Source organism: Phalacrocorax aristotelis, chromosome 9 (genome assembly GCF_949628215.1).
Source record: "Phalacrocorax aristotelis chromosome 9, bGulAri2.1, whole genome shotgun sequence".
Classification (NCBI taxonomy): domain Eukaryota; kingdom Metazoa; phylum Chordata; class Aves; order Suliformes; family Phalacrocoracidae; genus Phalacrocorax; species Phalacrocorax aristotelis.
The window spans coordinates 26,764,470-26,822,520 of NC_134284.1; the positions used below are offsets into that span (position 1 = coordinate 26,764,470).

Genomic DNA, 58,051 nt, shown 5'->3' on the forward strand with positions numbered 1-58,051 from the left:
GTGGGCCATGCTGCCAGCAAGCATCCCCCTTCCCCTCTTCCCTGAAGCCTCCAGAGGGGCCACCGAGAGGAGAAAATAATATCTAATTAACCACCTCTTAATTCAGATCTTGTTCAGCAAATGCAAATACTGCAACAGGCAATTGGGGTTTCCTCACCAACTTATTTTTTTTATGTGGGCAACATGCAAACTAGGTCAGTATTATTCCTACCAAAACACTCACTATGGGTGTTATTTTTAGAAAATCATGTGGTTGTCTGACTTTTATTTATAAGAGCACAGAAACAGCCACTGTATATTTTCCTGTCTGTCTTGTTTAGGGTGGTTTGGTTTTTTCAGTTCTTAGGGTGGGTTACTGAGATCTCAGGCCTCTTTTTAAAAGGCAAAGTCAGACTCAATCAAGACACCTTGCAGGTCACATGCCTTGGTGGTCAGCGAAGCAAAGCACATGCAGTGGTAAGCAAACCAAACCAGACAAGAGCATGGAGAGGCTATGAAAAGGCAAGGCAGTGATGCAGGCAATAAAGGGCAAGGATATGAAGCAGAAAAGGTGCCAGGGGGTTATGGGAGGTGGTGAATCAGGCAGGGTTTGAAGGATGATAGAAAACACTGCACTTAGATCTTCATAACTCCTGCAAAGGTAGACCCAAGATCTCAGCAGCTAGACAGCAATAGAAAAAAAAAGTCAGCAGGAGAGCCAAGTTCAGCAACAGAAAACTTGACCAGTGGTTCAAGTTTATTTTCTGAGACCTCTTCTTACCTCCTTGGTACATACAAATCAACTCAAAGCAACAAAATCCTGTACCAGCTTTTCATTCAGCAAGTTAGTGGCCACAGCCCCAGTTGAGATCCATCAGACAACCAAGACAGGGTGGATCCCCTCAAGGGGGAGAGGACCCCTATGGTTGGGACCTAAGAGGGACCATCTGTGTCCACAGCTCTACCTGCCTGATTTTCATCTGGCCTCTTTGGGCAACTCAGAGTCTTTGCCCAGTGCATGAGTTAACAGGCAATTCAAGTTCTGGGGATGTGAATCCTTTTACTAACCCTGCATGGCCAGTGTGAAGAGGTCTACCTCTCTGCTGATAATCCAGACTGCTTTTATAACCAGAAAAAAAGGTACGGGCATAGGCAGTGCCCTTCTTCTCAAGCAAATGTAGACATCTAAAACAGGCCAGTCAAGCAGCATACCAGCACTGCCTAATTCTCTCCATCAACAATAAAAGAAATTCAGAATGAATAGCACAGACGTCAATGTAGGCATTTCAGAGCAGAACCATAGCCTAAACTTCCAGAAATTACCCATCACAAAAAGTGTCATAAACTAGTCACCAACCCCACAGGTCTTCTGAGTTCCCACTCACATGACAAAATTCAGATGTATACGGTCTGTGTGGGCACATCAGTTGCATGGCTGATGAATCGCATGGCTGATGAATCCCATGTCTTTATGGGCTGCATAACAGGCAATGGCCCAAGAAGAAGTTGCTTACTGGGGCAAGTCATCTTGGCAAGAGGGGAGCCCTGCTTGGGAATCCTGCTTGCCCACCTCCCCAGGACACCACCACTAGCCAGGGCTTCTGCATGGCTGGGAGACACTGCTGGCTCTTGGCTTCAAAACTGCGCAAGCAATATCAGCTTTTGCTGCTGACAGGATGAAAGCATGGGGCCAGGCTGCTCCTGTCCCAGGGGAAAGGAAAGGGGTTGAGCTGGCTGGGAGAGCACGGTGCTTGCTGACACCTTTTCTGTCTGTGCCTCTGCCCAGGAACTGCCACCCCAGGAACGAGGGCCCTTCTGGGGTCCCAGTTGCTTCTTCGGCAATCCATCAACATACTGCATACACTCAAATTCAGAAAAGCTGTTTTCATCTGTCCTTTCTAATTGATCTCAAGCCCTGAAAGTCCCACCCCAGGTGGCCCGCCTCCCTGAGCTAACTGTTGGTACCATCTAGTTGACTCCCCCCAAAAGGAAACAAGAACTTCAAAAGAAACAACATAGGCAGAGACAAAGACGACTGGATCAGATCCAACTCAACTTCCAACTACAAATAACATTTCTTGCTCCAGCAAAGACCACACTGTCACAGAGCATAAGGTATGCACTGTAGATAACGCTACACAAGCTACGTCCTCCATGCAGGGCAGGCAACTGTAGATTTTCCTGCAAACAGAAACGACAAAAATGAATGGGGGAAAAAGGCAGGCATCTGGCTAGGCCATCTTACAGCTTGGAAACTCAGCTCTGTGTTTCAGGAGTGGTGACTGAAAATCACACGCAGGGATGCTCAGGGTTGTTTTAAGAGCATGGGACATGTCCTGCAAACATGCTGGAATGGCCTAGGTGATACAGGCTGGCTGGAAGATTAGCCATGCATCACTGTGTCGTTATCTAATGCTGCTCTGCCACATGACTTTAACATTACTCCCAGGAAACCCAGTGGTTTTGGATAAAAGTCACGAAGATAGCTTCTTATACCCCCAAATTTCCATATTTTTTTTCCATCCCTCACGTAAGACTTGCACATGGGTCACTTCTGCTACCTATCACCTGCAACATATGGCATGTGATGTTGCACTGGATTTTCTGTAACTATACTTTTTTGGGATCAATTCATACAAAAATAAAATGTACTTTATCAGTCACTAACACATGCATTCTCTATCTTGTTAAAACCAGCAAACTAATACTGCCTTGAAAAAGAACCAAAGGCAGCAATTATTCACTGCACTCATTAGCAGCAAAAACTGCTTTCCAGCCATTTCACTTACCCTCCTGAAATTACGCAGTTAGTTGTTGGTGCCAGATTCCCATTTATCTCAGCAGCCTTTTGTAACAACAACAAACAATAGCTTCTTCTTTGTTTATCAGGCTTCCCATAAGCGGAAGAACTCATGTTACAAAGAAAGGACCACATAATCTTGCCTTACTACCTCAAGCTACATGGGACTTTCACAAGTGCCTTAGAATTTTCAGTATACACAACACCTAGGAGAGTTATGAGCAGCCCAAGGAAAACAGTCTGATCTCAGTAACAGAAGTACTAATGAGTGCAGGACAATAGGCACAGGTGGGCAGGCAAACAAAAAGCAGGAGAAGTGTAATAGGAGCCAGATTATCAGCTGTCCTGTAACAAGAGAGCTGGTCCAGGCCTGCTCTGTCACCCACCAGCACCGTGCACTGTGTCACTGAAGTTGGTGGAGCCACCCCAGAAGCTGAAGCTGTTGCAGAGGTAAGAAATGCAACTCCTCTGTTTCTGTTGACGAGAAAGCAGGAGTCCTCTCCTCTAAACTGAAGTGATGTTGCCTTCACTGATACATTTCCTCACAGGCAACGTGCACACGTCAGTCCAGTGCAAAGCTTTTGTGAGAGCAGATTCAGGGTCACATCAGCCTGGCATACGCAAAACAGTCCTGAATTCCCTCTTTCTTTAAACATCCTTTCTTTGTGGTTTCTTTACAAGCATGAAATTAAGACTTTGTATCTTTTTCAAGGCGGCTAATGTTTTATTTAAGATGGCCTGCTAGCACCATGAATTTTACATGACAGAAGCTCAATCCTACAACATCCTTAAACATCTTCTCATTACTCAGCAGGCCTCCGATCCTTCGGCCAGGAGATGTGGTACCTCCCACTAGGAGCTCTACCATGAGGGCTACGTCACGTTGTTTACAAGCATATCCCTTCTCCCTGCCCAACACCACTGAAACACAGCCTGCCCTGAAGCATCGCCTTAGCGACCTTCCTGGGAGACAGATCTGCTCCATCAGCTCCCCCTCCAAATGCTTCCCACAGAAATCCCCCACACGGGCTGTTTGCAGACACACATGAGCAGAGCAGGTCTAGCGGGCCATCCTATCTGCTGCAAGGCCTTTGGAGGTCACAGAAAAGCAAACACAGGCAAGGGCAATGCTAAGGGCATAGATACATAAGCAAAACAAGACAGGCTGCAGATCAGACATACCTTCCCACAATTTTGGGTCTAGTGCAGGTTTCTGTTGATGTCTGTGGAGCTACGCTTGGTAATAAGTGTTCAGAAAGGTCAGCTTTTACAGTAAACCAACCATATTCAACCCTCAATTAGCCATGGAAGATTAGCTGGGTTGGGGATGAACTGGACACTTCCTCCCCATAGCAACCATGGCTACACCACCATGCCACTGCACACGAAACACAGGGCACTCGAGCCTCTGGGCCATGCCCCACTTGGATCCCAGCAGGTTAAAGCTGTTCCCGCTTAGTACAGAAACCAGCAGGCTTGTTACAAGCCTTTCACAGGTAGAAGACCTGAACACGTTCTTATCCCCTAACTAATATATAGCCTGTACTAGCCAGGATCTGGTTTTATCTGGGTTACCCCATCCCACATTGTCTTCGATGGCTGAAAGCTGACCATATCTAAGTGAACCAGGCAATGCTAAAACAAGAACATGCTGCGTAGCCTGCAAAAGCTGTCCCAAGCGCTAGGCAGCTGGTGTGCTGACACTGTTGCCTATGTGCTGAGTAACGATGTCTCACTGTTTCTTTGTGCTCCCTTACCCATCTCTTTCCATCTGCTGTTCCTTGTCTTCCACTTGGATTGTACGCTGTTCAGTGCAGGGCGTTCTGTTAGCACCTAGGAGATAATCTGTGACAGGGCACCACAAAATCACTCTGATCAATTCACATGAGAAAATAGTGAATTGGAGTCGACGTTGTACAGGGATGTGTGTATGAATGGGTTAAGCATGGACGGAAAACGTGACTCAGAAGTGTTACTAACATTATGCTTTCTCATGTCCATAAAACTAAGTAAGAAATGGAAGAAATGGAGTGGGTAGAAAAAGACAGAAAGGCAAAGAGACAGCAGGCTGGCAGGCACGCAACTCTCAAATACAAATGCACTAAATTATGGGTACACAGATCACATGCTGAGAAGAGCTGAACATTTGCAACTCCTACACACAGAAATGATAATTTCTTCTTTTATAGCTATTAACTTTGCATGCATCTCCATTTTTGTTTTGCTTCATCTTTCACATACATAGACCAAGACTTGGATCTTATCTTCATGTATCCCAGTGACTTACTGGCATATCATGTGCACGCACAGCTACACCAACAGGTCAAGGAATCTCTTTTGCTGCCTTCTGTACGTGGTGATAGTGCAACTATGCTGGTCACCAGGACAACAGTCACAGCCTGTCAAACTGATAAGAAGTTGGTTGGCTGGGTTCATGCTCCGAGAGAGAGCAAGACTGAGGCAATAAATGTTATACACAGCAGTGAACTGCAAATGGCATTTGGTTTTTCCCCTTAGGGAGCTGGAATGAAAATGAACATGAGAGCAACGAAGAGGGTCTGAAGAGAATAGGCTTGCTGTTTAACTGCTCCACAGTTAATAGGAAATGGGAAAGATTCAAGTAAGACACAGGGTTGGAGCTCAGACTTGCAGCTTATCTCAGCCCTCCCAAGCAAAGGGAGCGGTTTTGAGCCCACAGAGTCCCAAATTTCCAAAAGCGATCAAAGCTACTGTCATGCCAACAGGTTCAGAGGTTGTCCCTTGCAGTCACCAAAGTAAGGGCTCCTGGCTGGACCTCTGGACCTGAACCCACCGCAGGAGGAGGAAGCTACTCCTTCCCACAAAACAGCCCCACCAAACAGCACCAAGCTAAATCCAGAGTCGGGGCATGCCATTCAGGAAAACTATTTTGCCAAACAGGCATTTGGTAGATACAGACATCAAGTTCTAAATCCAATCTTTAAATTGCAAATCCAATCATCTGGACATGAGTCAACAATGTGCGCTTGCAGCCCAGAAGGCCAACCATATCCTGGGGTGCATCAAAAGCAGTGTCGCCAGCAGGTTGATGAAGGTGATTCTGCCTTTCTAACCCACTCTGGTGAGATGCCACCTGGAGTGCTGCATTCAGCTCTGGAGCCCTCAGCGCATGAAAGACATGGACCTGTTGGAGTGGGCCCAGATGAGGGCCACAAAAATGATCCAAGGGCTGGGGCACCTCTCCTATGAGGAAAGGCTGAGAAAGTTGGGTTTTTTCAGCGTGGGGAAGAGAAGGCTCTGGAGAGACCTTAAGCAGCCTTTCAGTACTTAAAGTGCCTGGAAACTTTCAGGGTCAGGTTGGACGGGGCTCTGAGCAACCTGATCTAGTTGAGGATGTCCCTGCTCACTGCAGGGAGGTTGGACTTGATGACCTTTAAAGGTCCCTTCCAACCCAAACTATTCTATGATTTTATGATTCTATGATCCTTTGAATGCTGCCAAAGCTCAGGAAAACACAGAACTGGTAATCGCTCCTGTTCAGTCTTATGGCTTCAAGGCCCACAGTCCAACTATTTTGCCAGTGCAGAAATCGACGTGAAAGACAGTCTGAAAAGAAAGCCAGTTGTAACTGGAAGTCAAGTCCACTTTGTCATGTTATCTATAGCCTATGGCAGGGGGGATGTTACAGACAGAATTTATCAAAGTGTAAAGCCTTGTCAGAACAAGAAGGAATTGTGCATATCCAGGTAAAGTCCAAGAACTCTGATAAGACTATTCCTCATAAAACCAATAAGAAATGCTGTCCTGTCTCTTTGAGGGATACTTATGGACACAGCAGGGCTTCTGCCAGAGCAAGTCTTGCATTAACTATGTTCAAAATGAGGTGTGGAAATGCAGGTCAGACTGGTCAAGCTCTAATTTAATGGGAACAGGGGAGCAACACAAATACTGTCATGCTGTATGCCATGGGATCAGGCAGACACACTAGCCAGTGCTAAAGGGGTAGGTGATGACTGAAGGCCTCCTCCCTACCTCTGCTCCCTGCTCCTTCCTACACACAGAGGAAGAACATCAGTCTCTTCCTCCCATCTCCCAGCTGTGATTCAGCAGTGAATTATCTTGTTAGAAAGGTGTCCCACCATTCAGATACCCTTTCTATCCCCTAGCCTGCCCATTAGGGAGAGGGGAACTGCAAAGCCAGCTGCACAGATCTCCCTGCTTGGCTGGGGCTGAGATATACGCTATGGTCCAACACATTCAAGGCCTTTCTGAGCACCACAAAACAATGCCAAGAAACAGAAAAATGTCATCAAGGCACATAGGTGGGTTTCTTCCATTTGTTCTGCATCTCAATCAAAACAAGCAGGCATAATGCAGGGAGACAAAGAGGCCTTTCTCAGCAGGCAGGGTGGCACGCACTCCTGGGTCACCTCAGGCAGCTGTCTGCCTGCCCAGGCCCCTTTCCCCTGTTTTGATTGTAGCTGCATCCTTTCTGTATCAAGATGTGCTTACTGAATGCATGCTCACCTTTGCCCTCCGCTACAAGCTGTTTCTGCTTAGCTAATGCTTTTCTTGGCAGGCTCAGCCAGGCAAGCCAGAGTTCAGTTTGCACACCGATCAGCTGAGGCACAGATGACTGGCCCTGGGAAATGCTGCAGAGATATGGCCAAAATGAACTGAAATCACTTACATGGAGCTGCAAATTGCTCTGTGTTGGTACTTGGCCAGTTTGATTCTGGCCCACGACCGGGCATCCAGCCACAGCCAAAGGACAAATCAAAATAAACAAAGCAGGAGTTTCGTCTAGGGACATATCATGAAGAGATTTTCGAAGCAGGATTTAAGGGCAGAATCCTGTCTGTCCTTAATGCTTTAGCATGGACTGTGCACAATGACAGACCCTCTAAAAAGCTTTAAACACAGCCAGTGTAAGTGGGAAATGGGCAAGATATAAGGCACAGGACAAGAGTTAAGACATACAGGGCTTTTCACAGCTCTGGCACAGTTCTCCCGTGCAAGTGATGCATGCCAAGCTTTCAAAAGTGGCCAGAGTGAATGGCTGAGGCTTAGCTGGTCCTGAGTAAAGGCTTAAGAATTTGACTTCATTTTATCTGATATTTTTACTTATGTGTTGAGAAGCAGCCATTAGTCAGCGCTCCGTGAAAGAGACTGCTATGGGAAACCCATGACTAATAACTCTACTTTGATTCACTTGTTCTCATTAGCAGGTTTTTTTGAAGAATATATTGCACAGCCTCGTGTGCAATAGCCCTGTGCAGGGTCCACAGATGTAGGGAGAGGGACCTCCCCAGCACTGATCACATCTTCCAAAGATCTCTCAGCAGAAATACATAGGTTGGAATGACTATGGCAAACACAACACTGTTTGCAGATCTAGAACACAATAAGTAAACAGACAAAAATCAGGCAAACCTGACACAAGCCAAAATAAACTACAGAGCTGCCTCTTTAAGACCTTTGCTAGAAGGTATTAAGGTAGATTATAGAAGGTGTGCTAGAAGATGTTACTGAGCAGTTTACTCCATGGCAGGGGATAAGGAGATTTGTGCTGACTCTGAAGCAACCTAGCTAGCAGGCTGTGACTTGGCAGCCCACTGCTACTTTGCCCACTTCCCTGCTGCTCCAGGAATTGAGTAAGCTGTGAGCGATCCGCCTGCACACGTCACAGCGTTAGCTGTGCATCGGAATCAGCACGCTGCCAGGCAAGGTGCAGAGGCCAAGTCGCTCACCCTCCTGCCCACCTGAATGTTTTGCAGGGTGCAGAATGCAGCTCAGGACTCTCGGCAGAGGAAGCAGTGGGACTCCCTCACATCTGTGAGGGGAGACATTTCAGGCTTCATCTGTAAGACTCAGCTGTTTACTGCAAGTCTCTGTGGGAGCAGCAGTGGCACTGAGATTCATAACTCGTTATCTATAAAATGAATAGAAGTTTTATCAAATATGTACTAGTAAATGTCCTCCAGAGCACATAGACTCACACAGAGACTAACCCTCACAGCAGATGATAGACTAAACTATCAAAACCCCTTGTCACAGCACTCTCTGTCCCAGTGGACCAGGAAAAAAAACAAGCAGGGAAACTAAGGGCTTTCTTTAGCCACCGTAGGTGCTATTAATCAAAAGAACTGGATAGCTACAAACTTAAAATAACCGTTTATAAGCATACATCTTTGAAGACAGAAGTATTACACCTATATGGCATAATCAGGGATAAGTGCACAAAGCCACTGCCAGGAAAAATGTCCCAGAAGCAATGTCTGTGAGTTAAACCCACATGTTACCCACTGGTATAAAATGGTGCATCTCCCTGGACTTGAATGAGCTTGCAAGCATTTACATATGACCTTAGAGATCTCACCTGCACCCACAGACCCTCCCTAACTTCATCTAGAACAGAGAATTCATCCATCAACTAGTCATCCATTAATCTGTCAGTTGTGCAAACAATCAGAAATGAGAGGAGCTGTGCATTTATTACACACTTCTCAATAAGTCATGCCCAATATCTAGGTCAAACAATACATTAAACCCTAAAGAACCCTTTGAAAACTTTTTGCCTGCTGGAGACAATGAAAAAGTAACATGATAGAAAGGGAAAGTAAATCATTCATGAGAATGATTAAGAACAAACTGTGAGCGAGGTGCAGCAAAACAACACTGAAAACAGCCTGTGCATTCTTCTTAAGTATCTCTTCTTTTAGAGGGTGGAGTGGCTGTGAGCAACTTTAAGAAGCCCTACTTTGTGTTCTTTAGGGGAGTGCAGCGTACCAGATACAAAACCCATAGAGAACTGCACACCCGCAAGTCACAGCTTATTCAGATGCCCCATGACTACATCAGGCACTAAAGCAAAAATGCTAACGCACTTAAAACTACTTCTGCAAATAAGGCTTAACTTAACAAAAAGGCATGTTAAGGACAGTAGTGAAATAAGGATAAATCAGACTTGCAAGGGCTACATAATGCTTTATCCCAGTGATCTCACTTACATGCAGACAATCATTTTGGAATCCTAAAATCAAGTTCTGAAATCTTTAGTACCAAAATGCTCACAGCCATCGCCTAATCCAATCCATTTGTTGGTACCATAGTTTCTCAGATGAGTATCGTTGCATTTATCCCTTCAACTCTGTGAAAACGCCTGTTTTGGGAAAGCTTGTTTCCTAAAACTATCTTAAGTAAAAAGCTCAAAAACAATCAGTGCGGACAAGATTTGTTTCTTAAAGACTCTTAAAAGAACATCCTTGACCTTCAAGGCAAAATTCAGCCTCTGTTATGCATTTGAGCATTCATTGACCCAACTGTGTGTCTTAAGACCTTCCAAAAACTGATTTTGAAAATAGTTCAAGGCGGTAATATCCATGTAAGAAAGTTTGTCTCCTGGGTTGTTCTCAGAAAGAAGAATCTACATTAGGTCAGTGTCACAGAATAAGATTTTTACATGGATTTATTAATATTTTTAAGCCTATTTAACAGAGCAATTCAATGAAATTTGTCATAACCAAAATAGTGACTTAGTTAAAGATTTGAGAATGGCAAGGGTCCCCCAAAACTTACAGCAGGGTTTTACTCACAGATGGGCTTTAAATCAAATCACACACATACACAGACAGATGGACAAACAGCTCCAAATCAACTTGCACGACACAAGGAGAGAGAAACAGTTGCGTGCACACACACAGACATTAACCTGTGATTAAAATTTCCTTTTTCGTGAATTTCACGTATTACTATTATGTGCTGCCATTTATCAACGGACAGTAAGTGAACCTCACGAAGTCAGGCCTTCAAGTCTTCACAAAATTGTCGATGGACAATCCCTCAATCCTCCAGAAATCTACGCTGAGAGGTGTCCCAGCCCAGGGGAGATACTGGGTCACAGAGCCCACTGCAGTCCAGAGGGCTCAAAAGGTCTCACTTTTGGGTGGCTATTTATAGGATCTTGAGATGATTGGCTTTGGTCAGTATTCTGGCCACAATTCATGCTGAGCCTTCTGGTATACAATTCAGGCCACAGATGGCCCAGGCATGGCTAGAGGGTGCCTGGCGCCCAATTCCCTGCACTTGTGACCAGGATAACAGCACAGTGGGACCTTTCCCAAAGCATGCATGGCTTATCCTGATATCTCAGCGGGGGTCCTGATGCACCATCCAGGCAGCAGATGACCCAGGTGTAGCCAGAGAGTGCCTGGAGCCCACATCACGGTACTTGTGACTAAGATAACAGCACAACAGAGCTTATCCTGAGATCTCAAAGTGGCCCAGGGCGAGAGTGCAGAGGGCTGTACCACCACATCTGTCAATCTGTCCCCCCACAAAGTGGTGGTGTGGTCACCTCTTGCCTCTGTGCTTATAAATACACAAAGCCGCATTCCAACTATAATTTGAGGGAAATTTTCTCACATTTCGTCAACCTCAATAACTATTAAAGACTCATTAAATGTGGTTAGACAATATTATATATGCAGGGGGTCCTTGCCATAGTGTAATTTGTTTAGCCATACTCCAAACTCCGATGTATAAAACAATATTTAAGAATAAGCATAATATAGCAAGACTCAGTAAAATCATGATGGGGTGTACGCAGCATCAGGTTCAGCACTCCAGTTGCTGTTGGAGACCATCCAAACAGGACTTCCCACCATTGATGTTCTCCATCCCTTTTAACTCTTACCAATACTTGATTTATTTCTTCCCCATCATGAGGGACTGTAAGGAGAGTTTTTTGTCCTGTTTCCTGTGCTTGTTGCAGGAAGTTTATCAAATCAGGATGGTGGAGGAGTCGCTTGACTACAGGCAGGTTCATTCCAATAGGTGCTGGTTGCAGGTTGCAGTACAGCATGTAACCAAATGACAAATCTTTGTGAGTATTTATGGGTACAGAAAAATTGAAATCACAACCAATGATCACAGAAAAGTTACACATGCATAGATTAGAGTGGTGGGTTACATTGTGAACAAAACTATCTACTACCAAAGATTCACACAATGTTCTCATACAGTCAGTAAAACCATGCCAGACTTTACAGTCAACACCATTTTTGACCCAGGTTCACATTCAAGGGAATTTTTAGCCTTGTTTCTTAAACAAGCCAGATTTATGCAATCGTGGTGTGTGTATCTGTGTGTGTGTGTGCACCTGCCTTTCTCCTCAGCCCCATCTACTTTTTTTACCCTGAGTCCCCTGGGTAATTCCAAATACATCGTCAGGTGCATGAGGCATGGGTAGATGGGTAGACGTTATTAGTGCTTGAAGTCAGCTTTTACTAGCCATCACAGAATCCACATAGGCCAAAACCAGACTTAGTTCATTACACCACTCTTGGAAACCATGTGTGTTATCAGCTATTTTAATATTGTTACTAGCCTGTATAATAGCCTAAGCGTATGCTTCTACTTGGCACGTGCAAACCATAGAACAAAGTTTCTGCCTCTATTTTCTTGTTTTAAGTACCACTCCTTTTTTTTTTCCAGTTTGGCAAATAATTTACTTTAGTAATATAAATATTTGAGCGCCAAACCACCAGAGCATTCAAAGACTTTGGCACTGCATTGCAGTCATGTATTATTTGCTTCATTACAAAAGGTAATCCCTGTATTTTTATTAAGAAGCCTGCACCAGCTGTACTCAAACTCAAGGCAAAACATACTAAACAAGCAGCAAATTCTGAATTACAACCTACAAATTCAGCACTATCCGCTACAAAACCTGGAAAGCCCTGCAAAATACCTTCAATGTTGCAAGAGAGGCAATTCTGTAAGGGATATAAAATCAGACTTTGGAGACAAAACTTCTTCTGCTGTATGTCTAGCTGTCCATTTCCAAATGCACAGCTCAGCCCTCCCAGCCAAGCAGCACCTTTGAAGGTTTAGTTCTGGAGAATATGGAGATTTTCCTTTGCCTTCAGAGCAGATTTTTAACTTTGCTTTCAGCACAAGCTTCAGGGGCACCTTCTCCTCTACTAGATCTGTCAACAGAAGCACAAACGTAACCCCTAGCTGGGCGTCAGTGCTGCCTCCAAACCTCAGCTCTCCCAGCAATGCCCTCATATTATTAAAGAAAAGGAATTCCTCCATGCTCAAATGAGCAGAAGAGAACAAAACATGCTGTAATCTGCAGTGCAGACCCCTAAAAGCTAGTTCAGCAGCCACATGCTTCTGCCCATAGGAGAAAGATTTTGAGAGCACTTAAGATCTCCAGGGTCAACCCCAGACTGGGAGAAGGTTCTGGACAGAGGCCCTCAAAACCAGGGGCTACCACACCTTCCTCTTAGGAAAAATAAAAGACAATAGGTAACTCTAGGCACTCATTACTCTTTTTTACTACTTAGAGTTAACATCGGCTGGGAAATCAATATTGATAATCACAGCACTGGTTGCCAGACCACCAGAGGCCAAAGCAAAAGGATGAGAGAGGATGTATATGTGGAGGTGTTGGTAAAGCACATGACAGCTGCAGAGTACATGAGCAATTTCTTTAATGAAATGGAAATGAAAGTGTAAGTTGCTAAAACAATACTGGAAGAGAGATTTAACTTAATGCAGAAGCAGACAGATTTTGATGTCTGAAGCCTGGCTATGACAAGTAGCAGGGAAATGTAAATGCAGCAGTTGCTAAGGGGCATAATGAACAGGCAAGCAGCTTTGACAGCATGTTCTCAGCTGGAAGCTATATTCCCCATGGACTCCTTATCTTCCACATCCAATTCTTTCAGCAACCATATAAATATAGTGGGCAGATTTGCCAACCACAAGTGTGCAACTGCTGGATAATGCTAGTCGTTGCCAGTTAGGCCCATAGCCAAATCTGCTACTTGGACAAACCGAGGAAACCTGGCTTCTCGGATTCCTATCACCAAGACTTCCACCTACTGCTGAGACACAGGGAGAAAAGACAGCTCTTCCAGCCAAAGGCATCCCTTTTTCACAGACTCTGAACTGTGCTGTGCTGATTCTACCTCCTGATTGCACTTCCACCCCATTTGCACTCTTCATTCATTTCTGCCTTTGTTTATTTGCCTCTTTAGACACAGGCAGCCTGGGTTTATTTGCTCAAAAGGGTGCTTTACTTTGTCCTTTCATCCAAACAACTACTGTCTGTAAAACTCCTAAAACTCCTCCCACAGACAAAGAATCCGCCAAGCGCGACGCTAAAGGTAAAGGTACACTATTGAAAAAGCACCAACACTGAAAAAAACGTGCAAAGCAAATCAATGTGTTCATGTTAAAAAATAAAGAAATACCACAGTGAAGGTCTATGGTATCCTACCAAACACAGTAGGATCACTCAAATGGCCACTGAGTACATGCAGCCTGATAGCTCAAACATCCACTTTTCTAATGCATTGCTGAAGATACGCACTGCTTAAAATTGAGAGGTGCACAGGACAGCCTTTCGCCCTTCTTTCAGCCCACATGGATGGGTATTACTCAGCTGTTCAGGAAGCTTGCTAGTTCTTCCGGATGTACCAGCTGGTCTAAAAAAAAAGATACATTACTACTATCATTTTGGAAAGAGTATTCCAGTAAACATACATCCAGGCAAAGCCAGGATACTCTCAGCCCACATTAGCTTTATTCATGGAAGCCAAAGTGACAACAGGCCCATTAGATTTGATGATGCTCTGGGAAGCCATCCCCTATTCTGTTTAATGCAACATGGTGAATGTACTTGGTGTTAGATATAGTGCTGGTACAGATGGGCAGTGACCACCTCAGCAGTAACCCAGTGTGTGGGTCTCATATTGAGCAGTGCTAGCTGAAGAGTCAGGCCCAGCATCCCCTTAGCGCTGCTCCCCTACCCAGCCAACCTGTATTCACCCCCTGCATTGCATCCTGATAGGAAACCCTGGGATACAGAAAAACTATCCTTCTCCGTTAACATTTACAGCTATCAAACACTAGTTTATATTCTGCAGAGAAAGCTGGCTGCTTCTCCTTGCCAAGGTGCCTCACTTACATAGACACACACTGCAGGAGGGCAGGAGGGAGTCTCACAGTGTCCATTGAGATGGTAGCAACAGATCTGGTGCAGAGCCTGCTTCATGCTGTCAGCTGAACACTGAGCCCTTTCAGGGCACTTGGACCCAAACACTAGCTGGGAGATTTCAGCATTTCTGCACAGTAATAGAAGCAACAAAAATAACTACCATAAATAATGGCTATGTGTGAATCTAACATCATATACTTGCTCTGCTTTTTTTCTCTGTTTACTAATTCCTGAACTACTAATAATAGCTAACAAGAGTGATAATGTTACAGAGCACAGAAAGGAAGGCATTTCACAAAGTGAGTCTCCCCAGGACCAACGGTGAGCTGCCAGGCAGCAATGAATGTGGAGCTCATGAACAGTAAAACCAGAATTAACCTCTGCCCTTGCTACCGATCAGTGTCTAGTGTCAATCCCAAGGGACTAAAGTCTAAAGGGTCACTAAAGTCCTGAGGGACTCATGCTTCCTCAGAGGTTGCATATTCAAACCTGGCATGTAAATAATTAAACTTTCTCTACACATTTCCAAGATAGGAAGAAGAAAAGCTACTGCTATTCAGGGTTCAGTGTAACTGTATGCAGTCTTGGCCCTCTTTCCATCTTCTGAAATTACTGAAATTGCAGCCAAAGCCATGAAGACGACACAAGGAAGAATCACTTACTCAGCTGCTAAGGGTTCCTGCCTGCACTAGACAAAATAACAGCTCTGAACCAGCCACTGGGAGATAACACGTGTGGCTTACAGCAGAGAAAAAACATTCTTCAAGGCCAAGGTTACCAAGTGGGTATTGAAATAGGATTATGTTTATAGCCAACCATACCACTGATAGACAACAAACTTTCTGAAGAATAAACTGCAGACAGGACACAATGTCGTCTCTCAGAGAATATAAACACACATGATTACAACACCCATTTTTGAAGATTTGTATTTTAAATATAGACCTATATTAAGATTCTCAATAGATTTTTTTATTTTACTGCATTATCACAGACATTGACTCTTTGTTATTTTTACTAAAAACTGGCTAAGGCAACATAGAACAAACTTGAATTGTTCAAGGCTGAACTGAATGATAAGACAGCATTCCTGTGGTAAGGGAACGCACCCTAAGGTCCACTGCAGAAAACTTCCTATTCTTAGACCTGAAACTGCTTCCAAAATCTGACTTAGTAATGCCATTGAAAATGTCTGAACTACAGAAGTATACATAAAACCTGCTTAGTTTCTACCAGTGAAACGCAAAGCACACAAGTGGCCTGTATTTTGAAGGTCAGACAAGCAATGTGAACTATGAACTTCTGGATTCATGAAACCATGACATTTTAAAGTGGGAGGAGAGAAAATATTTTTCTGTCTTGCCCAAGCCATGAGATACTGAAATGAACAAACTATAACTATTAAGACTCAGTAAAAATATTTGGCATTCAACATTTAATATTAATGAATTGTTCTGGTGAGAAAAAATTAAAAAACAAGACACCAAGATGACAATAGACCACAATTTTAGTCTGTTTTGTATAATTGAGAATATCATACTACTTCATCCGTTCAGGACCTGCTTTTTGCAGAAGGAACACTATCTTAGAAGGTAACTCTTTAACTTAATGATGTCAACTCATATACTATAAAATTAAAAAAAAATCCCTTCTTTATGCTACTAATCATAACTGTCCAGAGTTGTTCATTATGTCAAAGAGCACCAAATGCAGGGTCTTGTTTCCCTTTTGCTGCTCAGTGAAGTGGTGTTGGCAGCAGTATGCTTTAACACTCATAATTTATTAACCTCATAGGTGTTGTAGCATGGAACTAAAGCCACAGACAGGAGGCATTTAGCAAGTTGTACATGCTTATATTTTCCCAGCAAAGAGTTCCTGCTGTGCTTTTCTCACCTCCTACATTTTTATGGGTTTTTTTTCTCCTCACGGTAACTGCCAAGCTTCATATATCTTGGAGATGCTTCCTTATTTTGCCCTAACCCACTTTCTCATGTTTTAAAAAGTGTTGTGTATTTACCAAGAAGACATTTAACGTATCCTGAAGAACTTTTAACTTTTTCAGATGCAGATAGTGAAGTCCAAGACAGACTCACATGTTGTTTTACAGGACAGTGCCCTGGCTACGAACACTTGCTATTCCATAGGCTGAAAAGAGACATATATCTAGGGTAGCAGCCATCATGTAGATGTTAGAAAGCACTGATGTGCACATTTATCTCTGGTTGCTCCAGCTGAGGGAACAAGATTTTTATTATTGTATATCACTGGAAGTCTTCATAATAATAGCCCAGTTTTTATGAGTTCTAATAAAACTTTTTTATCAGCCACCTTCATATTTTAATGCAGTTCGTTTGCTTATCACACCAAAAATGTTCAAGATGTACTTGAAGGTTCAATAGGAAGTATATTTCCTTTGACCTCATCAACACGTTATCGAAGTCAGCTGGGAAACATACGTTTCAAAAGTAACTTCAAGCAGGAAGAGATTTAGAGTATATTACATTATTTAATGTCACTACAAGTTTTATCTTCCCCTCTCTTTTCCTCTATACACCCACATAGCCATCGAGAAGCTTTGCAACATTATTCAGTAAGACACAGCAACAGGAACTGAGGATTATTGTTCTGCTGGGGAGTATTTATAGGGGTAAGAGAGTTGGTTCATCACTCAGTTGATAAAGTCAAAAAAAGTTCTTTGCTACTTCAACATTATTTGCATTTTAGAATGTCCAGGATATGTGGAAGAGGGAAAAAGGAAGACAACGGGAAAGAATAGAGCACAGGGAAGAACAGGCCAACATTTTCTGCTTTTTTAAGTGAATGCAAATCCAAACACGCATTTCATCCAGGGTCCCAATTCAGCTAAGGAGGGCTGGCGACACTTCACATTAAGAATGTATATGAACGTGGCAACTGTATCACTCTTTGTAAGGCAGCCCAAGCACCCAGCGCTACCCAAAGCTGAGAATGACACGGGTAATAGGCCCCTTCCTGCACCCCAAAAGCAGGCTGGACAGGAAAAACACAACTTATTCAGCAACTTAATTGGCTTTCAATTATTTGTAATACAGCTGCTGCGGTGCCAAGCATTCGGTCATTGCCGGCCTATTACGAGTGGAAACCCACCCCAATCGCCATTCCTACAGCGTGGGCTGGCGGCCCCGAGCCCGCTCCGCTCCGCACCGCCCGCCTCCGAGAAGGAGGGCAGCCCTGGGGGAGGCGCCGAGCAGGGAACGGAAGGGGGAGAGGCCCCTCAGCACGCCCAGCATGAGAGGACAGAGATGCAGAGAGGTTCCCCGACCTACACAGCAGGCGAGAAGGGGGTAGTTCAAAGCCCCCCACCCTGACTCAGCTCCCACATCGCGCCCCGCCCTCTCTCGCGAGACTCGGCCGGTACAGACGCGATGTCCTTTGGGGCACTGGCGGGGGGAGGGTAGAGGGGGAGGGAGTTGAAGCCAGGGGTGCCCTGATTGATAGCGGTCGCCGCCAGTGGGTGGGGGGGAGGGCGAGCCCTCAGCCAATAGCTTCGCCCGAAGGCGAGCGGCGAGCCAATGGAGGGGCTGGGGGGGCGGGGCAGGCCGCTGGCTGATTGATCCCAGCTTTGGCGTTGTTCAGTCAGAGTAAGAACATTCTAGAGGTGAGTACGGGGCAGCCATTGCCGGGGTCCCGTGAGCCGCCCCCTTCTGCCTGAGCTGCACGCCCGCCGCCGCCTCTCCCTCCCCCCTTCCCTCTTCTCCCCCCTCCTCCTCCTCCTCCCTCCCCTCACAGGTGTTGCCACTAACGATGCCCCTGATTGTGTTTTGCCCGCAGATCGTCCGGCGCTGCTGTCCCTGCTGATATCGCCCGCCCCAGGACGCCGGGACCCGGAGGCTGCGGCGTCCGCCTCCGCCTCCCTCTCCCTCTCCGTCTGGATATAAACGCCCCCACGGCCTTATTCTCCTCGCATACTCGGCTTCGTCGCAGCCCGGGGCGAGCAGCGTTGGGTTTATGTCTTTATTGGACGAAAACGGTGAGTATTAATACTGGGCTGGGGCGGGGGAGAGGGGCAGACGGGATTGAGTGGAGGCTTTTGGCCCTGAGGAGGTGGGGGGAGCGGGCGGGCGGGCGCCTTAGGCTGGGTTGGGGCTGCGAGTTGTTGGTAAACGGTGGCTAGTGGGAGATTTTGTGTAATGAAGCGTTCGGAATATCGATAAGAGGGGGAAGAGAAATGAGGGGGTGGGGGGAAAGCGCCCCAGCGCTTCAGTTGTACCCGTTTGCAAGGTTTTTGTTTGGTTTGTTTGGTTTTTTTTCTTTCTCCCCCCCCCCCCCTTTTTTTTTTTCTTCAATTTCCCTCCCCGCCATGCGACGAGACAAGATGGCGGCGGCGGGGCCGCGCCTCCCCGCGCTGGGGGTGGGCGGGGGGGTGGGGGGGCTGTGGCGCAGTTACAAACCTGGGGGGAGGGGGCCCTGCTTTTAAAGCGTTAATGGGGGGGGGGGGGCAGAAGGAGGGGGGGCCGCTGCGGAGCGTCCCCCTCCCTTGGCTGGGGAGCGCATGCGTGGCTGGAGGCGACTTCCCCCGTCTCTTCCAGGGCTGACTCAGTGCTTAATTGCTGCATTTATGACTCATCACAGGGCTGAGCGGGGCGGGGAGACGGTGCTTTGAAGCAGGGAGTCTATCTGCCTTCCCGCTTTTTCCTCTCTGCGTAGCATATTGGGGGGGTGGTGCTTCGAATGAGGTGTCCTAGGGACCAGGAGAGGGAGCTTTAGTCTACAGCAGACAAAAGCTGTAATCTGGAAGGAGGAGAAGCTGCACGTTCTGCTTGAGAGCTCATGCTCAGTCGCGGAGGTACCTGCTTCCTCAGTGCTTCTGCAAGCACGTGGCCGTGTCACATGGTGGCTCTTTTTAGACATCTTGAGGAAGAAAGCCTCGTGCTTGAAACATGGTCCACGGTGCACTTTTTCCTGAGGAAGGGCAAAACTGTGTCTGGGAGAATGTAGAACACGAGGCATATATGACTTGCTTCTTTTGTAAAGAATTTGTAAACCTGACGGGAGGGACTCGAAGCATGTGGATCCGATAGACGTGCATATATAATTACTCATAAATACTAAGAAGGCTACTTCAATGTGTCAGCGTTCCTGTCATTAATGAGAATAACATGATGACGTGTCAGGATTGCCATGGAGTGGTCAGGGTTTCCTATATAGTCAGTCGTGGCTTAAGTACTCTCTTAGATCTCATTATAGAGACACATGTTAATTTAAATATGTAAATACTGCTTAAGGCAACTTTAATAATAGGATTCATCCTCCCCCCTTCCCCTAACAAAAAAATCAGCGGGAAAAGCCGCTGCACTGCTCTGTTCTTCTGCATTGCAAGGCTTTCTACAGTGAAGCAACTTATGTCAGACTTTGTCAGGCTTATTGCTAAGTCAAAACTTAACAGAAGCTGCTATGAGAATCCATAAGTAAGAGGGAGAATTACCTAATTTTCAACTCTTTTTCTACTCCGATCCAAAAAACTAGTAAGCCATGTAAAAATAATGTTGGGCTACAGGTTGCTGCTGCTGCTTCATCTCACAGATACTTCTCAACATTCTGACAGACTTCAGTTTATGTGATAGGTTCATGCTATGATGTGGAATTTGAAACTTTTTGAGATCTTTCTCATGCAGCCTGAAACGTGTCACGTTGACCCTCTTGATGCAAGAGCCATTGGTCTCCATAATAAATCAAGCAGTGTTTCTTTCCTTTCTGTATTATTGATTGCAGCACTCCTCCAGGAGTTAGTTGTACAGAAAACAGTCTTAAGCTGTTCATTGCTTTTAGGGTAGTAAGAAAGAAGAGGGTGGAAAGCTCTGTGATGTAGTTGAGAAGTAACTTAGCAGTACAATTCAAGGCTATTGTTTTCAGTTCCCCAAGTTGAAGAAAGCCAAAGCATAAAGAATGTACTTTTTTTTTCTTGTTTTCATCCTAAATATAGTCCCTTTTATAGCTCTGTACAAAATCTGATTGGTGCACATTAAGATAAACTTAATTCCTTTTCTGTTTATTGACATTTGCAGAGCTGTTGCGCAGCCACTGGTACCTGTATTGGGGAAACATAGCATACAAGCAAGAACCTTACAGCCTCAGTGGCGAAAATTTTTTCATGTCAGAGACCGAGAACTCTTGCAGTCGTTTATGTCATCCCGTCTTCTCCAGACAGAAGATACCAAAAAACTGCAATCAAAGATCTCTTCATCTTATTGATAAAGCTACTAATAAGGCAAAATGTCTGTCAACGTCAACCGCAGTGTTTCAGATCAGTTCTATCGCTACAAAATGCCCCGTCTGATTGCCAAGGTAACTTTACTAACCATTAGTTGTAAGTAGGTAGTGTTTCCTATGGCTTCCTCTCTTGATAGAAGAGAAACGGTGGTATGAGGTAATGATACCGATGTTTACAGGCCAAGGAGGATGTCTGCTCCTTTCTGTCCAGACTAAGTGCACGTTAGCACTTCCAGGACAGCACATTTCAAAGCAGAACTTTGATGTAGTGAAATGGGGAATACACACTGGGTTTGGCTGTTGCAATTATTTACTCTTAAAACGCTTTTTTTTTTTCCTTAGGTGGAGGGCAAAGGAAATGGAATAAAGACAGTTATAGTCAACATGGTTGACGTTGCAAAGGCGCTTAATCGGCCTCCAACGTGTAAGTAGTCTGGGGTGACACACCTTTTTTTTTTTTTTTAAGCCTTTGTGTTTGAAGTGGTAGTGTTAAGTAGCTCATAAAGCATTAATTAATGGTGTTTTGAAGATTTGTAAGAAAGAAATACGATTATTTCGGGATGAAATAATGAACAGAAAGAAGCAGTGGCATATTTTCTTGCTGTTGAAAATCACAGTGAAGATGTGAGCGCAGTGGTGGTTATTATACTTCTTTTACAGATCCTACCAAATTTTTTGGTTGTGAGCTGGGAGCACAGACCCAGTTTGATGTTAAGAATGACCGTTACATTGTCAATGGATCTCATGAGGCGAATAAGCTGCAAGACATGTTGGATGGATTCATTAAAAAATTTGTTCTCTGTCCTGAGTGTGAGAATCCTGAAACTGATCTGGTGAGTGCTCTGTGTCTATATCATTAGTAACACTATGGGAACACTTCATTAGATGTTTTTGGAAGTGTGAAGATGATAGCTGACTTGAATATCTCTGAAGAGAAAACTCAGTATATCCCTGCCCCCTTGGGATGCTTTTAGATTTCTAACAGCTCAAAACTTCTGAGACAAGAAGCTACTTCTAAACTTGCTCTGTTGGGGGTGATAGAAAGTATTTAAACCTCTGGCTTAATCCTGTGGAGGTAATACTATAACATCAGGATTAGGCTTTGTAAGTGGTATGTTAACTGGAGGTTGGTTTTTTTTTTTTTTTACAGCATGTCAATCCTAAGAAACAAACTATAGGTAACTCTTGCAAAGCCTGTGGCTATCGAGGCATGCTTGACACAAACCATAAACTTTGCACGTTCATTCTCAAAAACCCACCTGGTAAGTGTGTTTCCTTATTTGGTGGGGGTAAAGGGGACCTCTTCATCTAACTAAAGTGTAAAAAGGCTCCAGCGTACTCCTAGAGTATGTTTGTGTGTCAGGGTGAAGTAGCTGTGCTCATAGCTTCAATATGAGCAGTCTCTTGCTTTGTGATCCTGTATCCTTCCCAAGTAGAAGTATCTGAAGAGTTGCATTTGCCTATGCTGGACAAACCTGAGTAGGAGGAGAGCTAGTCAGCAGGTGCTCATTGCAGCTTTGCTTTTAAGTCAGCATGAACTGAAAGCAGTATAGTAAATGCTAACTGTAATGTACTTGTCCTGTGCAAGCAACACTCTGTAGTAAGCATCTAGTTGCCTGCTGCAATTTAAGCTTGCTAGAGCAGAAAAGTCTAACCTATTCCAGGGGTCTCTGCTTTGTGAGGTTACCTGTTATATAGACTTGGACACCATTATGCCCTTTGAAATGGGGATTTGGTGGAGGTGCAGTAGTGCAGGGACTTCATTCCATGAACTACAGAAAGCTAAAGTGTTAAAATTCACTTGCAGAAAGTGGTGACACTGGTACAGGAAAGAAGGAAAAGGAGAAAAAGAACAGAAAAGGCAAGGACAAAGAGAATGGTTCTGTGTCCAGTAATGAGACACTTCCACCCCCACCACCAGAGGAGATTACTCCTCCACAGGTTGTGGTAAGTAGAAGGGAAAGTGGGGAGATGAGGGGGTGTGGTACCTTGCTCTGATTTAAAATGTCAAATGACTGGTATTCCTTGCAAGTAAGCATCACACCAGAAGTTCTTTCTGTATCCAGAACTTCACTGCTGGAATAGAAGAATCCCCGTCTCTCCTCTATAGCAGCTTCATCAACTCTTCAGTAACAGTATTTGTGCTCCTTGCTAAGTGCAAGCTGCATACCCGTTGCAATCCATGTCCCTGGAAAAAGGAGTATCTCATGAGTGTACTAGGTAGTGGTGAAACACCACACTTTAACCCTATGGGTGGCTACAAGCACAAGCCTAGCTTCCGTTACTACTTTCGTAAATCTGCCCTTTCTCCATCATCTTTGACTTATAGAGTCATAGTGTAACCCTTTAGGGGAAAAATAAAAAATAGTTGCTTATAAAAATGCTGTCAAGTCTGTATATAGAAACAACACTCAATGTTACTAAGCTTGTATTAACAGTGTATGAATCTCATTAATCTCTTGGTTTGGTGGTGTTTTTTAGGAAGAGGAGGACGATGATGACTGGGGTGAAGACACAACAGAAGAAGCCCAGAGGCGTAGAATGGATGAAATTAGTGACCATGCGAAGAACCTCACACTTAGTGAAGACCTGGAAAGAACAGTGGAGGAGAGAGTCAACCTACTGTTTGATTTTGTGAAGGTGAATATTTCCTGGTTGTTTGCTTGGTAGCTGCTCTGCTGTAGTTGTGTAAAACCTTGGTAAGGGGGCTAAGAGCGAGCTGCTTAAGCCTCTACCGAAGTGCTGGTTCCAGCAGTGGGGGGGAAGGAAGCGGTGCCATAGAGCATTGACGCAGACCTCGGTAGCTTTAAAGTCTTTGTACCTGTTCCTGTCTTGCAGAAAAAGAAGGAAGAAGGTGTCATTGATACTTCCGACAAAGACATTGTAGCAGAAGCAGAGAGACTGGATGTAAAGGCTATGGGCCCTCTGGTTCTCACTGAAGTCCTTTTCGACGAAAAGATTCGTGAACAGATAAGGAAATACAGGCGTCACTTCCTTCGTGTAAGCAGTCTCCTCTTCTGCACCCAGTGCAACAACTGTTGTGTTGTTTTTTTGTAGCAACTAGTTGACTCAGATTTGGATTGCTTGGTGCTGTGGGGAAGAAGGCTTTTTGTAGGGTTTGGGGTTGTTTGGGTTTTTTTAACTGCTATTTCTTAGCTAGGGAGAAGTGCTGGGAGGGAGAGTGTGAGCTGTTCTGAATTTTGCTGGCTCGTTGACTTGAGTAGAAGTAGTAGCTTTTTCTGGATGGGGGGAAAAAGCTAATTTTAATGGCTTTTGGTTTTATCACAATTCTAGTTCTGCCACAACAACAAGAAAGCTCAGAGGTATCTTCTCCATGGCTTCGAGTGTGTGGTAGCCATGCATCAGTCTCAGCTTATTTCTAAAATACCACATATTTTGAAGGAAATGTACGATGCAGATCTTCTAGAAGAAGAAGTCATCCTTGGCTGGGCAGAAAAGGTATGGGGTAGTATCTCACATACTATACCAGCCAGGTACCCGCATGTAGCATACTGCGTCTGGTTTCTCTATTCTGGTGTAGTTTCTTGTGCAGATGTCTAAACAACTCATCTGAGATAAGCTACTGTCTGGGAGAAACTTCCCTTTCAAAAATGGGTTGATCACAGCAGCGGGTGAGGCTAGAGCTCTGAGTTAGGCTCTTGCTGTATTTGGGTATGATCTGACACAGGCTCCTTCAGTGTAAAAAGTCTCTGTACTTCTGACTTTCAGGCCTCAAAGAAATATGTTTCAAAGGAGCTTGCCAAAGAAATCCGTGTCAAAGCTGAACCATTTATTAAGTGGCTAAAGGAAGCTGAAGAAGAATCTTCCGGTAATGAAGAAGAGGATGAAGATGAAAATATAGAGGTAGGAAAGAATCGCTCACTGTGAACAACTCTAAGCTGTGCGTGCTTAAGTCTTGAACTTCGTCCTGGTGTGCTTATTGGTGGCTTCTTTGTGTATCACTGTGTGTGTTGGGAGCTGGAGGAACACCTCGTTCCTGGTGCTTTGTCAGCATGTTCGCTACGGAGTCACTTGTCTAAGATGAAACAGTACAGGTGCCTCTTAATAGGCAAAGACTGTCACTGTGGAGTGGTACTAAGTCCCTTGCACAGTAGTGGTTCATATAGTGGAAGATTGACAAGCGGTATTGTGTGTAGAGCCATGTGTTTTAGAGGAGTTAGTGGGGTGTGTTGTTAGAAAAGCTGGTTAAAGAACAAACGGTGATTCTCACAGTTTAGGCTTAAAATCACTAGTGCTTGATGATGGCAGTAGGTGCGGTAGTAAAAGTCGGTGTCTTGTCCCCACAGGTGGTGTACTCTACAACTGCCAGTGTACCTAAAGTTGAAACTGTGAAGCCTGCAAACAATAAAGATGACGATATTGATATTGATGCCATTTAAAGTGATGCAACATAGCTTCCAGCATAATAATGCAAACTTCTCTGCATTTTCTGCCAGAAGTGTGACTTGTATGTGCACAAGCTGAAATGGCTTAACATCCTGCTACCCTTTTACTCTTAAAATGTATCTTTTTACTGTGACTGGTCTTGTGTAACTAAGCCTAATACCAAGGAGTCGGCACGTGGATGAACTGATTTAGTTTGCAACTGGCATGTTCTATTTTGTTTTCCTAACTTGTGTTGGACACATGCTTGGAGCACATTTATACAGTTGTGGAAATAAAGGATTTGGTTTTGGTCAGTCTTCATGTGTGACTCTGAACTCCCTTATTTCTGTTCCAAGTATTTATGTAACTTAATGAAATTGCAAAGTTTGGGACAAAATGATGTAAATGTCTTAAATGAGACAAAAAAAAATGGGCTTCATTAGAGGCTGTCGCAACAGTGGAGGCTTGAAACCTGGGCAAGAAGCTGTTGGGTAACTTAGAGTGTACAGATGCTAGCTTCCTAAAACAGGCACCTGTCTCCATTCTCATCCTTGCAGGCTTTTTTTTTCTCCTCAACAAAAGCTTCACAGGTGTTCACTATGTAAGTGTGTTTGGCTTTTTTTCTCACTGATGTTTTCAGCAGCTCCACTAAATACAGGTTTCAACGCTTTGACTAGAGCTGAGGAAATGGGTGCCTGTGTTGGTTAGAACACGGTGCTGCGCAACGGCTGGCTGTGGCCGCAAGCCCTGCTGTGTGGTGTCACCCTGCTCCAGCCTGATGCAGCGAGGGAGGAGGGCACCAGCTGCTGCCCCGGGCAGTGGAGCCCCTGCACCTGACCTGCAGAGCTCGGGATGTGAGTTCTGTAGGTCCTCAATGCTGAGGTACCCCATTCCTTCAGAAACGGCACAAGAGAAACCTTGTTCTTCTAAATCCAGAAGCTGATGTGGTGAGTGATGGGTTTTGGCCTGGGAGTATGGGTCAGCGCTGGACTTCGTGGAGGTTTGTTGCTGCGTAACTGGGTGTTTTTCCCATTGTGAGATTCAGCACAAAGTAGTTTGAGAGATGGAGGCTCTGGTGCAGTGAGCTGCTTCTAATCAAATTGTTTTAGCAGAACTTAAGATTAAGCCTTTGTTTGCTAGTTACGATAGTGGTGACTTCAGCTGCAGCTTTCCCTCTCCAGAACAGTGTGCTGTAGGTCTGTGAGCTTGCTCTTGCATTGCAGGTGGCCCTGGCATCAAATTGTCAGCACTAACAGGTGGCAAATGGTGCTTGAAAGATGGGCTGAAGCCATGAAGCATCTGCAACTTCTTGTTTTATTTTAGATGGGCGTTTTATTGCAGTAGTGTATAAAACCATGACTTTTAAGTACAAGTTTAGTCCTGGCTTTTAAGAGGGGAGAAAAACAAACTTGTTCTCGTTTCTGTTTAAACTGGGCTTGTAATTCAAAAAATGTCAGTTACTGATGGGAGGCTGGAAGCTGGATCACTCTGACCTCTCAGAAGATACTGCCTCGTCTTCCACCCCCTGCAGGTGCAGGCACATGCCTCCCTTGTGGATGCAACTGCTACACACCGTTGCAGGTATCTGTGTGCCAGGCTAGAAGCAGAGTCTGGAAGGTTGAGGTCCTCTGAAAAAATACAGACTAGCTGTTACAGAGGTGATAATTTTTGTCTGGTACTGCTGTAGAAAACTGTATGGGTGGGTTTTAGTTCCTGTGGGCAGCAATTAAGAGACTAGAAGGTGTGGGACTCTTAAAGCAAAAGGCTGGAACTTCAGGGGTGGTGAGAAAGACGGAAGGGCCTACCTGGAGGCAAGGTTTCAGCCCTGGGCTTCCTGCTTGCTTGTGGCAACAGGTTGGCATTAGCAATACTCTGAGATCACTAGGATTTCCCAGCTGTGTCAGTGATGTGGGTGTGAGACTTCCTCAGGTTCCACCTCCCTGGTTGTTGGTCACCTGTTGCAGTGGGGGGTGGGTGCTTGTGTATTGGGTGAGTCCCTTGGGTAGGGGTCTGAGCTGGGTTTACCTTCCTGAGCAGAATTGCTGCTCACAGATGGAATAAAGGAGAAGACTTGTGCTTTTCTAGGAGCATGTCACAGCCTGCAATGTTGAGAAATGCTGTGGCCCCTTAACTAACAGCCCAAGAGAGGTCTGCTTCTCTGGTGGGCAGTGCCCTCCTGATTCTCTCAGCCCCGTTCTTAGCTAGTAGAGGATGGCATGGTTCACTGAACCAATGTGTTGATCCGTGCTGATGACCTGTAGATGTGGCTTTGCAGATCCGGGTTGGTACTGCACCTCGGATGTGACCAGAAGGTTTCTGCCTGAAATACACGTTGCGTGGTGTTGGCAGCTGCCAGCTGTGACATGGTGGGGTTTGAAGTAGGGTGTAGTTTCATTTTAGAGCAGTTGCAGGCAGACACTAAAGGGGATAGTCTTTTTTTTTTCCCCACCCCAAGACCTAGCAACTAGCAAGACAGACCTCTTTGCCCCTGTAGGGAAACTAGGAAACAAACGCACCAAAAAAAGTGTTCTGTAGGATCAGTGAACTGATGATGTCATAGCAAAGCTATATGATGGTAATTTGGGGTAAACACGGTGGGAGTGTGCAGGGAGTGAAAGTGTTCTTGTCTGTAGTAGCCTACAGATGGGTCAGATTAGGTGTATTATAAAGTGGTACCCTAATATTCAGGCATGGGGGAGGCTTCTGGAAGCACTGAGGCCACTGCTAACTATGAAATGGCTGGCACTGAGGTACACTTCTCACCCCATTTTCACACACACATTGCTGTTTCCGTCTCAGATCGCTAACTGAGGGTTCCACCAGCTAACAAAATTGAGCATTCATTTTGTGAGCGTTTCTTTAGGGCAGGAAGAAGTCTGACTTCGAAGTTTCCTGAGCATTTGGATTTATTGCGGCCACTAGCTGAGTAAAAGCAACAAGTACACCTTTAAATGGCAACTGGGTGTTTTGGTACAATCTGCTGGAAGCTTCAGAGAGACTCCTGGCACCTGCAAACGGAACAGTAAGTGCTGGGTGATTTCCCTCACTTCATACTATACAGTCTCTCTGTTTAAAAACCTCAGCGTGATTGCTGCGATTTAGCAGGTGGAAGGTCTAGCGGCAGGTCTGCTAGCCTTGGCTTTACAAACCTTCATCTCCTTCCAGGCGCCTGTGATTGGGAGCTTTACTGTGGCTCAGCAGCCTTTGTCAGCAGCTTCTCTTCATCCAGCACAACAGGGAGCTTCTCAGCTGCCAGCTTTGCTTGGGGCAGCACCACAAGCAGATGAAAGGAGCTCAACGGCTTCAACCAGGGTTTAGAAATCCTGATTGTTGTTGTGGGTATAACAAGTACAATTGCCTGGTTTTACTTTTATCAATGTCATTAAAACTTAAAAATTGTCATTAGAGGCCAGGGCCTACTCTGCTGGATATGGTAGACATGCGTTCATGAAAGGACGCTCTTTGCTCCTGAGAGTGTGCAGCTCAGGCTTGTAGCAAGGCAATGACTAAAGATAAGGCAAAAGTGACTTGAAGGGACTGCAGTGGTCATAGTAATTGCTGAACGCTTTTTATTTCTCCTTGCTGTGATAGCGGCGGCTGCAGCCGGTGCAACCGCGATGCAACACACCCAAAGAGGTCAGCTTTCCAAACAGGATACAGTTTGCTCTGCCGGGTCGCTTCTGTGAGGCACTACCGTGAGGCTATCGTTCCTCCCCACTAACGTCTTCCTTGTTCTTTGGGGTGAGATGCTCGCTGGAAGATTGCAATGTCCACCCATGTCAAGCAGCTTGGTTTGATTTGTTGCTGGCCTGATGCACCACAGAGTTAAGGGTTGATTTATAGCTAATAAATAATGCTCAGTACATGGGTGTGTTCCAGTTGTGCAAGTTCTGAACCTTGATGTTTGAAAAAAAGAGGTAGCACTGAAAAGTAGTTAATGTAGCGATCTGTAACAAAGCTGTCCTTTCATTTGAGGGCTGCTACAGGGTATTAATAAACATGACAGCAATTCTGGGCTCCCAGTAAAACCAGTGAATGGAAGGCTCTCTGAAAGCGACTCGGAGGGTTGCTGCTGAGGATTGACTCCCTAGCATTCAGTAACACCCTGGAAGTGTGAAGGTGTGGAACAGAAAACCCAGAAGATGATAACAGGCAGCTTGAAAACAATGCTTTTCAAAGCTTTGTGTGTGAAGCACTTTTTGCCCACTTAACTTTCAGCTTAAGTTTTACAAAGTTTTTGGAGCCATTGGGATTGTTTACATGCTTGACAGGCTGCTGGCATCATCTGTGTTTTTCATTATGAAGATATCTTGCTGCTATGGGGGTGTCAGAGTCCGTCTCTGAACCTGGAATTGGTGAGGAGCTGTTCTGGGGCACTGACCAGCCTTCCCAGGCTGTCACTTCCTCACTTAATGTGGACCAGCACCCCTGTATCTCCACAGCTTCCTTAGAGCTGTTCCGATTGACATCCTCCAAGGACGTGCCCCTGGCACGCAGGTGATGCTGCTTTTAGTTCAGTAAAATTCTGCAACTCCTTAATCTTTTTCAGAGGGAAAAAAAAAAAAAATCTTTGGTATCTTGGGTGAGGAACCCAAGAAACAGGTTCACCCAGTCATTGTCAGTAAAACAGGGAATCATTTTTTTCTGTTGTGATGAATGTCAGGGAAATCGAGTAAATGTTAAACCATTTTTTATGAGCATCAGTTTGTCTACTTGCACGTGCTTCCCAGTTGGTGTTTATTAAATAGCTAAGGCTCTTCAGTAATTTAGCCTCAGCAAACACCTGTGTCCTGGCTTTCTGTGAATGGTATGCCACTAGCTTCCAGTGATAGCCACGCAAATCCATCATGATGGGGCAGGGCCAGGCTGAAGCCAGGTCAGAGAGTCACAGAATGGCAGGGGTTGGAAGGGACCTCTGGAGACCATCTCATCCAACCCCCCTGCTTGAGCAGGCACACCCAGAGCAGGGGGCACAAGAACGCATCCAGGTGGGGTTTGAATGTGTCTAGGGAAGGAGACTCCACAGCCTCCCTGGGCAGCCTGTGCCACTGCTCTGGCACCCTCAATGGAAAGAATTTTTCTCATATTCAAGTGGAACTTCCTGTGTTCCATTGCCCCTTGTTCTGTCGTTGGGCACCACTGAAAACAGTCCAGTGCCATCCTCCGGACACCCACCCTTCAGATATTTATTTATAAGCATTGATATGATATGCCCTCAGTCTTTTCTTTGACAGGGTGAACAAACCCAGGTGCCTCAGCATTTCCTCATATGAGAGATGCTCCAGTCCCCTGATCATTGTGGCTCAGTAAGGCAAAGCTGGGCTCAGCAAGGCCCGTGGCTGGGCCCAGGCGCGCCCCTGCCAGCAAGCTTCAGAGGGGCCCCAGTGTAAGAGCAGCTCTGGAGCCAAGGTGGGGAGGCCCCAGACACAGCTGCTCCTAGCTCCGTCTCGCTCTGCTCCTTCTGTGTCACTCAGCTCCAAGGTTACTCGGCTGCACGGTGTTGGAGCTGACCTTGAACGCAGGCAGCCACGCACCTGAGAGGTGGGGGAAGGGGTTGCAGAGCCTGTTCCTGCTCCCAGGACCCTGACATTCTCTGAGGCTGGAGCTGAGGAGTCCTGTTCTTCCCACTACTAATCTTATTACCCTGGGGTTAGATGTGTTTTCTGCACAGTATTTTCTTTCTTACGAGGGGAGGAGATGATCCAAAAAGGAGAGCGTAGGGCAATAGGCACTTCAGCCATACATTGCAGCCAGGGGTGGTATCAGCACCAGGAACTCCTCAACGGGAGGTTTGTGTGGGTGTTGTATTATTCTCTCTGAATTTTTGCTTAATACTGATTTTTATATCTAGCTGATATTAATAAAACCCAGCTAACAGCAATGACATCAATGGAGTCTGGCATTGTATCTGTGCAATTAAGGTAGACACCTGCCATCTTTGAAAGAAACATGAGGAAAATATATTTCCCCAGGAGAGTCCCATGCCTGTGTTGTAGTTATTAATTAATTAATATTCACTCTTATAGACAAAGTTACAGGGATACAAATTGTGAACAAAGCAGTTCATATAGGAAAAGACTAAATAAAGAAGGAAAAGACTAAATTAAATAAAGAGGCTAAGGGTTTTTCACATGGCCTCTGAGGCTGGGAAACTTGGATTTAAAGGCTTCCGTCTCCAGCCTCTCCTCTTTCTTCAGCCTGTGCTCGTACTTGGTGTCAGGAGCCAGAGGAGCCGGTGGTCCCAGCTGGACGTGCTGTGGGGCACGAGGTGGTTACGGTTGGTAGGCAAACACGCTCAGGGGGGAATGAGAAGCAGGAACACAGCTGCAATGACAGGAAAATACTGCTTTGTGTGGGGAAGTCACGGGATTTTGAATAATCGCTTTTAGATTCTTATTTTATCACCTGGCATTTAATCCAGGAGTTTGCATTCTCCGTGCCTTCTCTGTGAACAGGATGGCTAGTTTTTAGTTTCCATTTATTCTGCTGAAAGACTCCTATGTAAGAACCAGAATGCAGAAGAGGCAATTTTAAGGAAAAAGTAATTTACTGTCAGTGGATTTTTAAGAAAATCCAAAGAACCAGTCTAAATGAGATGAGGAATGTCAGCCAGGTCCCGCGAGACCAGATCAAGGTGGTCACTGCATCCAGTCAAGCAGACACGAGGACACACCGCCTGCAGAGATCAAAGTCCCCACTTAGGTGGAGTGGTACAGAAAAAGGGAAGGGAAACCTTTCTGTAAGAGAAGCAGGCTGGATCCTGCCCAGCGGAGGTCACCGAAGAACACCACCTTCACCTTGCAGCCAAATGGAGGAGCCGAAGTTTTTAGCTAGTAGTGCGCCTTGCTGAAGTCAAGAGTCCAGGGATGAAAAAGCACGAGGAAAAGTACCTACACGTAGGTGGAACTGATTAACTGTGTGCTCCTCATGCTGATTAAAAATAAAGAGGATGGGGGTGATAAGTCCCCTGGCCAGCTCTTGGTCAATCCTGGTGCCAGAAGACAGGAGCAATGCACTTGACTTTGGCAAAACAAATGCCGTAGGAAGAAAGAGGAGCTCATGACGCTCCCAGAGCTGCGCAGCCAACCTCTCCCCACTAACCAGCCCTGGTGAACCTCCTCACTTGCATGGACCTGGAGGTGCTTTCAGTTTTGCATGGCCAGGTTTGGGTGTCCGGGTGAACAGTCTGCTTAGGACCGGTCCTCTGGGGGGGGCAGGAGTGTGCGGGCAGCGAGGGAGGCCCGAGGGATGCCGGGCTCAGCACCGCAGGCACGGCTGGCTGCACCCCAGTCCAGGTCAGCAGTCAGGCAGCCAGGAGGTGAAGGTGGCCATGGTACGTGGGTGGTAGAGGAGTGAGAGGCAACTGGCAAGGCCTTCCTGTTTTGTAACGTCAACAAGGCTCATCCTGGGTGAAGGGTTAGTTTTATCTGAATCATCAAGGGGGAACTGAGTGTTCCTGGTGCGAGGAGACGTGGGAGAGCAGGTACCTGTCTGTCGTGAGAGCCTCTTCTGGGGGCGTTTGGTGATGTGCGCCGGGGAGCTGCGCTCCTTCACCAGCGCAAGGCACTAACTGCTGCAGTTTCTTGTTTTTTTACATAGTCTTTTATGATACTGTTGCCGCCTTTGTTCCTTTTCTTCTCAGCGCTGGGGGTGGGACTGGAAGACAGCAAGCAGCAGCCGGAGAAAACCTGTTTTGCAGGAAAACCTGCAGATGCGTGCGGGATGGGGAAGGAGCGATCGGGGAGGGCAGGCACCTTCCTCTGTCCTGCCCCGTTCCCATGAACCTGGTCTCAGCCCTGGATCAAAGAGGCCGGCTGCTGTTCAGGGCCTGACTTGGTAACCTGCGAGGAGCTACTGGAGAGGGCACGTCTCCTCCCGGATTACTCTGCCTTTCCCACTCCATGGGACTTGCTCTGCCCTGGTGGCGAACGGTCTCTGCCCTGGTCCAGAGCTGGTCAGTGGTGGGGGATTTTAGTGTCTGTAAGAGAGATGTCTGTCACTGTCACAGGGTTGACATCATGGTGGGGTCCACGCCCTGCGAAGGTACCTGGGTACCAGAGAATCCACGAGTGCTGGGAATTTTCCGTGACCCACTTTCCCTCCTTAACTTCTGTTTGTTGGCAGTAATAGGTACCCATTTCCCGTGGGTGTCCTTGGGTAGTAGCGCAGGAGAACCTGGCCGGGGATCTCAGCGGGGACTGAGCCTGTCCCCTCGAACACATGCACACCAGCAAGCCCACCGCGCTGTGGGACACGGGGCCGGTGGGCGACAGAAAGGGAACGGGGCCAGGATTTCACCCACTCCCAGCCTGGCCACCATCTGTGGCTCTGAGCCCCCTGAGCCCCCTGCCACCGCCCTGCCGTGGGTTTTGTCACCCTGGGTTTTTGTTTGTTAGCCCGGGCAGGAGAGCACGCGCCGCGACGGTCGCCGTGGGGTACGGGAACGGCCCACGGAGCCACGGCGAGGTGTTTTGCCCTGCGGGGAGTGCGGGAGCCGGCTAGGGGGGGGGAGGAGCTGGGGCCGGGCACAGGCTGTGGCGGGGACCCCCACCCCTCACCCGGCGCCTGCGAGAAGCGCTGGGGGAACGCGGGTGTCCCGGCGGGGACCCCACGCAGCGCCCCCCCGGCCCGGGGCACGCAGCGCCCCCGCGCGGCCGCCAGGGGGCGCCCGCGCGCCGGCGGCCCCGCCCGCCCGGCCCCGCCCCGCCCCGGCCCGCCCCGCCCCGGCCCCGCGAAGCAGAGAGGGAGGAAAGGGGGGAAAACCAGAAATAAGAGAGGGAGGGAAAAAAAAGAAAATTAACCCAAAAAAGAAAAGAAAACAAAGAGAATAAAAAAGAAAAACAGGGAAAAAAAAGAGAAACAAACCTCCCCCCAAACCCCCCTCCCTGCTTCCTTTTCACACTCCTGAATACTTTATGGCTACGGATCTGCCAGGATTGGCCTCCTCTCTCCTAGCATCCTCTTTCTGCAGGTTTTTGAGGAATAAGTGCAAAATTCTCTGTGTTGGATGGAAAGGGTGTTCCAGGCCCCAGCCTCACACGTGGCCCTGCCACAGCCCCTGTGGGGGTTGCAGGGTCACACCTGTCACGGGCCCCCCAAGAAGCGGGGAGCCTTGGGACAGGGAGGTGGCACAGCCACTGCCTTGTCACCCTCTGCCCTAGGACGGCCAGGGGCTCGCAGGGGAGGAGATGCCTTTCTGGAAGCAAACAGTGGGGAGCCATAAGATGGGGTGGGTGGAGGTGAGGGTGGTGGAGATCATCCTCTCCCAAAACCACTGTCAAGAAAGTGTTTAGGAGGAACAGGGAAAGCTACAGCTGCCTCTCCATCACACGCAGTCTATAAATCAGGAGATATTTTCTTCTAGAAGGTATATAGTACCTCAGCGTAACACCCAGGGAGGACTTGCTTGCTGATAGCCTCCAGCCTGTCTTATGCAGGTTGCACGTAAAGCTCTGGTCCATGTAATCTCAGTTCATGTGCTCTGAGGGCCAAATGATGCCCTTTATGTTGGAGGATATATTCAGACTGTACATAGCCTGTTTACCCCTGGCAGCGCTTTTGCCTGCAGGAACAACTACAACATCTCCCGGTGGAGCAAATGCTGCAGTGCAGAGGATCCAGCTCCTGAATCTGTTTCCAGGTAACGCGTCTTGTGAATGAGCCATTCCACCAGCTGTGCTTGCCCAAATGCTGTGTGCGAGAGGATCCTGCACACCCGGACAGGTGCTGCTTCGCCTGCTCGGGAGCCTGCCCTGTCCTGCTGCTGCTCTTGGGGGTTCGACCCTCCTCCTCCAACGGGATGTGGCGGTGGGGTGGTGGTGCTGGGAGGGAGGCGGTCCTTTCTCATGCACCAGTGACTCACCACACAGCACCCTGCTGTCCCACAGTCCCTCCTCCCGCTGCATTCATGGCACCTGGGATGCTGTAATTAAACACCTCCAAAGAGCTGTGTTAGAGGGATATCAACAGCTACAGGGAGCTGTAGAGAAAATACAACTAATGGCCTGGTAACTCCATCCAGCTCCTGTCCAGCAGTCCAAAGGGATAAATATGAGCATCTGGGCTTTTTTCCTACTGTCCTGTGCTGTTATATTTCTGTGATCATGTTGCACACAGCAAAACTTAAATGAAAAGCACAATGGCAAGAGCATCAGCCATGCAGAGGCAAAGCGCTCCCTACATGATACCACCTGAAGCTGCTCCTGGACAGCAGGGTTGAGCATCTTGGCTTTGCTTGGGCAGCGAGAGAGGAGGCACTGGGATGGGTTGATGGAAACTGAGTCATCTGCCTGTGCAGGGTGCTGGGGGCACTGGCTGCTCTGCCATCCCCTAGGCTCTGGCAGAGACCAGTCCAAAAATTTACCGCCAGCACCTGGCTGCATCCTTGTAGCTCTGCTGGGCACAGGCAGGAGTGGCATTCCACACATGGGTTCAGTTCTCCCCACAGGATGCTGTGCCTGACCATGCCTGGCAGAGGGGCTGACTAAGCTGCCACCCAAACAGCAGCTGCAAATCAGCAGCGGGTGTAAATCCACGTGGCGACAGCTCCATGCATTGCCTTAACACCTCTGGTTGATTCACCTGACCTTTTCCACCAGCATCCCAGAGCAGAGCGACTCCACTCACCCAGGGGCTCTGGATATCTCTGGGAGACATGGATGGGCATCTCATTCTTGCTTATGAACCAAAGGGATGTTCCTCAAGACAGTGGTTTCACAGTGCAAGTTGCTGCTGAACAGCCATCCAGCTCCAACTGGCATCTCTACATGCAGTGAGCAGGGAAAAAATCATCATGGAGGAAAGGGAAAATTTTTGGACACTGTCTTTTCTTGCAAATGGAGAAAAAAAAAACTTTTCATGATAAAGAAGACAGCAGGGTGGGGTTTTTTTGAAAGGGTTTATTTTTTTCCATGTCTTCCTCACTTCTTCAAACACAAGTGTCGCCTGCCTCTTCTGGGAGGGCTTTTAGGTGACTGCGGAGAAGTGAATTTATGGCATTGCAGGTGTCAAGGAAGCAAAAACCTGATTGTGTGACTCAGATTTGGGCAATTTTTATGCTTGGGGAAATGCTTCTTGGCGCTGAGTCTCTCCGGAAGGTGGGACCAGTTGGACCCCAAAGTCAAAAAGCCAGGCAACTCATCATCCTGGGCCTGGGTGGTGGGTGCTCTTTGCAGGAACAGCATGAAGGCAGTGTCACTCACACCCCCACAGTAGGACAGGGTGGCTCTGGGAGGGTCCCTGCAGCCCCCCTTCCTTCCCCTGCACCCCATGGCTCTCCATAGTGCTCTCATCCCAGGAGGGACCAGCCAGAGCCCACAAATCTCAAGGGGGTCCTGTGTTTCTAAGAAGTGAATTTTTCCCCCCAAAGGCTGTCGTGAGATCTGGGTCTCTGCGTCCCCATTTTCCTTTTAGGCTCTGAAACATTAAACCCAGGTTGGGGCATTAAACCATCCCTTGTTTAGGCTTTCCTAGGCGGGTATTTTCTCTGCGCTGTGCTGCTGCTGGAGACAGCAGGTCTCCCCCTCCCCACTCCCCCCCACCTCCCCAGGCTTTGATCCCAACAGCTCTGGAAGCTAAGCTTTGAAAATACAGTGATTTCACAGCTGTGTTGATTAGAAAATGAAATTCCAAGAAGCAAATGACAACCTGGCTGCACTGCCTGGCTCTGTGAGGCTGGAGCTCCCCACCAAGAAATATATTCTCATATTTTTTTGACACATCCAGGGTGTTGTATTATTAATAAAAAATGCAGACAGAACTTAAGAGAAAATTACTTCCAAAGAAACTGCTTTTTTTTAAGGTTTTTCCCATGAAGCTATCATCCTCCTTGAAGACAGCGCAGTCTTTTCTCTCTTTTGTAGAGCAAAAATGAAGCGTACGCTTACCCTGGGGCAGGGACCATCCCTGGGCACGTGGAAAGAGCCCAGGGATTTGTCTCCCCTGGAAGGCTGTTAATCAAGGTTTCCAGTGTAATAGGAAAATGGATTTAATGGAGGATGGAGAGAGGGCTGGGGACTGTTGTGGTTAACTCTACAAAAAAATAACCACAGCCTTGCAGCCCTGTGAGGACTGGATTGCATCTAGTCCATCCAGCTGGGATGGGGAGAGGACTAGCTGATGCGGCTGCCTCCACAGCAGCCATGATGCCATACAGTGACTCCAAGTAACTCTTTCTTATTCAGACACCCCAAAATCCAGCTTTGAGAAACAATCTTTTCCCCCCTCCCAGCTATATTAATAGCATCATCTTGTTTTTTGAGTGCTCCTGACACTACTCTGAGTATATCAGTCCAGAGTGGGAGGGTGTTTGGGGCTGATTCTTCTCATTTTTGCTACTGGGAAAGCAGCAGTCGCCCTCAGCAGGAGGTAAGCTCGGTCAGCCTTGTACTCCAAGCCCAGAACAAGTGGGATGCCGGATCCACCCTGCCTGGCTAGCCACCACCACAGTGCCCGGGACCTGCCAGCCCCCACTGGGGCCACATTCTGGTTCACAGCAGGGAGAAAAAAACATGGAGGTAGGTTCCCATTTCTGGAAACTGCCATTTCCTTGGAGTCTTGATGGCTTGGCATCAACCCGAAGGCAGCTGCAGGGTGGCTCAGGATCCTCTCGCTTCATCTGTGGGTGCATTGCTCCCTTGGGAATCAGACCCCAGGGAGCCTGAGCTGCCAGCGTGGCTGCAGCAGAGCTCCTCGCAGCCCAGCCAGCTCAGAGCCACTGTGCCCAGCAGAGCCCTGGCCTGCTTTGCAGGCACCCACCTGTGCAAGGAAGCAAACCCAGAAATGTTTTAATGGTGGATGCAAACAAGGCAGGCTCAGCAGAGAGGCTGGGGATGGGGCAGGATCCGTCAGCCTCCAGCGCCAGCCACCAAGGGCTATGACAGGGGCTGACCTGGTTTGGTTTCAGAGCAGGTTCCAGGGGCTCCTTGAGGCCAGCAGAACTGCTGCAGGAGGGGAAAAATTGAAACAGGCTGTGCCTGTGCAGAGCAGCCATGTATCCACAGGGTGCCCAGCAGCCGTGGGGTCAGGTGATGGTTCAGACCTGCTGGAGGGTCACAGCTGCAGCAGCAGGTGGGACTTGGGGGTGAGGGGGTATCAAGATTTGCTTTGTCTCCAGTTTAAAGTTTAATGGAAGGTTTTTAAAGAAGGCTTGAAAGGAAGATAAGGACACTCTCACAGAACATTTCTGCAAGGTGGAAATACCTCTGTAGGAGGAAGTTCGTTCACTGGGAAAAATGGCAAGCATCCAACAAAGAAGTGACCAGTCTCTGGTTGGCACTACAGGTTTGATGGGAGAAGGCTGTAAAGGGCCTTCCAGGAGAAGACAGATAACTTTTTCCTGGATGCAGTGAGGAAAGAAGAGCTAGGGAAGCCATGCAAAGAAAACCTGTCAAAGAACAAGCCAGGAAAAGAAGCTTTGCAGAAGTGCTTTGAATGGGTACACGTGCTGTGACAGGAGACATATCAAAGCCAGAGAGGTTAAAGTATATAAGATGAGGAACATTGCTGCCCTAGATGTGAAGGTCTTCATCCTACTCTTCTCTAGCTTATGTATTCACAAATATCCAAGCAGACAGGGTCTGACCTCCCAACACTGAACAGAGGTAGACAACAATAGACCAGTAAATCATCTTCCCCACCAGCAAAGAAAGGGTAAAATTATTTCTCTCTCAATGGGTTGTCTCCCTTCCCTTGGTGCTGCTTAAAAATCACTCCAAAAATTAAAACCAGGGATTAGCCCTTACATCTGTAACTTGTTCTGCACAAGGCTCCCCATTGGGAAGGGAGTTTTTTTCTGGTGAACTGCAGGAAACCCCTTTTGTGCTCCCCAGTGCTCGTGCTGCAGCAGGCCCCCCCCCTCCTGCGCATGGAAACATCTCTGAAATGCTGCAGGCTCTTTCCCCCTGCAGCAAGGGGGATGCAGGCAGAAGTGGGGCAGGGGGTGGGAGGCCGAGCAGCCCCAACCCTGACTGCCATCCCCAGTGGTAAGAGGCTGCTCTGCTCCCTCCAGCTGGCTGCTGTTACCCGTCCCATCCCCGTCCTACCCCCATCCCTGCAAAAAGGTGACAGGTGACATCTTTGACACCTCCAGCTCTCTCTGCACACTGCAGCTTTTCATCTCTGGCAGCTAATAGCAGAGCGCTGGGGGAAGGGACCATATGCCAAAGCAGCTAGTCTAAGGCACCTTCTTACTAATAACACACGCCCTCCCAGCAAGAGAAAGGTTTTGATATGCGGTTACAGTGGTGACCAGAATATCTCCCCTCTCTCCATGCTCTACGTGATGCCTTTCCCCCTGTGCTGGTGGCAGAAGGCAGCTCTGCGAGGGGACAGGGGACACAGCCACCTTTGTTTGGAGCGATACCACAAAAAGCACAGGCTGATGGCAGCCAGGAGCACGTGCTTCTGCCAAAACCCCAGTGACAGGAGTATGCAGGGTAAGCAGCTGCTATGTGGTGTGACGATGCTGGAACAAAGGCAGCGGCTGAATCAATCTGCAAAAAGAGCCACCTTCCTTCACTCTGCTGCCTGCAGGGTGTTTGCTGCAAGTAATAACTGAATCACAACAGCCTGGGGTAGAGGGTATGGAGCTCAGGCTCAGTTCAGCTGCAGGGAATCTCGCTCCCCTCCTTCCAAGGGACACTGGAAGTCAGTAGCTAGAGGAATCCTGGTGCTGTCCTAATTAACAATGTATGCTGTTAATGGATGATCCTACACACTGAACGCAGGTGTCAGACAGCAGCACCAAGGTGATGGATTTACCCATTGGAGGGGAGAAGGTGTTCTGGCATCCTGGCCCTCTTCCAGAGGAGGGGAGGAGCCCACGGGAAGGTGAGAAGCTGAGCTGCCAAGTGTTGCTGTTGTCCTCTCTGGGTCCTGCCTGCCCTCCACTGCTCCCTCCAGGAGCTAGATAGAGTGCATCCTATCACAGCCGTGATTTCAAATGGAGCTGGTGTTCAGGGGCTGGCTGCAGGGATGTGGCAGTGGCAGGAGATTGTGCCTATGGGGACTTGGGAGGCTCTGCAGAGCAGCGACGGATGCGCCATCATGGGGCTACCCAGGGGGGTTGGCCCATGAGCATCCATACCAGGGCCCAAACCCTATCCCTGCCTTTTGCTGGCCAGCCTGACAGGCAGCCCAGTGGCTGTGAAAGATGAACTGGCGGCCCTGTCCATCTCTCAGTGCACAGAAAAACATTACTTCTGCATATTCTTCTGAAATACATGGGAGTGCTAAATATGCAGGTCTGCCCAGCTGGAGCTCTGAGCCTCGTGGTGGTGTTCACTCGGGTGCGCAGGCTGGAAGGTGCTGCTGGAAGGAGCTGGAGACCAGCCTGCACAGGGGAAAGGCAGGCTCGCCAGGTTTGCTCTCCAGCTAGGGGAATCCCAATCTGCTTCTGATCTCTCCTTCCTGAATAAAATGGAGAATAAAACTCCAGAGTTAGCTGAATCACTAGTGGGTGTAAAGCCAGGGAGATCTGAACCAGACCTACTCACTTGCATTCGGGGAAATTAACTCCTGGCAAGATTTTCAGAGGAGGATGAACCAATGAGGCGCTCAGATCTCCTGAGCTTTAATGGGAAGCAAGTTGCTCCCATTTCATAACTCTTGCTTTTTATGTCTGGGACTCCTAAAACCCCTGCCAACAGCAAATGCTCACTCTTGCATGGCTGGAGCTCCCTGGGAACTGGCATCCACCAGAGCAGGTATTACAGGGAGTTTTCCAGGGGCTGTCCCCTTCCCTACCCCCGCTGCCACTACCCATTTCACTGGCCAGAGAGAAGGCACAGACATGCACATGTTTCAGTATGTGTCTCATTTTTAATGCATTTATTTTTAGCTTGTTTTTGTGGCCGGTAGAGGATTCCACAGGAAATCCTGCAGCCATGGGATCATGAAAAGCTCAGGTTTCCGATTGTGTTACATACGTTAACAGAGATGTGATCTATACAGGGTTTTTAAAAAGCAGCTATAAATACTTCCTCCAGCTGCACCAATATCCCCTCGTCCCTCTTCCCTCCATGGCACCTGTTGACGCTCATGAACCCAGTTAAGATCAGCTGCTTTGCAGGGAAGGGAAGCCCTGACTCCAGAGCCATCCCTCCCTGCCCGGTCGCAGCAGCACCTGGCCAGCCCGTTTCAGGGACGCTGCTTGGGCTGTCAAAATTTGCACAACCCTGAAGGGCTGGCTCTGCTGCTGGGTTTGCTTGGCCCAGCAAGCAGCTCCCTGGGGGAAGAGACCATGTGATGTGGTGTCACCTTGCCATCTGAGCCCCAAGGCAAGGGCAGCCCCAGCCTCTTGGCCAGGCAGCACCACCACTGTGAGGAGGTTGTTGGTTCTCAGCTCTGCTTCCTTCCCAAGCTTAGTAAAAGGCCAGCCTGGGAAGCAGGGGTGCCCCAGGCTAGTGCGCATGCAGGTTTTCTTTTGCAGCCATGGGGTGTGCTGCCAAGTACATCACTTCCCTCCAGCTGTGGAAGCAGCTGGCTCTTTTGCAGGATGCCTCTGGGCTCACTGGAATGAGTAATGCCTGCAGGGTTGGCCTGTGTTTGTAAACTATGAGGATGCGCAACCTATGCAGCATCCAAGCGTCCATGGCATCCAAGCGTGGGGGGAGACATTTGGTTTCTTTTGGCTAGAAGAAGAAGGACTTCTTGCCCACGAGAGATGACTCTTGGTCTCCTCACGAGCTCTGAGCATCACAGGGGGAAGGTGCTGCACAGGGTGTCTCAGCCTGTGCACACCTGGAGGAATCACCCACAAAGAATCTGTCCCACCAGTTACATGATTCATGCAGCCTCCAAGCTCAGTCCCAAAACCCTCTTCCGTGTAGAGGAAAGCTCAGAAAGGTGAGAAGGAGCAGTGCTGGGGCAGATCCCTGCTTCCCTGCAAAGACACCAGCCCCGTTCTGGCATCCGTGACAGACACCACCCAGCAAAGTCCAGCTCCAAGCAGTGCCCCTGGTTTGCCCAGCCCCATGGTTGTTGTTCCTGGCTGCTGGCAAGTCAGTTCGGGCAGTGCCGGTCGCCCCCACAGCAGCTGTGCTCTACTGCGCCGCAGAAAGCCTTGGCCATCCAGGGGAGCCTGTAATATAGCAGTTGCAGACGGTGTTCCCCTTCCATACTGGGATGGAGCCGAGACCTTCTTAATGGTTTGTTTATGCAGAAATTATCCAATTAATAAAGAGACATTCCCTCATCTGTTACCCTCACCCTTACATGAGAAGCTCCCTGTCCTGCTCTCTGCCCTTCTCCTGTCCCCCCAGGTGACCCATTTCCCTCCACCAACACAACACAACCTCAGCAGGTGCAGGACTTGGACCAAGCTTCCTGCTCCCTGGGAGAGCTGGAGTCATGATGTAAATGGTTAAATTTGGTGGAGGAGTTAATGGTTAATGGTGGAGAACTGTGACCATGCCAGCAAGAGCTGTTCAGACATCTTGCATCTCCTTAGCCTACCAGCTCTGGGTCAGGCTGCTGGTGGGACCTGGCAAGCACCAGATAGAGCTTGGCTTGGTGTCCCTGTGGTCCAGGTGAGTGCTGTAACCCTTCACACTCTTCTGGCCCTGGGTTTGCCCACAGAGGCCGTCCTGGCACCAGGAGAGCCACCTGATGAAAGTTTAGCTGAACCTGAACCATGAAACACCTTGGCTTTGCTGGAGAAAGCTCACTCGTCAACTGTATTGTGAGACTTGGGGCCTGATGCAGGAACAGGAAGATGTATTCATTTCAAAGTTAAAGCAATCAGAAATTTACCCTATCACTTGGAAACTCTTCTGATCCTCACCTACGCTCTCTTAAACTACACCTCTGAGCATGCCACACTCCCAGGCTGGCAGCTGGTTTCATGTCACATCCCTCTTTGCCAGTGTGCAGGATTGACTGCGAGTCAAGCAAAGCCCTTCTCCCCCGGTAGACCCCGCTGAGGTCCTGATGTGGGTCCTTTACAAGGGGGTTTCAGACATGTGTTGTCAGCCATGGGTCGGGTGTGCAGCCCCACTGTTGCTGTAGCCCCAGCAGCTTGTGCAGACGGGATGTCGGAAATCCTAGGAAAGGCTCATGATACCAGCGTGGAGAAGAGCACAGAGGGAAAAGGATTACGCAGGCTCAGCTGATGGAGGAGAAGGCAAAGCCCTGGGTCAGAAGCAGAGGACAGTGAGCTTGGAGGTGAATTTGGTCTGTTTAAGGAGATTCCAGAGTCAGACCCAAAACAGTGCAGTAAAGCCCATCCTGGAAGAGCTGTCGTCACACGCCATGGGATGTGTGAGGTCCCTGGTCTCCAACTACCCAGGGCCTCCTGGATCTGGAGAAGGTCTCGGCAGAAGGATTGACTGTAAGGAGAAGGGGAAAAGGAACTGCAGTATTTGCTTTCTTCTGCCCTGCTCCTCCCAGGCTGTCGCTTTTTTCAGGGCTCCTGACAGCCCTTTCAGATGAAGTGCACTCCAAAAACGTACGCCAGGGTTATGTAAGACTCCAGTACCTTTGGTGACTCACATGCCTTGTCCTAACATGCTGTTCCCCACAGCCGTTGTGTAACCTCACTGGGAAAGCACGTGGCGGCCAGCCGCAGGGATGGGGAGCTGCAGCGGAGATGGGGAGCCATGGCCCCGGGGGTCTCCCCTCCTGGGGAAAGGCTGTGGAACTGAAAAATGAGAGATTCACCAGACTAGAAAATCTGTGGTTGGCATCCAAACCTGTGGTTTTCCCTGTTGTGTGCTTGTAGTGAAAGGTCTACTAGTGCTTGTAATGAAAGGGCTCATTGGTAGGAGGGCAGGAAAGGGGATATCTTCTTCCCTCAGCCAGGAAGCCTTCCTCCTGCAGTGGAGGAGCCTGAGTTTTCTCTCATTCTAGCAGGGAAGCATCAGGATGGACTCTGTTGCCAGCGGTGGAGACACCAGCTGTCTCTGGCACAGAAGGAGGATCAGACTTTTGAGGAGCTCCTGGAGCTTGCAGTGGATGAGCGGGCAGGATGAGAGACAGCCCGCTTTGCGGCAGCGAGGGGTGCAGGCACCCACGGGCAGCAGCACTGGGAGTGGGGGCGATATTCCCAGCAGTGGGGTGGGGACAGAGCAGCCGGAGGACGTCATGATGGGTAAGCCCATAGGGGCAAATGGCACGTGGCTCTGTCTTGGTGCAAGGCTGTGAAGGGGAGTGTGTGTGCCTGTGTACTGGGGAGGGAGCCTGCCCTGGGCTCCTCGCAGCCAGATCCAGTCTGCCACATTTCGCCGTCTTGTGGGATAGCATCCCCCGTGGCACAGAGCACGGCAGGGGCTGGCGGAGCAGAGGGGACCTCGTACTGACCTCACCTTCCCTCCTTATTTGGGGTTCACAGCCACTGGAAGGACACAAGATGCACCTGGGCAGCTCTACATCAGCATTTCATGTTGCTGTGGTTTGGTTTAGTTTTTCACTCTGCCATATTCTGTGTTTCAGTGTGTGTGCCATGAATCGAGCTCAAACATCTCAGCCCCTCCAGGCAGCGGAGTTGCTGTAGACATGGGTATGTTGGAAGAAGGCTGAGCATTGGCAAGTCAGCGGCAAATGTCTGCTCCTCTGAACTCACACTGCCGGGGAGACTTGTACCTCATCCTGCCCTGCACTCATGTGTCTCAAAGAAATCAGAAGCCCTGAACAGCACGCTGCAGGTTCGGGTGCTGCCTTGTGACTTCAGGGCCAGCTCATCAGCTGGGACAAGTCAGGGTAGCTGCACTGAAGGCAGTCCAGATGAGCAGATATTTTTCTGACGTTTTGCCAGTGCTTGATTTCTGTCCAGGACTCCACACCTAACCCAGCCTACCTTCTGGTGCAGAACTGCTGGGTTTGAATCATGCAAAGGGTTCACAGCCTGGCTCATTAGTGGAACTAAAAAATAAAGTACTGAAACTCTTGTTCAGCCAAGAATCTGGTTCTCAATGTTTAGTAGCTCTGCAATGGAGTGATAACATATTGGGGCTGACTCTCGGCTTCATGACTCCACTTTTAGACGAGTGTAAAATCACAGTAACGCAGGCATCAGACTCATTATTTGTGATACAGTTATAAATTATACAATTTTGCCCCCTCAGTCCATAGCTAGAAATCACCACTTCCCACATGCGGCATATGCAACGCTTTATTTTTAAAAAAATAACTTTTATCTTTCTAAAGAGTAAAGGCAGAGCAAGAAGATGAATTAATGTGACCTATTACTAAGTTATGAAATGCTTACAAGCCCACAAAACCATGCAAGCATCCAGATTCCTTGGGAAAGAGGGCAACTGAACCAAACTTCAGAGTCAGAACCTTGCCTGGTGGAAAGCAGAAGACAGTGGCTTCAGCAGAAGCGTCTGTTCCCAACTGCAGATCCGGTTCCCAGAAATGGCTCACAATGAAGCCCAGCACTGGTGACACTGAAGGATGCTCATGAGAAGCAAGCCAATTATTCTCCCAGATTAATAAGACAGAAGGATGGGCAAGTACTGTTCTAATGGCTACAACACCACAGCCACGACAAACCAAACCTGCAGGAACATGCCCTGCCTTTGCCAGCCATCCTTGTGGGCTGCTTGGGCACAGGATGTCCCTGCTGACTGGCAGTGCTGCCTGCTGCCAGCATAGCCCGGCGTTTCTTACTGTAAAACCTGTTAGAGTCACTTACATTTTTCCAGGCTCTAACTACCCGGGCTGGCCTCGCATGTGCCAGCTGTCTGCTGTGCCAGGACATCTCAGTCAAGGTAGTTTGGCAAGGGTGAGGCTGGGGGATAACATGTTTTGTCCTCAACAAAAAGCTCTGAGATGAAGAGGTAAAGAGAAGTGATGTGGGTGTCCTGAAGACAGAGGGGAAAACTCTGAGATGGGGGTGGGACGAATGAGGGGGAAAGTTGGGATAAGGAGCTGGGGGAGAGGAGGAGATGGACCTCAGAGTTCATGGGACAGAAAGAGGAAAGAGGAGTCCCTTCTCCCCATTAGGATGTGTCCCCTGCAATGCCTGGGATGAACAAAATATTCCCATCTGCATTTCTCCTCCATTATCAGCTGAAACACCCTGGTCCTACATCTCATGTTGGTTGACACATTGTGGATGGCAGCCTTCCACTGTGACAAATGCTTTGTTAGCTCCTGTCACACTTCTGCCTGGTGGCCTTGGCACTCTGGCTCTGCTGCTGGCCCCGTCACCAAGGCATGGTGGGCCCACTGGGGATCTCCAGTTTGCTTTGCTGTGACCCAGGAGTGCCCATGGAGAGGCAAGCACATGTGTAAGAGACCTTTAGAAAGCTGAGGTTATGCAGCCAGCAGCTCCAGGGTTAGGAGACACCAAATGAAGGCTGCCTCTGCACGTTTCTCATTTCACTGTTTCCTCAAGGCTTCCCAACCAGGCTCATCTCCACGCACAACATGGACGGTTCCCACCTGCAGAACATCAGCTAAGCAAAAATCCTGCTCAGAGGGACACCTGAAGCAGCCCTGTGTGAACCCTAAAGCAGTTTAACTGCTGAGCTTAGGGGAAATTAGCCCACTCCATTGTGCTAATGCATCTATATGGCTCCCAGTAGGGGTACACGCTCTAATCCAGCTAACCACGCAACATGGCCGTGCACTGTCAGCATATCCTGGTGAACAGCTCCGAGATTTTCCTTTCTCCATGCTGCCCAGCATGTCGGTGCCACGCTGCCTTTGCAGCTGATTGCACAAACTTCCCTTGGACTTCAGCATCCAGGAGTTTTGCATTCCCTGTTGAACTCAGCTTTGCAGGCTGCAGTCCCCTGGGGAGAGACCTTCCCCCCCAACTCTGCAGCCTTGCCACCTCTGGCAGCAAAGCAAAGGGGATTCCTCTCCCACGTGTGGCTCTGCACCCCCAAAGCAGGCTCTGAACGCGGTGGGGGGGGGGGGGGGGGGAGTGGGAGTCTGGAAAAGCAACATGTGGTCCTGTAATTAAAGCCTGAATCCTAATGTTCAGGTACAGAGAGACCACATGCAGGCTGATTTACTTTGTAGTTTGAATAGTGTTTCTTTAATGTAGGTGGGTTGGTTTTTTTGTTGGTCTTTTTTTTTTTGTATGTGTGCAAGAAACATAAATAGGACTTCATCTTTTATGCACTTCCCTGTGCCTTCCACACCCAGAGCTCCTCTCCATCATTTGACATTGTTCCTTGTTCTGAAAGATGCACTTACTAGAAAAAGATATAAGGGTGTTTTCATTGCAGCACCTCATATTCACATACATCAAATGTTAAAAGCAATATAACTGAACTCCAAAACAATGCAGTACTTTAGAAAATAGTACTTGTCTTTTCCCTAGGTGCTAGAGAACATGATAAATCCTACTCTGTTATACATTACAGCCTCCATGGATTCCTCCATGTGAGTGTGTGTCACACTCACAGATACCAGGAGGGTCTGTTATGAAGGGAGCTGAAGGTGGCTTCCTGTTACACGTAAGCACACACAGAGGGATATAAATATATGTGTGTGTGTGTATAGATGCTTACACGGCATTTGTCAGCACTGCTGAGTTGCATTGGCTGTGTCTGCCCCACACTGCTATCTGCTGAGGACAGAGTGCGTTTCTCAAGCCCTCTCCCGGTCCATGCTGGGTCTTCCTGGAGAAGCCCTGAGAGAGATCCTCAAGTCCAAGGGCACAATGCCATGGAAAGGGCTACAGGACATGGCAGTGGATGGCAAACATGGAGCAAACACAGTCCTGTAGGAACAACATATTTTCAGGGACTGGAGCATCTCCCTTATGAAAAGCTGAGACACCTAGGTTTGTTCACCCTGGAGAAGACTGAGGGGGGATCTTATAAATGGGGGGATCTTATAAAGGGGGGATGCTTGTAAATATCTGAAGGGTGGGTGTCCAGAGGATGGCACTGGACTGTTTTCAGTGGTGCCCAACGACAGAACAAGGGTCAATGGGCACAAACTGGAACACAGGAAGTTCCACTTAAACATGAGAAAAATCTTCTTTTCTGTGAGGGTGCCAGAGCAGTGGCACAGGCTGCTCAGGGAGGCTGTGGAGTCTCCTTACCTGGAGACATTCAAACCCCACCTGGACGCGGTCCTGTGCCCCCTGCTCTGGGTGTCCCTGCTCAAGCAGGGGAGTTGGACAGGATGATCTCCAGAGGTCCCTTCCGACCCCTACCATTCTGTGATTCTGTGATTCCTCTGATGGGCAGCCCATTAAAGGAGCCCTTTAATGTCCTCCAAACATCCCCACTCAACTCATGGCAGTCGGACTTTGGTCCCAGGTGAGCCCAGCCTTGGTCTCAGGTGGCTGCAGGTGATGCCTCAGACCTTCAGCAATGTCCCCCGGGAACAAGTGCCCTAGCAGGTCATCTGCCTCATACAAAGAGGCAGGATGATTTTCTTCCTCTTAAAGGGTGTCCAAGAGGCTCATCCCCACAATAACCAACTGCAATATCCACTGAAGCCAGGTAGTATTAGGAAACAAGAACTCAAGCCACCAAGGACCATACCCAGCACGGGACCTACTGTGGCCTCTGTTTGTTCCTCCTTATGAGACGAGCGGATTTACTCAAAAGGAAAATTCTCCTGGGTTTAGTGCCTGCGTGTTTTTCCAGCCACTAGCTCTTTCCCCATCCCTCAGATCCGTGTGCTTTTCCAGTCTGTCAGATCTTCCTTTATGTTCCACATGTGTGTTCCCTTCCTCTTCCCCCCCCAGAAGCCTCCCGCAGCCCACCCAGCCCTGGCCCCTCTGACATGGTCCTTCCCTTCCCCTCCTGGGGCAAGGCAGCAGGAAACAGCATGGCTCCCATCTCCCTTCTTACTGTGTTTTAAACCATTTCATCTGCTAACGCAGACACCCAAAAGTGCTTTCAGCAAAAGCTGTTTGAAAAATAGAAGCAAGCATTTACTGACTCTGCAAAAAATCTGCAAGTCCTCTCCATTCTGCTAGCTTCCAGAGGCAGGAATCTTTCCTTTGCTAAACAAGTCTTAGAAAAGATTTATATTAAAGATTATTAGTGGCTCTCCTTAATGTGTGTTTTGGTTCTCTCTTCCTTTTTTCCATCTTGCTACTGAAAAAAAGGGTAAGTATAAAAGGTTTCTAAAGCATTCGAGGTCATACCCCCACATTTCTCTCCAATATTATCTTCATTTTCAAGATCAGCTTGAAAAATCTACAGTTATTGTCAAAGGTTTAGAACAAATTTAAAAGGCTGACTCCCAAAGTTCAGGTGGCTCCGGCTTCAGTAGCCACAGAAGAAAGTAAAACCAGAACCAACAGAAAATATGAAAACCCTTTTATGGGCAGAAAACATTAATGGGAGAAACATTAAAGGTGTTAATAGCACCAATGTCATATTCAGCATCTCCTATAAATGGGGAAGGGAATGTTACTGTTGGCAACTTTAGGCAATGACTGGAAGTATTTATTAGCTCAACGGGATCCTACGTTTGCAAGGGTAAATTCTGCCAGCAAGACTTATCGTTCATTACCAGATGAGCAAAGAGGCCAGGAGAAGGTAGGTGGCAAAGTGGGCATTCAGTAAGGGCAGGGGAGGGGTGCAGAGCCCCCCGAAAGCAGCACTCCCCAGGCAAGAGGGTGCCCTTCATGTGGTGCAGCACCCCTGGGGCTCCCCGCCTGCTCTGCTCCCAGCAGCTCGCGGCTGCAGCCGCTCCAACAGCATTTTTATGAATGGTGAAAGGAGACTTTGGTCCAACAAGTCCCAGGAGGAGTAGCAGGCTAAAGAAAGGGAAGGGCAAAAGGGAAGAAAAGCAATGAACAGTAATTAATGTAATGCTGTAGTTAGATGTCTGCCTGTAAATCATGTGATGCTCTGTAACGCGTGAAAAGAAAATCGATACAAGCTATTCAAAGGGAAACTCCATGATACACAGCAAGAACTCTTGAGCTGTATGCCGCAGGCTGAATTTTCTCCACAGAGAATGCCTGCAGCGTGCACAGGCTTCACTGCCAAAAGGGACTATTCATTTATTAAGTTTATGTAGCACCGGGCACTTCAAGCAACTCATACAGAGCAATGTGATTCATACAGACCACAGACCTAATCCCAAAACATTTGTGACCAGTGATAAAAAGGCTGAGCTATGACTGGCACTCTTGGCCAGGAAGAAACAAAGGCAATGCCCTAACTATTTTGGGATGAAGACGTCCCATTCCTCCAAAGCCTGAGCTGGGAGCAACGTCTCCCTGCCAGAGAGCACTGGCCAGGCTCGCTGCAGGGGCAGCCAGGGGGAACCCGGCCCTCACCAGCAAATTCAGATACCTGTTCTGATAAATACAGATGCAGACGAATACAGGACTTGAGTTTACTATTTGTGTGTGTTTGAAACAATGATAGCCCTAATTCTGGCTTTTCATTCCTTCTAATTAATCTTGTTCTTCTACGCATCTTGAAAAGTGTCCTGTGCTTAGACGATAAAACATCCTCTCTATCTCAAAGAGTGTTTTTATGTTCTTGTGTGGTGGGAATTCTGATCGGATTGGGGCAATGGCATTCATGTGGTAGTCTTCCAATTCAGTTTGAAGCTGCTGACCTTCTAGCAGATATTTTCAAATCAGCAGCTCATCTTTTCCTACAAAACAAGCCCAAATACATTGTGTATTTGTGATCTCCTTGATGTTCTGAAACAACCAAAAAGAAAAAAAAGTGACGATGTTACTACATATCTACAGTAACAGCAGTAAGTATGGGGCTGTTTCTTCATGTCCTGGGCTGCTGTCATCTTCTGAGGAGAATGGAAGGCAAAAGGTGGTGCAGCACCAGAAGAGCAAAGGTGCTGTGAAGCACCATGCTGGGGACCATACAGAAAACGCATCTGTGCCATGCATCCCTCTGGCTGGTCTTTTATAAATCCTTTTTTAAAATCATCCATGCATTAAAAAAAGACCCTTTGTAGCCATAGTACTAGGTTGTGATACAGAAACTCAAACTTGCAAATGAAATATTTCTTCCCGTGCTTTTGCAAAGGTTGTTTATGATTGTAGAGTCAATTCACTGTTCAAAAACTCTTGTTTCAGTAGAATATATAACACAGCTGGCTTTGTCAGGGAGATTATCAAGGATGTCTTCAATGCACAAGCACAGCGCTACACCTGCGCATCACCTCCAGTAACTTTCTGGGCAGTGGGGAAGCTCCAAAGGAAAGCAGATGTTGGGTAAGTTTTTGGAAAAGGTAGAAAGATCTAAGTATTTATAGGCCTGTCTCCTGACAGGAGTCCCAGCAGTATAATGGAATGACTCATATGGACCTAGATTAACAAAGAATTAAGGGAGGGAAATATAATTAATGCCAATCAACAGGAGTTTATGGGAAAAGACCCTTTCAAACTGACTTATCTTTCACAGAGGAGATTGCAAGATGGAGTGATAGACGTAACAAAGCTGATGTAAAACACCTGGACTTCTTTAAGGCCTTCAACTTGTTGCAACAGGACATGTTGATTGAGAAACCGGAACAATGCAAACCCAATGTGACACATATAAAATGGTTGTCTAACTAATCATCCCTTGAACACCACTGTGGTGCTCCTGGAAGGGTGCTCAGGGCACTGCAGGCAGCAGGCAGCTCCCTGGGTGCCCCACCTGGACGTTTGGCTCAGTGTCCCCCTCCAACCATTTATCGAGCCCTCAGTCCTTGCACCCCTTCCCTTTGCTCACCGGCAGACTGCAGTAATCAGCTGCTTTTTCTGCAAGTTGCTTATTTTCCCTCTAGCCCTTTCCCACCCTGGGATGGATGTTGTGTGAATTTTCATTGTGGCAACTACTTATCAATGATTTTTTTAACAGCAGAAAAATGCAATATGGTCCTGTAACCCTGTACAATTGGTTCTTCATCTGCACTGATTGATATTTTATCAAGGACTGTAAAGAAACAAAAAGATTACTGATAAGCTTTTCAGATGACACCAAGACAGAGAGAAGAGGTGGAAATTAAAGGATGTGTCATTGGTGCGGAGCAAACTAGTCTGCAAAATTGCTTTCAGGTGAATGATACACATTTGAGTATGACCAAAGTTAAAAATCATACTGGTAGGAGTAATAAAGCACAGTTTCAAGACAGGAGATAGGCGTGTGGAGGGGAAGGGTCAGAGATACTGAAAAGGGCATGAGTCACAGCTGAACATGAGTTTCCAGAGTTCAGAGTTACAGTATCTGAGAAGGTTAAATGGGTAGCTGTTGCATCAGCAAAATAAGCTACATCACATCTGTATTTGGGTTCATGTTATTACAGCTGGAATACCATGTTCACGTCTGGTATCTGCAGCACAAACCAAAGATAAGGTGGAGACACATCAGAGAAAACATGCATGCTAGTGCTTACAGACTGGAATAGGATGCCTTTCAGTGACAGACCCCAAGATTTCAATTTCTTCAGTCTCTTAAAGAGATGGCTGTGGGCTGACTCCTGGTTGGGAGTAAAAGTTTGATCATTCACAAGACAAAAGCCGGAGAGATCCCATAGCTGGAAGCTGTCATTAATAGGCATATCCAGAGCAGAAGCAAAGGTTTCTAAGTTAGGAGGAACAATCACATGGACAGTTTTCCTGGATTGCTCATGGATTCCTTGCCACTGGCAATACTTAAATGAAAGATATAATCTAAATAAAACATAAGTTACTTCAGGGAAATCCATCCAGAGGGACTTCAGGGCTTGGTTCTGCCGAAGCTTTAGAGACCGTACGAGCAAGAACCTGGGCCTTCATCTGAGATGCCGTCAGAGACTCCCGAGGCTCAGCCCAAGCTTGGACCTGGACACACACTTTCATATAAAGATGGACTTACAGATGGGTTTGTGTGTACGCTGAGCTGTCTGTGTAGACACATTTGGAGGTCTCTGGAGAATAAAGGATTTTTCTCAGAGAAGAGCAGGGGAGGGTATAACCAACAGGGACAGTGGCTGAGAGGCTCTGCATTTGCACTGAAGGTGCAAATGGTTATTACAGGTGGGAGCTGCAGGTTGGATGCTGGATGCTTTGGGGTTAGAGGCAGAGAAGGAAGCTTTGTCTAAGAACTCCTTGGCAAGCGTCTCCAAGCAAAACCCAGCTCTTGGGGCTTATCGTGGGCCCCGGGAATTTCAGCTGAGTTGTGTACTTTCCATTAGCCTGTTGACAATTTTAGATGTTCCCTTTTGAACAGGTGTGGGCTATAACATTTTTAGATAACCTGTGCCCAAAAACCCTGGAATTTATCTCACCGCTACAAAACAATTACTTCCCACTAACACTCCGGCACACCAGTTATTAATTTGCACTTGAAAACATTACGTGTGCTAGAGTCATCTATTCTTTTCCCATCATTGTGAATGGAGTCTTTGATTCAGTACCAACCACACAGGAAACGGCGTAGGAGGAACAGTAGCATGCCTGACTCAGGTGACAAAGCATCCGAAAAGATTTATGTTTAAGATGCAGCTTTCTTGGGGTTACACACTAGTAGAAATGGAAGACACTTGTTATAAAACACCTATTTTAGCTTCAAACATATGGAGTCAAATTTAGAGCTCGCATCACTGCCACCTGGCTACTTGTCCTTTTCATTTTCTTTGTGACCCACAAGGCATCAGGTTTATGAAAAGCTAAGGAGATATTTTCAGTTCTCTCTTCTAAACACTGACCTCGTATCAACCAATGACTGCAAGGCTCACACCTGGCTCTCCAGAGCAGTGTGATTCTGTCCCAGAGTCTATGATCCGTATAGACATATTGCATCAAATGGTGGTGGAATTAGTGCAGTTCAGGCACTTGATAGCAACCCCATCATGAAGGTTCACGTCTCATGCACCATGCCATATGGTTCTGCAGGCAAAGCACAGCGTGCTTGGCCTTACAGGTATGGAATTAAATGAGGCATGCAGTCCAGGAACCACCACTGTTTGCTCCTGTTTTCTCATAGGCGCAGCCCAGTGCTTGAAGCTCTCCGATACCTGACAAATGCAGAGCAATTGCTCTACCACGGCCACTCTGCTGTCCCCAGGGACTTGCTCTTCTCCTGTATGGAAAGCCAACTTCTGAAGTTAAATGAGCACAGATCAAAGGAAGAAATCAACACACACAAAATTTTCACCCACCTTTCAGATCTCATTCTCTGCTGGACATGAAGTCAAGGAAAAAGATCTTTTCTCTGCCGTCAAAAACACATTTCACCCTGGCCTTCCAGTGGGTTGTACTTGGGCCTCATTATAATTGAGCACCACTATCAATTCAGGTTGCAAACAGTAACCAGTCCAATTCTATCAATAGCTTTGTCATCACCATTTTCAAAATCACACACTTGTTCCTATAAAACACTGTTAAGATTATGTATTCTTTGCAAGTTAAAATTTTAACTTCCAAATACAAATGATGATTTCAAACACATGTAATGATTTTCCTTTTAAAGGCAACACTGATGATGAAACAACCCTGGAAATCTCCCACTGCATGGGATTATCTTAGAATTTCTACAAGAAAAAAACCAGTAAGGCATTGGAAAAAGAATTAATAATACTGCTTACATCCCTGTGGATGTAACACATTTTAAAATGTGTTTTGTAAGGGCTTAAGAGAAACACCAAAAAGTCACATCAGGGCTAACATTATCAGTCTAAACTGATATTTTTGTGTAAACTAAAACGATTTAATATTTGGGCAGATTCCCAGCTATGTATACTGTCATAGCTGCAGTACACGAGGCAGCTATAATAATTACATTAGCTGATTCTCTACTTGCCTCTACCAACTGATGTCTTTCAGTCCCCAGCCTTTAAAGTAAGGCAAGGGGAACAGAAATTCCTCGGCCAGTTCTGCATTTGCGATCCTTCTTCCAGACTTAAAGACTCAAACCCCAAGCATTCAAATACATTAAAACCAATCCTTATGTTTTGTCCATCAACTGTGATCAATTCCAACACTTTTTGCTCTGAATACAAACACTGTTAAAGTTAGGGTGTACTCTGTGCAGTGCAGTGTTAAAAGATTCTTAGTGTGACTTTTAATGTCCAGAAGAAAAAAAAAATTTCTAAATTCTTCACTACAATGATGTAGTTTTGTATCATACTGTTTTCTTTTGTTTTCTGTGTGTGGTGATAGCCAAAAGAGGTACCTTACCTAGCAGACTGCTTCCTGCGTGTCTTTGAGTCATATTCTCCAACTCTACTGGCAAAAACAAGTTTTTACGACTGTTAGCACTGTGGCCAGTACAGCTCAAAGCGCAGGCTGCAGCTTATTCTGGATAACATACAAACATTGTCATCTAAGTCCCACTTGGAAATCCCTGTCACTATCGCTAGCAACAGCACAAGAACCAGAAAGCACGATTTGATTATCAGACTGCTTTCTGAGTTTTCAGAGCCTTTAGGTAGGAAAAAAATCACCTTCTGATTTGTGAATGTGGCTTAAGTAGTACCTGGTAATATGCACAATATTTATAGACAACAAAGAAATAGGAAACCCATACAATCAGTTTTTTGACTCTGGCCCAATTTCTAAGAAAATTAATATACCATGAAACGAACTCATCCATTTAAATGGAAGAAACAGAATATAGCAACAATGAAATACAGAAGAAAGTAGCTGCTATGCCTTTTGTCATTCCCTGTGCAAGTTTTGCTACACGGAAAAACCCGTGCTAATCAATGTTGCTATTTATTGGCAATAGAACAGCAAATTCAGCTGCTGTTATTTTTGTGGTCTCAAGCATTTTCTTCAAAAGTTCTTATTTCAGAATCGCTTTGCCAATCATAAACATGACTTTGAAAGACACAAATATTCCTTCTCCCACAACTCCCCCCGGCATCCATGCCCCAGCCCCTTTTATTTGGTCTGAGAGTATTAAATGTGGGCTTTACGGAGAGCGATAGCAGAACTCTTATTTCATCAACAGGCCTAGGATTTTCACCCAACTATCCACGTTGCCCAGTTCATATTCTGAGTGACTACTGCTTCCATGGAACGGCCACCAAGTACATATAACGCAATGCTTAGCTTACTTTGATACCTCTTCGTGCCTGCGCACAGAATTTCCACAGATCTGTTTTGCCAAGGCTCAGGACCGGTAAACCCATAGGTGCAAACAGCACCACCGAGCTCAGCGGGCTGCTCACGGTCTGCGAATTGCTCCCTGGCTCCAACGCCTGCAGTTCAGACTTCTCAAGCTAGCTGGAGTGCCCACGAGTGCAGAGTGAGAGCATTAGTCTAGTTAACAATCCAAGTAAATCGCTGTCTAATTTTACCCTTTTTTTGACTCTGTCCTAAGTCAATTACAAATTTTTACAAACTCATTGTAAAGAACATATTCTACAGGCAATGGAAAAGAAAAAGATGAAGCAGCAGCCCTGTGGCAAAAGCAGAGTCAGGAGGATACTTTTCTTGGCTCTGCTTCAGCCTTCGTGACTGACCTTGGCAAACCAGACAGAGGCAACTCCCACTCCCTTCTCAGTGCAGAGGGTCCTGCCTGCTACCCAGGGAGAGTGGCTGTGCTACGAGTACAACCATCTGAGCATACATACACACGGATGTATACGTATGCACAGAAATATGGATCATTTGCACAAGAGGCAAGTATTCAAATCCAAAATTCCTGTCATAGACACAGAATGAGGTGTTAGCTTAACGTGAGACTGAGGAAGATAAGGCGTCATGCAAGTCTACTGGGTTTCTCCTTCTGCAGGTCAGGTGTGGTCCTGATGATGAAGTAAGAGTCAAGCAACTTATTGGGTAGTATTCAAAGGCTGTCTTTCCTTGCTCATGTCTCTAAAAGTGAGGAAAGTATTACCTACATCGTAGGATAGATTTCAAGGCTAAGCTGGCAAATATTTATGAGACTTTAAGTCTGTCAGATAAATTATGCTTCAGAAAGACAAAATGCTATCGCTAGGCTGCCAGATCCCCAGAGATGCCAAGCTCCTACAAAGCCCACCAGATCGTGTTTTTTTTCTAGAGAGGTTCACATTTTCTCTGAAAGAAACAGAAGGACTTGTTTCTAAACCACCTATAAACTGAATGTACACAAGTTCTCTTTTTCAATTCATAATTAGATCTACCCATGACTACACCGAGATCTTCCATGTACACTTAAAAATGATTGTGCAGAGTAACTACGGCATGCACGAAGCATGGTTTGATAGCCCAGGCTTCCACCCTCCTCCACCAAATGAACCAAGCTGGTGGGAGAAGGCAGCGCGGTAACGCCGTACGGGCGCCCGCCTGCACCAAGCCGGACCCGCTGACACCAGCCTCGGGCCCGGCCACACGAGCTCCCTTCTTCGCCACACACCATCTTCTGGGCTGGCGAAGTCCAAGCGAAGGGAGGGCATGCCGTGGCAGGAGAAGACCCGAGGACCGAGCGCCCACGCCGCCGAGCAGCGGGCGCGCCTCAGGCCTGCGCACGCCAGTGCTCCCGCTCCCGGCCGTGAGCGGGCGGCGGGGCCTGTCCCCAGCCCCGTCCCCAGCAGAGGCCTGGTTCCCCGAGGAAGGAGGCGCTGCCCCTTCTCCAGCCGCCTCTGCGGCTGCACCCCTCTGCCCCACGGCGCTCCCCAACACCTCAGCTCCTCGCCCCGGCTCGCACCGTTTCTCCCCTCACGCCCGGCCCGGTCGCACCGGGGGTCCCGCAGCCTGTTTAGGAGACACGCCCCCGCCGGGGGTGCTCCGTGGGGCGAAGGACGGCCGAGCCCTGGGGACGGACAGGGATCCTGCTGACCGATCCCCGGAG

At 47.5% G+C, this 58,051-nt stretch overlaps 1 protein-coding gene and 1 non-coding gene across 3 annotated transcripts; both read left to right on the top strand.

Annotated features, from left to right (window-relative positions):
* The first annotated feature begins 17,989 nt into the window (after nt 1–17,989).
* On the top strand, nt 17,990–25,724 carry EIF5 (eukaryotic translation initiation factor 5). Of its 2 annotated transcripts, none has more exons than XM_075103984.1 (12): nt 17,990–18,161; nt 18,579–18,777; nt 20,813–21,092; nt 21,360–21,441; nt 21,678–21,850; nt 22,168–22,279; nt 22,825–22,964; nt 23,499–23,657; nt 23,856–24,017; nt 24,312–24,476; nt 24,747–24,881; nt 25,325–25,724. In XM_075103984.1, exons 3-12 carry the CDS (start codon nt 21,021–21,023, stop codon nt 25,415–25,417), a joined length of 1,293 nt encoding a protein of 430 aa, XP_074960085.1. In that variant the 5' UTR covers nt 17,990–18,161; nt 18,579–18,777; nt 20,813–21,020; the 3' UTR covers nt 25,418–25,724. The 2 variants fall into 2 exon arrangements, with proteins under 2 accessions (XP_074960085.1, XP_074960084.1); XM_075103983.1 differs by lacking the exon at nt 17,990–18,161 and adding an exon at nt 18,204–18,405.
* Nucleotides 22,603–22,726, top strand: LOC142062303 (small nucleolar RNA SNORA28). Its single transcript, XR_012662418.1, has one exon. It is a non-coding gene; the product is annotated as a small nucleolar RNA SNORA28 (small nucleolar RNA).
* Nucleotides 25,725–58,051: the final 32,327 nt, after the last annotated feature.

Coding starts and splice junctions, on each gene's coding strand:
- EIF5 (XM_075103984.1), top strand. CDS start 21,021: ATGTCTGTCAACGTCAACCGCAGTGTTTCAGATCAGTTCTATCGCTAC. Junction 22,280..22,824: donor CATTCTCAAAAACCCACCTG/GTAAGTGTGTTT, acceptor ATTCACTTGCAG/AAAGTGGTGACACTGGTACA. Junction 24,018..24,311: donor ACAGGCGTCACTTCCTTCGT/GTAAGCAGTCTC, acceptor TCACAATTCTAG/TTCTGCCACAACAACAAGAA.